At 56.8% G+C, this 69371-nt stretch overlaps 3 protein-coding genes across 21 annotated transcripts in view; 1 reads left to right on the top strand and 2 right to left on the bottom strand.

The window, feature by feature from the left end:
- ADD1 (adducin 1) overlaps window positions 1–4776 on the bottom strand; it is a 94759-nt gene extending 89983 nt beyond the window's left edge. For 6 of the 11 annotated variants that reach the window (XM_033213520.1, XM_033213523.1, XM_033213525.1 and 3 more), the window contains exon 1: window positions 4596–4776. The gene's annotated coding sequence lies outside the window, so the exon portion shown is untranslated. Of the gene's footprint in view, window positions 1–2687; window positions 3083–4199; window positions 4465–4595 lie in introns of those variants that run through there. The other 5 variants (XM_033213529.1, XM_033213524.1, XM_033213531.1 and 2 more) reach the window with 3 other exon arrangements.
- On the top strand, window positions 3092–3756 carry LOC117085069 (histone H3.3A-like). Its single transcript, XM_033213564.1, has one exon. It carries the CDS (start codon window positions 3197–3199, stop codon window positions 3605–3607), a length of 411 nt encoding a protein of 136 aa, XP_033069455.1. The 5' UTR covers window positions 3092–3196; the 3' UTR covers window positions 3608–3756.
- A 20023-nt stretch (window positions 4777–24799) lies between the features above and the next one.
- On the bottom strand, window positions 24800–67162 carry SH3BP2 (SH3 domain binding protein 2). 9 transcript variants are annotated; one of them, XM_033213537.1, is made up of 14 exons: window positions 67025–67154; window positions 50490–50540; window positions 39215–39354; window positions 36475–36577; window positions 34683–34800; window positions 34245–34315; window positions 32871–32959; window positions 32492–32560; window positions 30047–30701; window positions 28534–28642; window positions 28234–28289; window positions 27799–27880; window positions 27148–27207; window positions 25255–25392 (listed from the first exon to the last, which is right to left on the bottom strand). In XM_033213537.1, exons 3-14 carry the CDS (start codon window positions 39348–39350, stop codon window positions 25255–25257), a joined length of 1686 nt encoding a protein of 561 aa, XP_033069428.1. In that variant the 5' UTR covers window positions 39351–39354; window positions 50490–50540; window positions 67025–67154. The 9 variants fall into 9 exon arrangements, with proteins under 9 accessions (XP_033069429.1, XP_033069423.1, XP_033069424.1 ...); XM_033213534.1 differs by lacking the exon at window positions 67025–67154 and adding an exon at window positions 60084–60334; XM_033213538.1 differs by lacking the exon at window positions 50490–50540 and having other exon boundaries at window positions 24800–25392; window positions 67025–67162.
- Between the last annotated feature and the right edge of the window lie 2209 nt (window positions 67163–69371).

The raw sequence follows: 69371 nt of genomic DNA, 5'->3' as shown, positions 1-69371 counted from the left end.
TGACCTGGAAGCTCCCTCCCTGCTTCAAGTTGTCCCCGCCTTTCTGGACTGAACCAATGTACTTCTTGCATATATTGCCTGATGTCTCATGTCTCCTTAAAATGTATAAAACCAAGCTGTGCCTGACCACCTTGGGCACATGTCATCAGGACTTCTGCAGGCTGTGTCACAGGCACACATTCTCAACCTTGGCAAAATAAACTTTCTAAATTAACTGAGACCTGTCTCAAATTTTCGGGGTTCACATGTTCATCTTGTTCTGAGACTGAAATGTGTGGGTTCAAACAGTGAGCAAGTAGAACCAAAATGTTTGGCTTAGAAGAAAAGTAGATATGGGCATATAAAATGGAGAAGGCTGAGTAGAATCCTAGTGTTACTTTTTTATTTTTTTTTGAGATGGGAGTTTCACTCTTGTTGCCCAGGCTGGAGTGCAATGGCACTGCAACCTCCGCCTCCTGGGTTCAAGCGATTCTCCTGCCTCAGCCTCCCTAGTAGTTGGGATTACAGGCACGCACCACCATGCCCAGCTAATTTTTTGTACTTTTAGTAGAGACGGGGTTTCACCGTGTTAGCCAGGATGGTCTTGATCTCCTGACCTCGTGATCTGCCCGCCTCGGCCTCCCAAAGTGCCGGGATTACAGACCTGAGCCTCCGAGCTCAGCACTCCCCGCTTTTTTTCTTTTTTAAAGCGACAGAGTAGTACAGTGAAGTGATCATGGCTCACTGCAGCCTCGACCTCCCAGGCTCACAGGTTCGTACCATCTTAGCCTCAGGAGCAGCTAAGATTACAGGCCCATCCTAGCATGCCCAGCTTCATTGGCTACTTTTGAAGGATGTTAGCGAACCAATTCATTATGTGAAACCTAGCAAATAATGCAGAAGAATTAAGAATTTATCCTTCCTTTTCTATAACAGGTATACAGTACTTCAAGATAACCAAATAGTGGAAGCATGAAAAATTCTCTTTATAAAAATATTCTATTTAATAAAAGAAGTTAGAGAATTCAAATATCAACAATTTCAGTGCTTACTGAAATGACTGTAGGCACTGACAATCAAGGGCTGCGAACAAAGACTACTAATCATTTCTGCCTACTTACCTATGAAGTTTTCTTGACAAAAATAAAGCTGAATTTGATCACACCTTTAGACCTAACGACCAGTTTTCAGTAAATTCTGTATTGTTAAACTACGCCACAGAGTAAAATCAAGATTGTGCATAACTCCACGTGACAAACTACCAGGTTTCATCAACAAATAAATTATAGGAGAAAACTAAATATGGAGGGGGAAACTACCACAAAACTAGTCACACTGTATGGATAGCATGTGGATCCAGATGGAAATTGTTAAAAAAAAAAAAAAAAGAGAGAGAGAGACAATTCTGAAAATTTTAACACTGGCTGGATATTTGAAAGTATTAAGGAATTACTCATTTTCTGTGATAATGGTACTCATGTTAACCTTTTTTTAAGCCTTTAAGATATACATATTGAACTATTTAACGGTTAAATGATATCTAGGACTGCGGGGATACGATGAAGCAAGATTGTTGAAACTGGATGAGAAAAGGGGTTTATACTATTTTCTCTCTACATACGTGTGTATGTGAAGATGTAAACATGGAAGGAAAGAAAGGAAGGGCAGTCAACTTAACTCTAAGTTTCGAGTAATAAATAAATACTTTATCTTTAAAAGCATTTCAGTATTTACTTTTATTATTCAAGTCAAAGACTATAAGAAAGAACTAAAAACTAATAATCATGTAAAGAAACAGTTTTTATGGCAAAATCAGTAACACAAAACTGAACACCAAACAAAACCTTCTCAGTACATCAGATAACATCAAAAGAATTAAGGGGAAAAAATGATCAGCTTGCACGAAGTATAATTTAGAAGGAAAACTATCTCACAATTCGGGGACCGGCTAGAGTTTAGACTCACATCACTCAGTCTCCGAAACTTTAAAAACACCTAAAGACACCACAAGTAGTAAACTAACAAATCATACCAGCTTGTCCATACCATTGTAAACCACATCGAAACTCTGAAAAGCAGTTTTGATGCCAAAATCATCCACTTCCTTAAAAGACAACTTACTATTCTAGTTTTCCCCACTGTCAAAATCAAAGGGGTGTATTAAAATTTTAACGTAGGCCAGGCGCGGTGGCTCACGCCTGGAATCCCAGCACTTTGGGAGGCTGAGGCGGAGGGATCACGAGGTCAAGAGATTGAGACTATCCTGACCAACAGGGTGAAACCCCGTCTCTACTAAAAATACAAAAACTAGCTGGGAGTGGTGGCGCGCGCCTGTAGTCCCAGATACTCAGGAGGCTGAGACAGAAGAATCTCTTGAACCCGGGAGGCGGAGGTTGCAGTGAGCCGAGATCGCACCTCTGCACTCCAGCCTGGCTACAGAGCGAGACTCTGCCTCAAAAAAAAAAATAAAGTTATCATCACTGGCCCTTGTCCATTCAAGACTCCAAACTTGACAAACCAACTTTCATACAATTCATACCCTCTGCCTGAAATGCCCTCCCCTCTCTGGTGCCTGCTGAACTCCTATCCATCCACTCCAAGCTTGTTTTCAGTAGGTGCCTCTACTCATAGACACAGTCTACCTATCAGCATTCTCTTTCCTATCCCCATTAATATCTCAATTTTTCACACAAAAAATCATAACTTACCAGTAATGCATACAGCTATCAGCTATGTTTTTGGTCTTTGGAGATATGATCATTGCTTTCTGCCATTCTAGGCATAAATTATGCTCAAACCCACAACAGTTTCAGGAGAACCAAAATATGTTTTTCAAGGTGGGCATGCATAAAGTGAATGCAAATTACCTCCCAACTATCTTGAGCCATTACAAAAACAAAGATAAAAGTCACTGTAATAGGGAAAGGCCCTCTGACATCTCCCAAAAACGAAAATAAAATATTTTTTAAAAAAAAGAAAAGAGAAGGAGGGCAAAGGTGACCCACAGCCCCATCGCTGATAAAGTTCCAGGATTATCTCCTGAGCTTCCGTCGGCAGATACGGCTTTTCTCTTTTGGCAGAAGCCGTCGTTTTTAAATACGAGAGCCGGTGTTCGCAGCCGCCGCCGCGCCGCCGTCGCTCTCTAACGCCAGCACCGCCTTTCGCTCGCCGAGCTCCAGCCGAAGGAGAAGGGGGTGAGTAAGGAGGTCTCTGTACCATGGCTCGTACAAGGCAGACTGCCCGCAAATCGACCGGTGGTAAAGCACCCAGGAAGCAACTGGCTACAAAAGCCGCTCGCAAGAGTGCGCCCTCTACTGGAGGGGTGAGGAAACCTCATCGCTACAGGCCTGGTACTGTGGCGCTCCGTGAAATTAGACGTTATCAGAAGTCCACTGAACTTCTGATTCGCAAACTTCCCTTCCAGCGTCTGGTGCGAGAAATTGCTCAGGACTTTAAAACAGATCTGCGCTTCCAGAGCGCAGCTATCGGTGCTTTGCAGGAGGCAAGTGAGGCCTATCTGGTTGGCCTTTTTGAAGACACCAACCTGTGTGCTATCCATGCCACACGTGTAACAATGATGTCAAAAGACATCCAGCTAGCACGCCGCATACGTGGAGAACGTGCTTAAGAATCCACTATGATGGGAAACATTTCATTCTCAAAAAAAAAAAAAAAAATTCTCTTCTTCCTGTTATTGGTAGTTCTGAACGTTAGATATTTTTTTCCATGGGGTCAAAAGGTACCTAAGTATATGATTGCGAGTGGAAAAATAGGGGACAGAAATCAGGTATTGGCAGTTTTTCCATTTTCATTTGTGTGTGAATTTTTAATATAAATGCAGAGGCGTAAAGCATTAATGCAAGTTAAAATGTTTCAGTGAACAAGTTTCAGCGGTTCAACTTTATAATAATTATAGATAACCTGTTAAATTTTTCTGGACAATGCCAGCATTTGGATTTTTTTAAAACAAGTAAATTTCTTATTGACGGCAACTAAATGGTGTTTGTAGCATTTTTATCATACAGTAGATTCCATCCATTCACTATACTTTTCTAACTGAGTTGTCCTACATGCAAGTACATGTTTTTAATGTTGTCTGTCTGCTGTGCTGTTCCTGTAAGTTTGCTATTAAAATACATTAAACTATAAAAAATAAATAAATAAATAAAAAAAATACGAGAGCCGACAGGCAGTACCCAAACAGGCGTCTATACACAAACCTTGGAGCCACCAGCGCTGCGGCCCGCGGAACCGGTCTCCCAAGCAGGATGCTGACCAGCCTCCGGCCAGGGTCCTCCTCCTCCGCCCCGACCCCTGCAGCCCACCAGCCGGCCAGGAACGACCGGCCAGGGAGAAGCCTCGTCCCCGGGGTCTTATCACGCTGAAAGACTGGCGGCGCCCTGGCTCCCAGGCTCGGCCCAGGCCGACGGCCCCGCAGGGACCCCTCCAAGACGCCCTCGGCGCCGAAGCCGCCTCCCCGCCCCCCGCGCTGCCAGGGCCGCTGCAGGCCTAGCGGTCCCCGCCCGCCGCAACCGCGGCCCAGTTCGCCGCGCCCCAGCCGCCGCCTCAGGCCGAACCGGGCCCCCGCCGCCCCCGCTCCCGCTCGTGAGCCTCACCTCAGAAGCGAATCGTGGGCAGCACGCGGGATTCCGGGGTGCCACTGCGGCCACCGCCCGTCGGCTCCGACTCCGGCTCCGCCCCCGTCCCCTGGCCTGCAGCCGCGGCCCGCCCGGCCTCTCCGCCCCTCAGCCCCTCCGCTGGCCCCCACCTCCCGAGCTGGGTGCGGCCTGCGGCGCTGCAGCCCAACAACGCGCCGCCCCATAGGCCGAGCCGCGCGGCGCTGCCGAGCAACGTACCCTGCGATTGGCGGAGCCCATGAGGGGCGGGTCCCCTGCGGGCGGGGCGATTGGACCCGCCAGACCCGCCTCTGGGCGACCCCGTCGGGGCCTGCGGAGGCCCGGGGCCCCGCAGGGAGTGCACTAGGCCAGCAGCTTTGGGCGCCACGTCATGGCTTCACGATGGCTCGGTCGGCTGCGGCGAGTCCCAGCCGATTCCGCTGGACACGGTTTCATTGTGATTGACCTCGGCCGGACGGGCTGTCGGAGTCCAGGGACCCTGCCCCCCCGCTGCCCACCCCGCGCACTCCCCCAGCAGACGGGCCCTGCCCCGCGTGGCCCCGCCTTGTGCGGCCCCCAGGCCGAGTTTTGGGGCCCGGGTGGGGTCGAGGCAGTAGGGCCTGTGGGCCCCGATAAGGCTCCACAGAGGACAACTGCCTGGCATCCGGGCCCGGCCTGTGGGTGCTGAGGGGACTAGCGAGCACCAGCACCTCCGCACAACCAGGGAGTGAGCCTGCAGGGCTTTGGCGGGACCAGCCTCAGACCAGCACCTTCCCACACACTGTCCCTCCTGCTGGCGCATCTGACACCCAAAAACACCAGCAAGACAAATGGGCACGGCTGCTTGTCCTCTTGACACCTGTAGAAAGCTGAGGTCCAGAACTGGGCAGTGGCAGAAGAGTGTGGAATCCAGACCTCCCTGCCCAGCAGGAGCCTCTGTGACATTGCCCCACAAGGGTCAGGGATACCGCCTGGATGGGAGTCAGCGACCCTTGTTCTAACCATTTCTTTTGGACTTTGGCTTTTCCAATATGACTTTTCTGACAAGATCACAATTCTGTCTCATTCACTTCTGCTTCCCATCGTTAATCATTAGGGAAACAGAAATCAAAACCATTGTGGGATACCACTTAACATTCATTAGGATGGCAGTTGAGGAAGCGGGAGAGCCAAGTTGGGCGCAGTGGCTTCAGCCTAAAATCCCAGCACTTAGGGAGGCAGACAGGAGGATAGCCTGAGCCCAGGAGTTGGCAGACTTGACTATGTTACCTGGGGGTCCTTGCTCCCAGAGGTCCCAAGATGGTGGCGGACCACTTCCAAGATGGTGGTGTGTCTGGAATTGGTGGGTTCTTGGTCTCGCTGACTTCAAGAATGAAGCCGGAGACCCTTGCAGTGAGTGTCACGGTTCTTAAAGATGGTGTGTCCGGTGTCTGTTCCTTCAGATGTTCAGATGTGTCCGCAGTTTCTTCCTTCTGGTGGGTTCGTGATCACACTGACTTCAGGAGTGAAGCTGCAGACCTTTGCGGTGAGTGTCACAGCTCTTAAAGGTGGCACATCTGGAGTTGTCCGTTCCTTCTGGTGGGTTCCTGGTCTCGCTGGCTTTAGGAGTGAAGCTGCAGACCTTCGCAGTATTACAGCTCATAAAGGTGGCATGGACACAAAGAGTAAGCAGCAGCAAGATTTATTGCAAAGGGCAAAAGAACAAAACTTCCATAGCATGGAAGGGGACCTGAGAGGGGATTGCCACTGCTGGCCCAGGCATCCTGCTTTTATTCCCTTATCTGACCCCACCCACGTCCTGCTGATTGCTGCATTTTACAGAGAGCTGATCAGTCTATTTTACAGAGAGCTGATTGGTCCATTTTACAGAGAGCTGTTGGTCCGTTTTACAGAGAGCTGATTGGTCCATTTTGACAGAGTGTTGATTGGTGCGTTTACAATCCCTGAGCTAGACACAGAGTGCGGATTGGTGCGATTACAGTCCTTTAGCTAGACACAGAGTGCTAGACAGAAAGGCTCTCTAAGTCCCCACTAGGTTAGCTAGACACAGAGTACTGGTGTATTTACAAACCTTGAGCTAGACACAGAGTACTGATTGCTGTATTTACAAACCCTGAGCTCTTAGACACAGAGTGCTGATTGGTGCGTTTGCAATCATTTAGCTAGACACAGAGAGCTAGACAGAAAAGTTCTCCAAGTCCCTCCCGCTAGGTTAGCTAGATACAGAGTACTGATTGGTGTATTTACAATCCCTGAGCTAGACATAAAGGTTCTCCAAGTCCCTACTAGACTCAGGAGCCCAGCTGGCTTCACCTAGTGGATCGTGCACCTGGGCTGCAGGCGGAGCTGCCCACCAGTCCCGCGCCATGTGCCCGCACTACTCAGCCCTTGGGAGGTTGATGGGACCAGGCCATGGCACAGGGGGCGGCACTCATCGGGGAGGCTCTGGCCGCATAGGAGCCCACAGCGGGGGAGGGGAGGCCTGGGCATGGCAGGCTGCAGGTCCCAAGCCCCGCCCTGCGGGAAGGCAGCTGAGGCCCGGCAAGAATTCAAGCACAGTGCCAGCAGGCCGGCACTGTGTGGCGCACCCTCTGCAGCTGCTGGCCTGGGTGCTAAACCCCTCACTGCCTGGGGCCGGCAGCACCAGCCAGCCGCTCCAAGTGCAGGGCCCACCTAGCCCAGTCCACCAGGAAATCGTGCTGGCCCACGCCATGTGCAACTCCGGTTCCTGGCCACACCTCTCCCTCCACACCTCCCTGCAAGCAGAGGGAGCCGGCTCTGGCCTTGGCCAGCCCAGAGAGGGGCTCCCACAGTGCCATGGTGGGCTGAAGGGCTCCTCAAGTGCCACCAGAGTGGATGCCAAGGCCGAGGAGGTGCTGAGAGCGAGGGCTTTTAGCATGTTGTCACCTCTCAGTGGCAAGCCTCATGTTCTCTGACCTGGGGTTCTTGGCCTCACAGATTCCAAGGAATGGAATCTTGGGCTACGTGGTGAGTGTTATAGCTCTATTAGAAGCCGTGAGTCACAGAAGAGAACCGTGGAACCCAGTGACTAGTGTTCAGCTCGATTAGGACGAACACAGGCACTTAGCCCTGCAGGAACAATGGCAAAACTTTAGCCTGATTGGGAGTGGCAAGGGGTGCCTTGCTGGATCAGGAGCACAGCGGACACCCTACTGGATCCAGAGGGATGGAAGTTAGCAGTGGGTCTGCGATGGCAGCAAACAGCAGTGGTGGACGGTGAGCGAAAGCTCAGCTCAGGCCGTAACAAAACACGGGGCCGAGCGCAGTGGCTCCAGCCTGTAATCCCAGCACTTTGGGAGGCCGAGACGGGCGGATCACGAGGTCAGGAGATCGAGACCATCCTGGCTAACACGGTGAAACCCCGTCTCTACTAAAAAATACAAAAAACTAGCCGGGCGTGGTCACGGCGCCTGTAGTCCCAGCTACTCGAGAGGCTGAGGCAGGAGAATGGCTTAAACCCGGGAGGCGGAGCTTGCAGTGAGCTGAGATCCGGCCACTGCACTCCAGCCTGGGCGACAGAGCGAGACTCCGTCTCAAAAAAAAAAAAAAAAAAAAACAAAAAAAAAACACGGACCAGAAGAGTGCAGTTGCAAGATTCAATAGAGTGAAATAGAGTGAAAACAGACCTCCCATATAAGGGGAGGGGACCCAAAGAGGGTTGCCATTGCCAGCTCGAATGCCTGGGTTTATATCCTGATCCCTGTCCCTCCCGCTGTGCTCTCAGGCAATAGATGATTGGCTATTTCTTTACCTCCTGTTTTTGCCTAATTAGCATTTTAGTGAGCTCTCTGATTGGTTGGGTGTGGGCTAAGTTGCAAGCCCTGTGTTTAATGGTGGATGCAGTCACCTTCCCAGCTAGGCTTAGGGATTCTTAGTTGGCCTAGGAAATCCAGCTAGTCCTGTCTCTCAGTCCCCCTTCTCGATAGGAAAACTCAAGTGCTGTTAGGGAGGTTGCCCAATGACCGTTCTAACTGCTTCCTGCCGAATTGGGGCGTAGTAGGGGTTGTGCAGTTGAGATTTCCTCAGGAGGGGTGCCTTCGATGTCATTAACATTGGAGCACGGGCTAGCAGGCTGGTCCAGGGTTCCGTGGTAGATCTTAGTCATGGACTGCATCTGGGGCTCCATTTGAAGAACTATTTGTAGTTCTACAGCTTCGATTCCGGAAGACAAACTTAACAAGGAGGTTAAAGATACAGGGATTTAAATGTATGGCCTGCAGTGCAGGGGATTTTTTTTTGGCACACTTTACAGGCCCCCACTATCTGCTTGATACTTTTGAAAAGGCCTGGTCCAGTGAATGATTTGGCCATCTGATGGGTGCTATCAATGCCTAAGTGAAAGTTTTGGTGAAGGGTTTTAAGTAATTTCCATTGGTTAGCTGCAGGCACAAGTATTTTTCCTTCTTCATGGCTAGCCATCCTGAGGGGAGGAAACTATGTCCTCATGAGGTTCCCTATTCTATTTCTTTGTCTGAGTACTGGAGCTTGGGTTAGGGCCTTCTTTAGGGCCCAGAAAGCCGCTTCTGCTTCAGGTGTCCATGTTATTAAATGGGTATTGGCTTTCTGAGTTTCCTTAATTAGTGTATATAATGGTCTGGCTATTTCACCGTACCTGGGAATCCATATTCAGCAGAATCCTGTTATGGCAAGGAACCTTCTTAGTTGCTTTAGGGTTTTGGGATGAGGATAAGCCATATAGGCTGGATACGTTCCTCACTGAGGGCCGTGGTGCCTTTGGATAATTTTAGCCCTAAGTATTTAACCTGCTGTGAGCAGAGCTGAGCCTTTGGTTTGGAAACCTTGTAGCCACAGGTAGTGAGGAAATTTAAGAGCACCTGGGTGGGTTGATGGCACAAGATTTCTGAACAGGTGGCTAAAAGTAAATCATCCATGTACCGAAGGACAAGAGTGTTCAGGTATGAGAACTGGCTCAAGTCTTGGGCTAATGCCTGGCCAAATGGATGGGGGCTATCCCTGAACCCTTGGGGTAAAACGGTCCAGGTGAGTTGAGACATTGGGTATGAAGCATCTTCAAAGGCAAACAAGAATTGAGAGTCAGGATGTACAGGGATGCAGAAAATGGCATCCTTAAGGTCCAAGACTGTAAACCACTCTGCTTCCTCTGGTATTTGGGAAAGCAGCATATAAGGGCTAGGTACAGCTGGGTATAGAGGAACAACAGCCTCATTGATAATCTTGAGATATTACACTAACCTCCACTGTCCGTTGGGTTTCTGTACTCCTAAAATTGGAGTATTGCAGGGGCTATTGCATGGTTTTACTAGGCCTTGGGCTTTTAGGTCCTTAACAATCCTTTGGAGTCCTTGTTGGGCCTCGGGTCTGAGGGGATACTGTCTTTGGTAGGGAAAGGAGGCGGAATCCTTTAGTTTAACTTGAGCAGGAAGGGCATTTTTTGCTCATCCATATTGTCCTTCTGTTGCCCAGACTTCAGGATTAATTTCTTCCTCAAGCAGGGGACAACAAACGGGTGTTCCTTCTCCTATGGTCAGGTGTATAATGGCCCCTGCTTTTGCCAGACTGTCTCTCCCTAACAAGGGAGTGGGGCTTTCAGGAGTAATTAGAAAAGCATGTGAAAAGAGTGAAGTTCCCCAATCACAAGTTAATGGCTGGGAGAAGTATCTAGTGACTGGCTATCCTAACACTCCTCGGATAGTGACAGATCTGGAGGACAGTTGTCCGGGACAGCAGAATAAGACTGAGAAGGCCACACCAGTGTCCAGGAGATGGTTAACCTCCTGGCCCTCAATGCTCAAGCATACCTGGGGCTCTGTAAGGGTGATGGCATGGGCTGACGCTTGCCCCAGGCGCCCTCAGTCCTGCTGCTGGATCATCTGGTTAGTGGCTTCTGACTCAGAGGACCTTCATCCCCTGGGGCAGTGGGCCTTCCAGTGATTTCCTTGACATAAGGGGCTTGGATGAGGGGGCGGCTTACTTCTACTTGGACAATCTTTTTTAAAGTGTCCTTGTAGATCGCACTAGAAGCAAGCCCTAGTAGGCATGCGGTTTGCCCAGTTTTTCCCTTTTCCAGAGCCTCCAAAGTCCGCTTGCCTGAGGGCCATGACTAAAGCAGTGGCCTTTTTTTAATCTCGTTTGTCCTGTTCCACCTGCTTCTCCTGATCTCTATTATAAAAAACCGAGGTTGCCAAGTTCAATAGGGTTTTTTCTAAGTTTTTCTCCGGGCCTAAGGCAGACTTTTGAAGTTTTTTCTAACGTCTGCAGCTGACCGAGTGATAAACTTATCCTTTAAGATTAGATGGCCAGGCCGGACGCGGTGGCTCAAGCCTGTAATCCCAGCACTTTGGGAGGCCGAGACGGGCGGATCATGAGGTCAGGAGATCGAGACCATCCTGGCTAACACGGTGAAACCCCGTCTCTACTAAAAAATACAAAAAACTAGCCGGGCGTGGTCGCGGCGCCTGTAATCCCAGCTACTCGGGAGGCTGAGGCAGGAGAATGGCTTAAACCCGGGAGGCAGAGCTTGCAGTGAGCTGAGATCCGGCCACTGCACTCCAGCCTGGGCGACAGAGCGAGACTCCGTCTCAAAAAATAAAATAAAATAAAATAAAAGATTAGTTGGCCTTCAGGCCGGGCGCGGTGGCTCAAGCCTGTAATCCCAGCACTTTGGGAGGCCGAGACGGGCGGATCACGAGGTCAGGAGATCGAGACCATCCTGGCTAATACAGTGAAACCCCATCTCTACTAAAAAATACAAAAAACTAGCCTGGCGAGGTGGCAGGCGCTTGTAGTCCCAGCAACTCGGGAGGCTGAGGCAGGAGAATGGCATGAACTCGGGAGGCGGAGCTTGCAGTGAGCTGAGATCCGGCTGAGATCCGGCCACAGCACTCCAGCCTGGGTGACAGAGCGAGACTCCGTCTCAAAAAAAAAAGATTAGTTGGCCTTCAGTAAAGTCAGGTGACAGGGAGGTATGCTTCCTCAAAGCCTCCCTTAGTCTCTCCAGAGAGGCAGTAGGATTTTCTTCCCTTCCCTGTGGTTATAGTGGACATCATTGAATAATTCATAGGCTTCTTCCTACTTTTCCTGAGTCCTTCTAGCACACAGGTTAGCACGTCTGCGGCACCAATCTCCATGTTCTGATTCTGTGTCCCAGTGAGGGTCTACACTGGGAACTGCCTGCTGGCCTGTGGCGACTCGTTCTCTTTCCTCTGTTGTCATCCTGTCACTGACCTGACTGAGACACCAGAGATCGCCACACTCTCAGGCTGCAGTTATGGCGGCACTTCTCTCATTTGGGGTTAGTGTTTGATTTAGCAGTAACTTTTTATCTCTCCATGTCAGATCAAAGGATTGTCCTAACCCTTGTAAAACATCAATATAGCCATCAGGGTTATCTGAGAATTTACCTAGGTCTACTTTAATGTGCTTTAAGTCTGAGAGAGAAAAAGGTACATGCCCTCTGGTTGAGGCGAATTCTCCTCCCACTGCTTGGAGAGGGCAACATCGGGGAATACTGGCACTCTTTGGTTCATCGTCTACCCCTTTGTCTATCTCCTTTTGGACCATTTGGGTTGAAGGGGGGTCCTTATTAGTTGGGGAAGGAGTCAGGGGGATGCTGAGGTAGGGAGGTAGGCTCTGAGGGCTTCCTATAGGGCATAAATCACACTTTTTACATAATTGCGAGTTGTCTCTTAATGAAAAGACAGTTTGTACACATGGCACTTCACTCCATTTGCCTTCTTTTCTACAAAAGAGGTCCAGCTGTAAGATGGTGTTGTCATGTATACTTCCCTCAGGGGCCAGCTTTCTCCCCTTGAAGAGGAGATCGTGGCCAGGCGGCACTGCACAAGAATATGTCATTTCTTTCTTAGCATCTGAGGGTCAAATGGATCCTAATTCTCCAGAATACATCTGAGGGGCGTTTTTGCCTTGCAGGGGAAACGTCTCCCATCTGAAAATAGAACATAGGGACGCCAGCACCCCAATCATTTTCCGATGAGCATTAGTCCTAGAACGTCCTCTAAGGGCCTAATGCTTATTCCTTTCCAGGGTGCATAACCACCCATGGACCGCTGCTTATTGGATTAGTTACTGTCACCGATGTAGCAGTCCTGCACCTGTTTTCCCGCCTCTTTTGACCACAAAGAAAGGGGTCTGGGCTGCTGGATTCTAGTGGTCCTTTACCAGCATGCCCAATATTGCCTGTGCGCTCAGGGGTGAGTTCCTTTCCAGGGTGCGTAACCACCCATGGACCTCTGCTTATCCGATTATTTATGCTTAAGCTGTAGCAGTCCTGCACCGCCTCTCTTGACCACAAAGAAAGGGATCTGGGCTGCTGGATTCTAGTGGTCCTTTACCAGCGTGCCCAATATTGCTTGTGCACTCCGGGGTGAGTCCTAGAGCTGGACTGGGCTCCTGAGAATTTCACAACCACCCAGCTGCCCCATCCAAATGCATTCCTATAAACAACCGTTCTTATGCAAATTCGTTTCAGAGAGGGTGTAGCTAACCTTTTGAGTCAGGATTGAGATAGTCTTTTTTTTTTTTTTTTTTTTTTTTTTTTTTTTTTTGAGACGGAGTCTTGCTCTGTCACCCAGGCTGGAGTGCTGTGGCCAGATCTCAGCTCTGAGACGGAGTCTCGCTCTGCCGCCCAGGCTGAAGTGCAGTGGTGTGATCTCAGCTCACTGCAAGCTCCGCCTCCTGGGTTTACGCCATTCTCCTGCCTCAGCCTCCCAAGCAGCTGGGAGCCCGCCACGTCGCCCGGCTAGTTTTTTGTATTTTTTAGTAGAGACGGGGTTTCACCATGTTAGCCAGGATGGTCTCGATCTCCTGACCTCGTGATCCGCCCGTCTCGGCCTCCCAAAGTACTGGGATTACGTACTTTAAGGTTTGGCTGAGTGCAAACAGCTCGCACGTCTGAGGAGACCAATTACTAGGCAATTTTTAAACTCTGCTTCCACAGGAGTCTCCATATCAATTACTGAATACCCATTGGGCTTTTTTCTCAATCACCTGGGAGGAACCATCTATCATTCTGTCCTGAAGGGAGTTCCTCCTAGGTCTGGTCAGACCTTGTATGGTAATTAAGATTTAAATCCCCTGTTAGGAAATCTGCTCGGTTAAAGATTTTTGATAGGAAAGCTCCGGGTTGTCAGTGGCCTCAGTGTTTTCAGGATACGCCGTTGTTTACACTGACAACAAGGTAGTATTGGAGTGTTATAGGGTCACAGAGAAGACCTTCAATAATTAGTTAGAGATTTTAAATTTACCCTGGCTTTTAAAGGAATAGGGCACACTTTTTTACTACTTCTTTTTCTCTTTTTCTCTTTGACTCCCTCTTTGTCTCTCCCTCTGTCTCTCCCTCTCCCTCCATCTCTCTCTCAGCCATTACAAACTTGGGGCCCTGGCAAGGGTGGTGGGGAACAGGTCCTACATAACTGCCCATGTCGAGAGCTGTATACCTAAATCGGGAGGGATACCAGGGATAAGACTCCCTGGGTTTATAGTTTAGATGCCCAAGGACACAGCCTAGAGCTTCCTTAGATCCCTTTGGAGATACAACTTGCTAGAGGAAATGAAAGTCTGAACCATTAGTACCTAGGAGGCAGGCATCAGAGGAAGTAGATTCAGAGGTAAGGAGAATTTGGGGGCTATACTTTCAAGAAAGTCGTGGTCGGGACCTAGGAGGTATGGGTCAGAAGGAAAGGTAAGGGCACACACATGGGCGACTGTTGGGTAGAGACTTCTGGCTGCACCATGATCTCAACCAGCCAGAAGGGTTGGGGGTTGTTAGAAAGCCCTTCCCCAGATAGCCTCACACGTGAGTCTTAACTCTGGCGGCCACGCTAATCGTTTTTAACTGGCCGACAGGTGCCAGGTATTTTCCTTCAATTCTAAGGAAGGATAGGACAGAATAGCAAGCGAAAATGGTCCAATATTACTCACCGCTTTGGAGGTCCCTTCGTGGTCGCCAAAATGGTGGCGGGCCTCGTGTTCTCTGACCTGGGGTTCTTGGCCTCACAGATTCCAAGGAATGGAATCTTAGGTGGCGAATGTTATAGCTCTATTAGAAGCTGTGGGTCGCGGAAGACAACCATGGAACCCAGTGACTAGTGTTCAGCTCGATTAGGACGAACCCAGGCACTTAGCCATGCAGGAACAATGGCAAGTCCTTAGCCCGATTGGGAGTGGCAAGGGGCGCCTTGCTGGATCAGGAGCACAGCGGACACCCTGCTGGATCTGGAGGGATGGCAGTCAGCAGTGGGTCTGCGATGGCGGCAAACAGCAGTGGTGGACGGCGAGCAAAATTCACTCAGCTCGAGCCATAACAAAACACGGACCAGAAGAGTGCAGTTGCAAGATTTAATACAGTGAAATAGAGTGAAGACACAGCTCCCACATAAGGGGAGGGGACCCAAAGGGGCTTGCCATTGCCAGCTTGAATGCCTGGGTTTATATCCTGATCCTTGTCCCTCCCACTGTGCTCTCAGGCAATAGATGATTGGCTATTTCTTCACCTCCTGTTTTTGCCTAATTAGCATTTTAGTGAGCTCTCTGATTGGTCAGGTGTAGGCTAAGTTGCAAGCCCCATGTTTGAAGGTGGATGCGGTCACCTTCCCAGCTAGGCTTAGGGATTCTTAGTTGGCCTAGGAAATCCAGCTAGTCCTGTCTCTCAACTGGACATAAGGAGACCCTATTCTCTATAAAAATGAGAAGAGGCTGGGCGCTGTGGCTCACGTCTGTAATCCCAGCACTTTGGGAGGCCGAGGCGGGTGGATCACGAGGTCAGGAGATCCAGACCATCCTGGCTACACAGGTGAAACCCCGTCTCTACTAAAAATATAAAAAAAAAAATTAGCCGGGTGTAGTGGTGGGTGCCTGTAGTCCCAGCTACTCAGGAGGCTGAGGCAGCAAAATGGCGTGAACCTGGGAGGCGCAGCTTGCAGTGAGCGGAGACCGTGCCACTGCACTCAACCCTGGGCGACAGAGCCAGACTCTGTCTCAAAAAAAAAAAAAAGAAGAAAAAAAAAGTTTCAAGGGGGGAGGGGAAGGAGGAAGAAGAGGAAAAAAAGAAAATAAGTGTTGGCAAAGATGCAGAGAAATTGGAACCCTTTCTGCATTGCTGAAGGGAATGTAAAATGGTGTCGCTGCTGTGGAAAACTGTAGAGTGGTTCCTCAAAAAATTAAACATAATTACCACATAATCCAGCAATTCCACTTCTGGATATACATGCAAAAGAAAAGAAAACAGCTATTTGTACCATGTCCATAAGCAGCATTATGCAGAGAAGGAAATTCTATTTATTGGGGTTTTGTGCTTTTTTTTTTTTTTTTTTGAGACGGAGTCTCGCTCTGTCGCCCAGGCTGGAGTGCAGTGTTGCAACCATGGCTCACTGCAGTCTTGACCTCTTAGGCTCAAGGGATCCTCTTGCCTCAGCCTCCCAAGTAGCTGGGACTACCAGCACATGCCAACATGCCTGGCTAATTTTTGTCATTTTTTGAGACGGGATATCACTATGTTGCCAGGGCTGGTCTCAAACTCCTAGGTTCAAGCAATCTTCCCATATCCAAACTCAGCCTCCCAAAGTGCTGGGATTACAGGCATAAGCCCATAAACCATGATGCCTAGCCAAAAGGAAGGAAATTCTGACTCATGCTACAACATGGATGAACACTGAAGACATGCTATGTGAAATATGCCAGTCACAAAAAGATAAATGTATGATTCCACTTGTATGAGGTGCCTAGAGTAGTCAAATTCAGAGAGACAGGAGGTAGAATGGTGGTTGCAAAGGGCTGGAGGAATGGAGATTTAGTGTTTAATGAGTACAGAGTTTAAGCTTGGGGTGATGAAAAAGTTCTAGAGATGGATGGTGGTGATGACTGAACAATAATATGAATATTTGCAAAGTCACAGAACTGTACACTTTAAAATACTTACAATGATAAACTTTATGAAAATTTTACCATAATAAAACAATTTTAAAGCTATTAAAATATTCCTTCCTTTTCCAACTACAAAAAAGAAAAAAGGTCTAGGCACGGTGGCTCTTGCCTGTAATCCTAGCAATTTGGGAGGCCAAGGTGGGAGGATTGCCTGAGCTCAGGAATTAAGAGATCAGCCTGGGCAACATGGCAAAACACCATCTCTACTAAAAATACAAGAAATTAGCCAAGAGTGGTGGCGGACACCTGTAATTCCAGCTACTCAGGAGGCTGAGGCACAAGAATTGCTTGAACCCAGGAGATGGAGGTTGCAGTGAGCCAAGATGGCGCCACTGCACTCGAGCCTGGGTGACAGAGAGAGACTCTTCTCAAAAAAAAAAAAAAAAAATACTGTCTTGGGTGAGAGTTTTAACACATATTGAGTTAGAATTAGATGTATACAACAATAATATCAAGTAATGAGGGAGACACATGAAAGTCACCTGAGGTCCTTAGGTTGTCCAGGAGGAGGATAAAAATATTTATTAGTTACCTCTAGACTTCAATAAGAATACAGAGTGTTTAACTATCTAACTAGGAGAAGCGGGGAAATGAAATGATTTGTTTTAAGTTGCTCAATCCCAAAGAAGGGGAAAAGGAGAGAAAAGGGAGGAAAAAAACACAAACACAAGTGAGACAATATGTAGCATATAAAACACACCTTGTCTTTTAACTGGAGCATTTTGTCCATTGTTTTATATGCTATTAACAAACAAAACAATGAAATTAAAAATGCGCAATTTACAATAGACTAAAAGAAACATAAAATATTTACAAATCAAACTTAAGATGAGCAAGACCACAATGGACAAAATTATAAAATCCTATTGGCAAACCTTAAGGAAGACCCACATGGATAGAGAGGTAGACCATGTTCATGAATCAGAAAACTCAATATTGTAAAGATGTAAATTTTCCAAAACTGACTGATAGCTATAATAAATTCCCAAACTATCAAGTGCATCATTGTTGGAATTAACAAGCTCATTTTAAAATTTATATGGGAGAAAAACCTTACATGAAAATACAAAGAGCCAGAATACTCAAGACACTCTCAAAGAAGAAGAATAAGGTGGAAAGGACTTACTTTATCAGATGTCAATACATAATTGATAATAATGAAGACAGCTTGATATTGTCACAAGAACAGACAGACTAATGGAACAGAGGAAAGAATCCAGCAACAGATCTACATATATGTGGACATATGACAGAGGTGGCGTTGCAGATGGGCGCAGAAAGTCAGATTATAAATAATGATAGGATAGGTGTGTAATCCTATGGAAAGAAAAAAATAAAAGTGAATCCTTACCTCACACCATATGCGAGAAAACAAATCCAGATGAACTAAAGGCCTAAATATAAAATTAAAATTTATAAGGATTTCAGAATATAATCTAAGAGACTGTCTTCATGACCTTGGGGTGGAAAATATTTCAGTGTTTTTTTTTGTTTGTTTTTGAGATAGGGTCTCACTCTGTCTCACAGGCTGGAGTGCAGTGGCACAATCACAGCTCACTGCAGCCTTGACCTCCTGGGCTCAAGCAATCCTCTCACCCCAGCAGCCCGAGTAGCTTGGACTACAGGCACGCACCACCATGTCCAGCTAATTTTTCTATTTTTTGTAGAGATAGTGTTTCGCTATGTTGCCCAGGTTGGTCTCAAACTCCTGAGCTCAAGTGATCCTCCTGCCTCTGTCCCCAAAGTGCCAGGATTACAGGTGTGAGCCACTGTACCCAGCCTGGAAAGGATTTCTTAAGTCACAAAAAGCACTAACCAAAATGAAAACACTGATCAGTTCAATTGCATTAAAGATAAGAACTGGCAGGCACAGTGTCTCATGCCTGTACTTCCAGCACTTTGGGAAGTCAAGATGGGAGGCTCATTGAGCCCAGGAATTTGAGACCAGCTGGGGCATAGTAAGATCCTATCTCTAAAAAAAAAAAAAATTAGCTGGGCATGATGGTGTGTGATTGTAGTTCCAGCTCTTCGGGAGGCTGAGGTGGGAGGACTGTTTAAGTCCAGGAATTGAGGCTGCAATAAGCCGTGATTGTGCCATAACACTCCAGCCTGGGTGACAGAGCAAGACCTTGTCTCAAAAAACCCCAAAAAACAAAAAAGGACATCATAAAGAGTCAAGCCAGAGTTAGAGAAGATATTTGCAATACACATTATGGATAATATCAAGACTATAGGCCGGGCGCGGTGGCTCAAGCCTGTAATCTCAGCACTTTGGGAGGCCGAAACGGGCGGATCACGAGGTCAGGAGATCGAGACCATCCTGGCGAACACGGTGAAACCCCGTCTCTACTAAAAAATACAAAAAACTAGCCGGGTGAGGTGACGGGCGCCTGTAGTCCCAGCTACTCGGGAGGCTGAGGCAGGAGAATGGCGTAAACCCGGGAGGTGGAGCTTGCAGTGAGCTGAGATCTGGCCACTGCACTCCAGCCTGGGTGACAGAGCGAGACTCCGTCTCAAAAAAAAAAAAAAAAAAAACAAGACTATATAAAGAATTATTAGAAAATAATTAATAAGAAAAAATCTGGTAGCTCATGCCTATAATCCCAGCTTTGGGAGGCTGAGGCCAGCAGATCGCTTGAGCTCAGGAGTTTGAGAGCAGCCTGGGTAACATGACGAAACCTGTCTCTACTTAAAAATACAAAAAATTAGCTGGGGTTGGTGGTGTGGGCCTGTGGTCCCAGCTACTTGAGAGGCTGAGGTGAGAGAATCACCTGAGCCTGACTCAAGGCTGCAGTGAGCTGAGATGGCACCACTGCACTCCAGCCAGGGTGACAGAGTGAGACCCTGTCTCAAAAAAAATAAATAAATTAAAAATAAAAAAGAAGAAGAAAAGAAAAAGACAAACAACATGTTAAAAAATGGGCAAAAGATGATAGATATCAGATGATGGAGACAAAATCAAAATGGTTAATAAAAACATAAAAATATGCTCAATCTCCTTAGTAATTAGCTAAATGCAAATTAAGGCCATAACTACACCCCACCATATTGGCAAAAGTGAAATGTCTGACAAGGATGGGAAGGCAAGGGAATTCTGTTTTACTGCTGGTGGGCACATAAACTAGAACAATAATTAGAAAGATCCTCATACCCTAGAATCCAGAAGTCATACTCCAGAAGTACAAACCCTAGAAAAATTTGTGCACCATTTGCAAAAAACACACGTGCATCAGAGACATGGACAAAATTGTTGCTAGCAGCATTTGTGTAATTACCCCAAACTAGAAACAAACCAACTGTCCAGCTACTGCAGACATGCCCAATCTTTTGGCTTCCATGGACCTCACTGGAAGAACTGTCTTGGGCCACGCATAAAACACACTAACACTAGGCCGGGCGCGGTGGCTCAAGCCTGTAATCTCAGCACTTTGGGAGGCCGAGGCGGGCGGATCACGAGGTCAGGAGATCGAGACCATCCTGGCTAACACGGTGAAACCCCGTCTCTACTAAAAAGTACAAAAAACTAGCCGGGCGAGGTGGCGGGCGCCTGTAGTCCCAGCTACTCGGGAGGCTGAGGCAGGAGAATGGCGTGAACCCGGAGGCGGAGATTGCAGTGAGCTGAGATCCGGCCACTGCACTCCACCTTGGGCGACAGAGCGAGACTCCGTCTCAAAAAAAAAAAAAAAACACTAACACTAACTATAGCTGATGAGCTAGCTAAAAAAAAAAAAAAAAAAGCAACAAAATTTTATAATGTTTTAAGAAAGTTTACAAATTTGTGTTGGGCCACATTCAAAGGCATCCTGGGCTGCATGCACTGGACAAGCTTGACTGACAGTAAAATGAATCTGTGAACTATGATATAGCCAATGGAAGTTTTTAGCAATGGACATGCAACAAACTATACTACACACAGCAACGTGAATAAATCTCACAGACATTATAATGAGCCAAAGAAGTCCGCTGCCAGAACTTGCGTCTGTGTGATTCAAGGGGATAAAGCACAGAAACAGGAAAATACTGCAATGGCTGCATAATTGGGTGTTGAAGACTTTTTAGAAAAACAAGAACATAAGACTCACATAAGCCAGGGCGGAGAGGCCGGAAATGACTCTGTGAGGGGAGGGCATTTGGGTGTTGGCAAAACTATTTCCTGACGGAGGCTGCACAGATGTTCACTTCCTAACCGTGTGTTAGGTTGTGCATTTATGTTTTATTCACTTTTCTGTATGTTGTTTTATTCTGCAGGAAACGAATGAAAAAGGGATTCTGCCTCAGCTCTGAGTCCCTCAGAGCGCCGCCACGGATGAAGCTGACGGTAACGCAAGGGCGGCTGTCCAGCAGCCTGGAATGTCTGCGAACTTTCCTAGGGGTCCAAAGGAGGGTAGATGGGTAGGGGTCTGCTCTGTGCCCATCAACTCTCCCTCCAGTGAGAATGGCTGGAAGATGGCTTAAAAGGGATCACCACTTACACACTTCTGAGGTGGCGGGGGTTGTCTGTCAAGCATCTTCATGGGGTCACTGCCCCCCTTCCTCAAGGACACGCGTCCTCCTGGCACCGCCCCCTCGGGAGGCAGTCTATTGAGGTGGAGGGAACAGGGTGTGCGGGCAGAGATAGGGCAGGTGTGTGTGCGAGGTGCCCAGCGAGGGGCTTGATACTGCTGGGTCACAGTCAAAGACAAAGGCTGCGACCCTTCCCCCATTCCCCTCTTCTAGAGATGAGCACGGCCCTCCTATGTTCCTGGTGTGATGCTGGTGTCCTAGGCCATCCCTCCAGGGCCTGGATCACCCTCAAAAGCCTCTTCCCTGCTGAGCCTCAATCTGCCTTTCTATGAAATGGCCCTGATAAGCCCTGCCTGCCTCAGGGCACTGAGCCGCAGGCCCCAGGACCTCTCTCTCCCGATGTCCACCCTCGCCCATCCTGAGGTGCAGGAAGCACCTCCCTGGGGCTGCACTGAGCCCCAACCAGCAGGGGAGCTCCGCACAATGTGGCCCAGAAGCAGCAGTGGGAACCGAGGCTTCTGGTTCTAAAAACATCTTTTCAAGGCTGGGTGCAGTGACTCGCGCCTGTAATCCCAGCACTTGGGAGGCAGAGGTGGGCAGATCAGTTGAGGTCAGGAGTTCAAGACCAGCCTGGCCAACATGGTGAAACCCCGGTTCCACTAAAAATACAAAAATTTGGCAGGCACCTGTAATCCCAGCTACATGGGAGGGTGAGGCGGGAGAACTGATTGAACCCAGGAGACAGAGCTTGCAGTGCGCTGAGATCGCACCAATGCACTCTAACCTGGGCGACAGAGTGAGACTGTCTCAAAAAAAAAAAAAAAGAAAAAAAATATTTTCACAATAAAAATCTTTATTAACAGAAGGCACGGGGCTCACCACAGTCCTTCGGATGGAACTACAGTAAGAGAAGAAGCATGTTTCATCCTGGGCTCGGGGTGCTTCCCAAAGCCACTGGGGCCACTTTCCCAAGCCCCAGCACTGAGCCCACCTGAAGTCATCTTGAAGGCAGGCAAGTCAGTGAGTCCTCTTGAAGCCTAGGTTTCCCTACCTAAAAAATGAGGAAGCAGGACTGTCCCTAGGGCAGGGCCTAGGCCTCTTGCCAGCCCACCCTCACAGACCCAGAGGGCAAAGCAGGGTGAGGCGGGGCAGTTTCACTCCCCAGTGCTGTGGCCCCCTTGGCTGAGTGAAAGCACCCCCAGAGCCCTAACCCTAGCCCTGGGAGCCAGGCAGAGACCCCCACAATGACCATCAGAGGCCATGAGGGGTGGCAGGGAGCCAGGCAGGAGCCAGGGTCTAGGCTCAGAGCAGTGAAGGCTGGATAGAGTCACATACCAGTTAGTGGCAGAGGTGGGACTTGAACTCAGGCCTCTGTGAGACTTGGTTCTCTCACCTATAAAATGGGTCTAATAGCAACTGCTTCTCCAAGCAAATGATGTCAAGTACCCAGCTCGGCACCTCACAGATGTGCTCAGTAAATGGTAACTCCAACCCTACCCTTATATGTGGACTAGAACATTTACGGCAAGTCTCGGGAGGTCGTGGGAACCCCTCATGGCTCCTTCTTCATGCTGGAGGACCATGGCCTGCCCCTACCCCACCCCAACACTCTTGCAACTGAGGCCCTAGACCTAGAGCAGCTCACACAGAGGTGGGCAGCTATGCCAGCAGGTGCAGACTCTGGGAGGTGAGACTGGGCCAGGGCCCCAGCTGGGCTTTGGGTAGCCACAGGCCTCAGCTGTCCAGTTGGCCAGAGGGACCTATCACCTGGCTCTGGGCCCCAGGATGCTTTAGCCACTTGAGCGGGCTCCAGGTGGCCATGTAAGTAAGATAAAGCAAAGGTGTCCCGGAGTGCACCACTAGCTCAGCACTCCAGGCACCAGGCTGGAAACCACAACTCTCACCCAATCCTCCATTTAAAAATTTTACAGGAAGTGGCCGGGCACAGTGGCCCACGCCTGTAATCGCAGCACTTTGGGAGGCTGAGATGGGCGGATCACCTGAGGTCAGTTCGAAACCAGCCTGGCCAACATGATGAAACCCCATCTCTACTAAAAATACAAAAAATTAGCCAGGCGTGGTGGTGGGCACCTGGAATCCCAGCTACTCGGGAGGCTGAGGCAGGAAAATCGCTTGAACCAGGGAGGCAGAGGTGGCAGTGAGCCGAGATCACACCACGGCACTCCAGCCTGGGTGACAGGGTGAGACTACATCACAAAAACAAAAACAAAAAATGATAAAATTTTACAGGAAGAGGAACTATGGCCACAGTGGGGAGTGGCATGACTCCCTAAGCGAGTTCAGGTCAGACAGGGCAAAGAATTCTGACCGCAGGGAGGAGGAATGGCTGGTTTTCCAGACACAGATCAGAACAACAGAAGCTCCCTGTGCCCCAGCCTTGGCTGTGGTGCACTGACCTCTCACCCCAGGCAGGCTGAAGAGGAAGCCCCTGAAGAGGTGGCCTTGGACACCTGGTTCCTGGAAGCAGCTGGCCTGCCGTCATCAGCAGGGCCTGCAGTTCCACCGCACCCTATGGCCTCCCAGGGCCACAGCCTCCCACATCTGCTAACCAGCCTCATCACTTGTTTCCGCCAGCAAACCACAGGTCCCAGAACACACCCCGGGGAAGGGGCCGCAGGACCTTCTCCCCCAGTCAGTCACTGTCAGTGGCACAAGTGCGGACCTCAGTTTAGGTTTCCCTGACATCAAGTGCTAAGAAAAATCACAAGGATCCTAGGGTCCCTGCCAGCCCCGACCTCCCCCAAGTTTGTTTCATTAAAAACCCAGCCTGGAAGGGCCGGGCGTGGTGGCTCAGACCTGTAATGCCAGCACTTTGAGAGGCCGAGGCAGGCGGATCACGAGGTCAGGAGATCGAGACCATCCTGGCTAACACGGTGAAACCCCGTCTCTACTAAAAATACAAAAAATTAGCCGGGCATGGTGGCGGGCGCCTGTAGTCCCAGCTATTCGGGAGGCTGAGGCAGGAGAATGGCGTGAACCCGGGAGGCGGAGCTTGCAGTGAGCCGAGATCGCGCCACTGCACTCCAGCCTGGGAGACACAGCGAGACTCTGTCTCAAAAAAAAAAAAATCCAGCCTGGAAGGTGTGCCAGGGAGAGTGACCCGCTGGAACTCCATGGCAGAAAGTAAGGGGACCGATTGGGGCTGGGCCTGAGTCAAGTATTGCCTGGAGGACTTGGGCATCTGGGTACCACCGTCCCGACCCACCCTTGGCCTGCTTAGGGTCCACTGTTCCCGTCCCATCATAGCTGTTACTTACTCCAAAAAGTATTCCTGAAACCCCTAGTCCCTGCACACCCAGCTGCCCTGGACACTGTGCCATAAGCACCTCATACCCAGCTGTCCCCAGACCGGGCTGCGAACTCAGCCAGGACAGAGGCCCCTGTCTGGAACGGGACCAGGCATGCAGGAGGTACCCAGTAACTGCTCGCTAATGCAGGGAATGAACGAGCTGTAGCTGCAGGGCCTTCTAGCTCTGAGCAGCACTGCCCTGGCCTGACCCAAGGCAGCAGAACTGCTGCGTGGGGTGTGGGCTCCCAGCCCAGACTGCCCAAGTTTGGGTCCTGATCTGTTACTCGCTGTGCACCCTGGAGAAGTCACTCAGTGACCTGCACCCTGGAAGATAAGACAACCAGCTCTTGGGGTTCCTGGGTACTGCTGCAGTCACCACTTGGACAACAGTGTGGGCACCCAGGAAGCTGGTAATCCCCTCCTTCCCAATCAAGCCCCAGCCACCAAGGCAAAGCTCACTGGTGCTTTATTGGAGGCAAAAGCCCCTACTGGAGCCTGTGTCTTAGCGTTCCTCGGGGTCCCAAGGCCAGCCCCGGCCCCCACCCAGCTGCCCTGGCCCTGCCTGGCTCCCAGCCCACTGCGGGGTGAGTGTGATGGGGGGACCACTGTTCTTGTCCTCAGAGCCCAGGCACGACTTGGTCCTGGGTTTCTGGGGTTGGGACAGGGCAAGTTGGTGTGGGGCAACAGAGTTCCCTCGTCCTCTGGAGCCTGGAGCCTGGTCCAGCCTTGGAACCCAGCCTTCTGGATGAGACTGGCTGGGTCCTACGAGATGTCCATCGCAGAGGCCCTAGGCAAGCACGGCCTTGCTCCTGCGCACTCTCCCATGTGGGCCCGTGTCCATCTGTGTGGCCCGGGGTCAGGGCCCCTGTGACTGCCTTGGCCTGGCAGCCACACGGGCAGGCATCACCTAGGCCTGGTGTAGCCGTAGGGGTGCCGCAGCAGCAGGCTCTGGTGGCTGGGCAGCACGTGGGTGTGGTAGTGCTCCACCATGCTGCCCACACTCACAAACAGGAGCTCGCCCTCCAGGTAGAACTTAGAGTCCTGTGGGGAAAGAAAGAGGGAGCGTCAGCAGGGCCAAGCCACTCGGCGGCTCTAGGCCTCAGCCTCCCTGTCTGTAACACAAGGCGGCAGCAGCAACAGCGGCATCGCCAGGCCGGCCCCTGGCTGTCGGTGGTGCCCCCGGGTGGCCTCCGCATCGGGCCCATGCTCTCCACGTTCCCGCCTCACTTCCCCTCCGTCCCCCGTGTCCAGGAGCCTGCACCCAGAGCACTGCAGACCAGGTCAGGGAATGAACCTAGGGACCGGGCTAGGCCTGTAATCCCAGCACGGTGGGAGGCCGAGGTGGGGGGATTGCTTGAGCCCCAGAATTTGAGACCAGCCTGAGAAAGACAGTGAGACCCCCGTCCCCGCCTGAGAAAGTGAGACCCTGTCCCCGCCTGAGAAAGACAGTGAGACCCCCGTCCCCGCCTGAGAAAGTGAGACCCCCGTCCCCGCAAAAAGAAAAAGACAAGACAAGCGACCCGGGGTCTGGCGCTGACCACCCGTCCCCACTAGGGTGCGGAGGACAAAGCCAGGCCAGGAGAGGAGGGAGGCTGGGCAGGAGGGAGGCTGGTATCCCAGAGGTGCCAGTCTCAGTCTACCTGCTGCCTACGCCCAATCAGGGAGATTCTGCTCTGCCTCTTGCCAGGCCATGCAGCCAGGGTCCCTGTCCCACTGGGAGCCCTCTCACCCCCTCAACCCCTCTCACCCCCTCAGCCTCTCACCCCTCACCCCCTCACCATCTCCCCTCTCACCCCCTCACCCCTCTCACCCCCTCACCGCGCACACCTCTCACCCCCTCACCCTCTCACCCCTCACCCCCGCACCATCTCCCCTCTCACCCCCTCACCCCTCTCACCCCCTCACCCGCTCACCCTCTCCCCCTCACACCTCTCACCCCCTCACCGCTCCCCTCTCACCCCCCCACCCCTCTCACCCCTCTCACCCCCTCACCCCTCTCACCCCCTCACCCGCTCACCCTCTCACCCTACCCCCTCACCCTCTCACCCCCTTACCCCCTCACCATCTCCCCTCACCCCCTCACCCCTCTCACCCCTCACCCCTCCACCCCCTCACCCCGCTCACCCTCTCACCCTCTCACCCCCTTACCCCCTCACCATCTCCCCTCTCACCCCCTCACCCCTCTCACCCCCTCACCAACCGCTCACCATCTCCCCTCTCACCCCCTCACCCCTCTCACCCCCTCACCACTCCCCTCTCACCCCCTCACCCCTCTCACCCCCTCACTGCTCACCCCCTCACCCTCTCACCCCCTCACCCCGCTCACCCACTCACCCCCTCACCCCCACCATCTCCCCTCTCAACCCTCACCCCCCCCCGCTCACCCTCTCACCCCCTCACAATCTCTCCCTCTCCCCCCCTCACCCTTACCCCCACCCTCTCACTCTCTCTCCTCAACCTCTCACCCCCTCTCCCTCTCTCCTCTCTCACCCTCTCACCTTCTCACTCTCTCACCCTGTCACCCCCTCCATCACCCTCTCACCCTCTCACCCCGTCACCCCTTCACCCCCTCTCCCCCTCCCCCTCTCACCCTCTCCACCATCCCCATCTCCCCTCTCACCCCCTCATCATCTCTCCCTCTTACCCCCTCACCCTCTCACGCCCTCTCCCTCTCCCTCTCACGCCCTCTCCCTCTCACCCTCTCACCCCCACCATCTCCCCATCTCCCCTCACTCACCCTCTCACCCCTCACCCTCTCCCTCTCACCCTCACCCCCTCACCCTCTCACCCTCTCACCTTCTCAAAAATGCGATAGTTCCTCACTTTGTTGGAGGCTTCATCCCACACAACCAGGACCTACAGGAGGGAAGTGGGAGGCTGACAGCTCCTGAGAAACAGTGAGACCAGCCTCGGGAGACCGTGGGCTGGGGATAGCGGGGCAGAGCCATCAAGGCTGGGTCCTGTGGCCCTCGGGGGGTGGGGAGGGGCTCCAGACCACCTGCACAGGGACAGCGGGGACGACACTGGCAGCCCTCAGAGAGCCTCTGATGGGCAACAGCTCATAACCACCAAAAACCACTCCGACACACCCGGGAGGGCATGGCTCAGTGAGGTCACAGCTTCACGCTCGGAGGGACGCGGCAGACCGGGCGTTCCCACTGCCCCATGTGGCCTCCCCGCCACCCGGAGCATGAGCCCTACCCCACCCGAGTCCTGGCCCGCACTGGGAGGTGGCCATCATCACCCCCAATTTGCAGATGGAGATCTATTAGGGAATAGATTAGGGGCTGCTGCTGGGCAGAGAATTTAGCTGAGACACTAAGTGAGAGTCCACAAGGGGAGTGGTCTAGGAACTGGGGAGTCCTGGGCCCGCCCACAGCCGGGGTGTGTGCAGAGCCAGAGAGGCCAATCGCATGGGGCCTTGCGGCGTCTTCCCCTGGTGCCTACCTTCCCCGACTTGGTAGAGGAGTTCCGGATGCAGTACAGTCCATCCTGGGGCTCTCCCCGGGGGCTTGTAGCCTTGAACAGCCTAAAATAAGACAGTCATATTGGCAGGTGAGCCCTTCTCGGGCAGCTTTCACAGGGACCTTCCTGCCCCGCACCCAAGCCCGGCTTTCTGTCCTCTCGCTGTTGTATGTCTCAGGCGCTGAGTGTGTCGGGCTGCAGTGAAGCTGAGGGAAGCAGCCCAGCAGAGCCCGGGCCAGCCAGGGTGCCAGCTGGGCATGAGACATAGCAGGGGGGTCCACTCCTCCGGTTCCTTCTGCACGCAGGACCATGTACTTGTGCCAGCAACTCCCCAACACAGAAGCTAGTGAGAGGGACACAGAAGCAGGAAGCCGGGGCACAGCGGGGGACCCAGGGCATCCAGGGCTTTGTGCTGACCTTTCCACTTCGCACGATTCCGTGGTGTTGATGAAGACAGAGTTGGGCAGTGGCACCTGCAAGAGGCTGACAGTGTCAGTGCCAACGTTGGAGTGATCCACCCGCACCACCACTCCCCGGACGGCGTCCACCCAGTGCCAGGATCTGGGGCTTTGCATGGTGCTGTGTCCCCCCTAGGCTCCTGGGTTCTTGGGGGGTCCTTGCTCAGGATGGTCTGTGAGGGGCCACCCTGGCCTATGGCTCTCCCACCACCTGTCCCTCTGTTGGCCACTGGGACCTGGGCTTGCTGCTCAGCCTTGCCTTCTCATAGTCCTCGTCCGAGTCGTCCCCACCAGCATCAGCCTGCGAGGGTTGCCGGGGCTTTTCAAAGGAGAAGCTCCTGAAGCTCTGCCCATCGGGAGGCGATCGCCTGGAGGGCCAGCGAGAGGAAGGCAGGACCATTGCACTGTCAGACAAGGGGCAGCCACCCTCTGCTCCCCTCCCCACTCCCCTCTGTTGTGAGGACGGCAAGCTGCCTGCTATGGCCCCTGTGACCATAAAAGGCCCAGGACAACAGAGATCTGGGTAGGGCTCGTGCTGACTGCCCTGGGGTAGCAGGAATCACCTGACACCTGAGTCAGGGGTCAGGGCTGCCACGGATGCTGGTAAGGGGGGCCCAGAGGCCCGAGCTTAGGGTCTTCGCACCGTCAACAAGTGCTCTGGATGCTCGTGGGGAGGGGAGGTCTGGCCATGGCCAAATCACAGCCCACTCAGAGCCGCAGGGGAGTGGACGATGTGAACCGGATGAACAATGCAATGTGACCCCAAGGGACACCCATGGCAGAAGCCTGCACGCCTCCCTGTGGCTAGGTGGTCCCGCTCAGCAAAGCCTCCCGGGCTCTAGGGAGGATTAACAGGGCCACGCCAGCATGGGCGGCCAGCCTGTGGGTGAGGCTGAGCCCTGGAACCGCTGTCCCCACAGTCATGGAAAACAGTGACTTCCAAACATCTGCACCTCTGCAGCCCTTGGTGAACCAGAACCACGAGTGTGACAAGGGCTGCTCACAGGTACTTCCACGCAGGCAGCAGGCATCTCAGAGGTGTTCACGGAGCCCTGGGAGAAGGGCACTGTGGGCATTCAGGGGTGCGCGTGCGACCAGCACACCCATGTGAAACCTGCCCCTTTGCCTGCCAGGCAAGGCAGGAAACCCACCGGGGGTCCCAGATGCCTCTGACCACAGCCATTGGTGTGAGTAACTGTGTGGGAGGGGGCGACAAACTGGTCTCCTGGCACTTCCCAGAAATAAAGCAGAAAGCATTTCAGCCAGACGCGGTGACTCACACCCGTGATTCCAGCACTTTGGGAGGCCGAGGCAGGCGGATCACTTGAGGCCAGGAGTTCAAGACCAACCTGCCAACATAGTGAAACCCTGTCTCTACTAAAAATACAAAAATTAGCCGGGTGTGTTGGCAGGCGCCTGGAGTCCCAGCTACTCAGGAGGCTGAGGCAGGAGAATCACTCGAACCCGGGAGGTGGAGGTTGCAGTGACCTGAGATCGTGCCACTGCACTCTAGCTTGGTTGCCAGAGTGAGACCCTGTCTCAAAAAGAAAAAAACCCAAAGCATTCCAGCAAGCTTCAGGGCTGAGTCATGGACATGCTTCACGTTCCACCAAGGCAGACTGGAGGCATCAGGGAACCTTCCTACCCCTGCACCTGGTACCCCATCGTGGGCTAAGAGTGCCAGGGGAGCGGAGTGGGCAGAGTGCCCATCAGAGGCCAGGCCAGGGTCTCTGTAGCTGGAGGCAGCACTTGCAGCCGCAACACAAACTCACTGGAGGTGGGGAAGCTGTGGCTTCTCTGGCCTGGGCAGGACTGCGGGCCGTGCCGTGGCCTCAGGTACTGGCAGCTTTAGTGCAGGAGGCCGGGGAGCCACGGGGGGCACAAAGAGTCCGGGCATGGCTGCCTCCCTTGGGGGGTCCTCTTCAGCTGTCTTCAGGAACTTGGGCTTGTTGGCTGGCACAGGTGGGGGCTCAGATGTGGGCGGTCCTCGGGAGGACAGGTGGAAGGACTTGAGTTTGTCACAGTTTCTGGAGGTGGCAGTGGCCATGATGGCAGCACTGGAAGCGGAGCAGGCTCCGTGGCCAGGGGTCCAGGGCTCCGGGCTGGAGCTGGCACTCTCCCTGAAGCAAGGGGTTTTCCGGAGGGCGGGTGTGGTGGGCATGGTGCTCAGAGGGGGGTCGCTCATCCTTCGGTGGGTAGCAGGTACCCTGGGGCAAGGCTCAGCCCGCCTCGGGCCCAGTGGCTCCCTCTTGGAGTCCTCGGCAGCTGGGCCAACATCTGGGAGGCCGTGCTTAGGGGGTGGGGGTGGCAGCAGGGGACCGGGGCCCTTGGAGGTAAAGGAATGGGCCCGGGGCATGTCGGAGAAGGCTGGCTTCCTGGGCGTGGGCACTGGGGGTGGTGGGTAAGCTGGTGGGTGCGTCAGGGCATCTGTAGAGCAAAGAGACTCAAGTTGGACCCTGACAGAGACTGAGCCAACACTACTCTCTGCTGGCAGTGGTCAGCCGGACCAACCAGGAGTGCAACTCGTGGTAGGCCCACGCCACAGCCTACCCACCCCTGCAGCCCGGCATCCAGGACTCCCATCCTGCCTTCCCCAGGGTCCCAGACCACCCACCACCCCCAGCCCTCCCCATTCATCCTCCCTATGGCAGCCTGTGGACACTTCCTGAAGCCTAGAAGACACCTGAGGAGCCATCAGGTTCACAGAGGTGGAAGGAAGCGAAAGGAAGAGAAGTCAAGGAGGATCTCCAGGCTTGGCCGGAGCAAGAGGGAGGACGGAATTCCCAAGGACAGGGGACGGGAGCAGCTGGGAGGAAGGTGAAGGCCCGTGTTTGCTCAGAACATGTCCAGAAAGCTGGGAGACGCCAGGGGATGAGGGGTCAGGGAATGTGTGCAGAGTTCAGAGGTCCCAGCTGGACATGAGTCAGAGTCGGCAGCCTGCAGATGACCCAGGCTGTCACCCATGGAATTCGGGAGAGGAATGAGGCCTGAGTCCCGGGCATCCCTCAGGGGGCCAGCACAGCAAAGAGGGCCCCGGGAGCAAGAGGCGCCTGGAGGACGGGCAGGCAAGGAATAGGGCGGGCGCCAGGCTGGTGTGGCTCAGGACTGAGCGCTGGAACTGGGAATGGGGAGGCCACAGGGGTCCTGGACAAGAAATGTTTTGGGGAGAGGATGGAGGGGGTCCAGAGGGAGGGCGAGCAGAGCAGTAGCATGCGGGAGCACTGGTGGCTCCCCAGGCCCATCTCTAGCCTCACTGGGCCGCAGCTCAGGGCTGGGCAGATGGAGTCCAAGCTCACCAAGGCTGGGCCAGCCAGGCTAAGATGGGAGGCAGGAGTGTGTGGGTGAGGGGATGGGCATGGTGAACACTGTGAGACGAGAGCTCTGCATGGAGGGAAACTGAGGCAAGCAGTCCACAGATCCTGGTGGCACTGGGGCCCCAGAGGGAAGGAGGGAGGGAGTGGCAGGAGAAGAGGGGCTGGACCTGGGAGCCTGAAGGTGGGAGGGGACGGGCGGCAGAGAGGACATGGGGTCGGGGACTGGGGTCGGCAGAGGCCAGGTCAGTGAGGACAGGAGGCTGGAAAACAAGGAGGCAGGGACGGACACAGGGAAGCTGGAAAGATCAAGGATCAGCCCCAGACATGAGGAAACTCACAAGATGAGGGGCTGGAGAGAGAATGGGTAGGGAAGAAGGGAGGGAGGGGACAGAGGAGGACAGAGGCACGTCCTCCCCACCCAGCTCATGCTTCCGTCATCCACAGGTGACCACCTGTATCAGCCTGTCTCCATGACTAGGCCGTTGCTGCAGGAGGTACGTAGACACTGGGATGGGATGGGGTGTGGTGGGGCAAGGACCTGGTCTGCAGCAGTGTCCACACAAGCTGGCAGCCATGGGAACACGGACCTGCCCTGAGTCTGCGTGCTCCTCAACGTCCTTCCTTCCCCATGCTCATCCCCAGCGCCGCCCTGGCTCCACCTGCCACTTATCACCATGTGCTTGTCCATCCTCCTGGGAGGTGGGAGGAGGAAATAAGCAGAGCCGGCAGCGGGTACACCTCTTCTGCTCCAATCCTCATAATACTTGGGCCACCACAGGGAAATGGAAGCCACCCAGAGTGGTACCTGGGCCAACATCCCTAGCCTCAGAGGGGCTCTGCTCCCAGTCCCAGCCACTGCTTCCCACGCACCCAGAGCTCCCCAGGCCCACCCGCCCCACCTACCCTCAAGCCTTCCGGGCTCCGGGGAGTCGGGCTCCATGTAGGAGTCGTCTTCGTCGTCGTGCTCATAGTCTGCATGGGAGGGGCGGGGGGTGAGAGCCAAACTGGCCCAGGCCCAATCTCTGAGCAATGCTCCATGCCTGGGGCTGAGTCCAGGAGGCAAGGGGCGAGCACCCACTGGGAGGACTGTGAGTCCAGACCCTGCTGCTGAAGGCCAAAGCCCAGGGATGCCACTGCGCTCTGCCAAAGGGCCAGAGCAAGGAGCACAGACGAACACACCTCCCTCGCCTCCACAGCGGCCAAGATGGAGGGCTGAGCCCCTCACCGTCCGAGGCCAGGTGGGGAGAGGCGGATGGAGAGTGGACATGGAGAAATTCCTCACCTTCATTGTCTGTGGGGTATGGGGAGAGGCTGATATCCACAGGCCGCTCGACTGCGCCGTAGAAGCTGTCTGTGTCTGAGCTGGAGTCGCTGCAATGAAGGGTGGGTTGGGGCGGACAGTGAACACCAGGCCTGGGAGGTCCCTTGATGCTCACACAAAGGTACACACAGGCACACGCAGATACACGGACAGATACACAGATGCACACACAGATATGCTGACAGACATACGCACACACGGATAGGCTGACCGACACACAGATGCACACAAGGATACACTGACAGACACAGATGCACACGTGCACACACAGGCACACACAGGAACACAGACACACAGATACGGATATATATATATATACACAAAGACATAGGGACACGCACAGACATGTGGACACACAGACACAAGGACTCCGTCACACAGACATAGAAGTACAAGGATAAACACAGACACAGGACAAGCACAGATGTTCACACACAGACACAGAGCAACACACGGACATGCACACACACACACAGCAACGTGGACATGCACACACAGACACAGAGTAACACACAGACACGCACACACACGGAGCAACACGCAGACATGCACACACAAACATGGAGCAACACGCGGACAGGCACACGCAGTTACAAGGATGGACAGGAGAACTGGAGGCTGTGGTGGTGCCTCCTCTAGGTGCCCCTCCTGGCCCACAAGGATGGCCGCCCTGACTGTGCCCACATCTCCACCTGCTCCTGCCTCAAGAAGGCTTGGGCAACTCTGGGCTGGGTCCAAGGCAGGACAGGCTGGACCAGGGGCCAGGAGCTCGGGGTCAGGCAGGGACCTGCAGGGCAGCCTTGGGTATGCCCAGCCCTCCCTAGGCCTCCTGTCCCCACCAGTGAAAGGACAGGAAGGTTTGTTCCCTCCACACCGTCTCGGGCCAGGCAGTCCCAACCCAGAGAGTAACTGCTGGGCATTGGGCCAGCTCATGGGGGAGGCTGCCAAGGCTCAGAATGCCCAGCAGTGACCCGCCGGGAGATTCATTCTGGTCTCACTCCGGGTGAGCCAGGGTGGGTGTAGGGGGCTGGGAACCCAAAGTGCCCAGCTGCTGCCACGCTGGGTCCCCCGGTGGCGGATGTATAAACACACATGATCCCCTAACAGGAACTACCCATGGCAGCAACACGGAAACATACGTGACAAGACAGGGCTGGGGGTAGACAGAAGCAGAGAGATGCATGCACACCCATACACGCGGCCCGGCTGGCATCTCCCGGAAACTTTGAAGGAGAGAATTCTATGCCAAGCCCGGGGCTGGGAGGTGGACACCCGGGTCAGGCTCAGGCGCCCCAGGGGCCCTCACTGCCTGGCACGCCCCGGGCCCGGGCTCACCTGGTGTCCAGGGGCAGGTCTCTCTTTTCGTGGAAGTGGCCAATCTCCCTGCGCAGCAAGGCCATCCAGCTCTGCAGGTCAGCGGGGCTGCGGTGGGCACGGTGCCACCAGGGTGGGCCCCACCACACCCCTCCACCATCACTGCCCTGCCTGCTCTGCTGTGACTCCCAAGGTCAGGGGAGAAGACCCAGCTGGATACAGCATGGCTGTGTGGCTGCCCTCAGCCCACAGGGGCACCTCCCAGGACAGCACGTTCCTTATGTGGGCGCTGGCACCAGGCTCTCGGCATGGGGATGGGGCTAGGGGTGGCGCCCACCCAGCTGCCTGTGTCCTGGCCACACCTCCTCCTTGCTCGGGGCTGAGAGGTCAGAGCCCCGGCACCAGCGAGCCCCCGAGGCAGGTCCAGCCTGGTGCCTGCAGGCCCACACCCCCAGTCACCTTGCGCTCGTCCTCCGAGGAGGCCGAGAAGAACCACGTGCGGTGCTTCTTGCTGATGTGGATGATCTTGAAGGGGAAAACGTTGTTGGACGTGGTCTCCTCGGCCGCCCGCATCACCCTGGGGGCACAGCGCCAGGGGTCACGGCCTGGTTCACAGCTGTAGGGATGGCCTTCCCACAGCCCCCACCCGTGAACGCATCTCAGCACCAGCACCACGCCCCAGCAGAAGCGGGCAGATCAGGGTGGGCCCCGGCTGCTGATGCTCCCGGTAGTGAGCTTCATGCCCAAGCAGGCATAAGGGGACATGGAGGGGGTGGAGGAGGGGTGCTGCGTGGCCTTCCTAGAAGCAGCAATGCACAGGAGACAAGGACACACCCGCCTTGATGCCCGCCAATGCCACTTTACATGGACGCCACCCTCCCACCTCTGGCCCCACTTGCCCAGGCCTGCTTGGCCTGCCTGGGGACCCCCACAGGGCTCCGTGCCCCTGCGGCCCAGCAGCAGCCCTGCGTGCATTTCAGGGAATGACTCGTGGCTGCTCTGTGGCCCTCACACAGCCAGAATGTGGGGTTTGCACTGAGATCACAACGTGTATCATGCGGGGAGCCCTGCTGGTCAGGCACCGGGGCAGGTGCACTTGTATGGCCCATAAGAGAGCCTGGCCAGAACCCCTCAGGCCCAGCATTCCCTGATGGGCTAGACAATTCCCTGGGGCATGATTGCATCTGCCACTGGGCCCAGGATTCACGGCACGGCTGGCACATGCTAGAGGCCAGAAGGTACTGTGTCTGTCTGTGGAAAGGGAGTGACTTTCCCCACGGGACTCCAGAGCTCTGTGCCAGCCTGGGGACCTAGCACTGGGCTGGGTGCTCTGGCAAGGCTGCCCTACCAGGCCTGTGGCCAGGGTGCAGGCCGGGGCCTAGAGTCACTCCAAAGGCCCCAGTCCCGCTACCGACACCATGTGACCCTTGATTCCTCATAGGCAGGAGGGGCTGAGCCCTTAAGGGGTGCTAAGAGGCACAGATGAATGCTGTGGGGTGCAGGGCTCTGGGGGGGTAGCACCCAGAACCAGAGCTGGGTGCCAGCATTAACTCTCTGCGTGGGCCCCAGGCCATAGGCTGTGCCAATGCACTCCCCCACCCACCTGCCACCTGGCCACTGCCCACCTGTCACCTGGCCACCACCCACCTGCCACCTGACAACCGCCCACCTGTCACCTGGCCACCGTCCACCTGTCACCTGGTCACTGCCCACCTGCCTGTTAGTGCAGCAGGCCCTCCAGGGCACCTCACGGCCCATCACTGGATAAAGCCCAGCCCAGGACATGTGTGAAGCTGGAAACTGATCCCAGCCCGGGAGGACCCTGAAGCAGGGAATCCTGGGGCCGGGCCTGAGTTTGGGACAGCGCCTGGGCTGGCTGGGGTCTGGGCTGCCTGGAAAGAGGCCATGGTGGGTGAAGGGGCAAGGTTGGCAGGGGGGAAGGATGCAGAAGTCACTGGGTGGTGGCCAAGTGGAGACTCTGGAGAGCAGGCTGTCCAGGCCCCTGTGACCTGTGCACGAAGCCACAGGAAGACCCTGGCACACCCAAGGTCCTAGGCCTGAGGGCAGGACCTATGGAGAGGGTGAGGCACCATGGAGGCTAGGCAGGGAGGGCAGGGGATGGGCACGAAGGCTGCTTCGGGAAAGCACTTTCCTTTAGGCCCAGCCGGAGCTCTGCTGGGAGGGACCCGCTGGCTGTGGGGGCCCGAGGTCAGCAGGCAGGTCGAGGTCAGCAGGCAGGTCGGGTACTTACCGGTTATAGCCACTCAGGGAGAAGGCACCCTGCGGGGAGGCGGAGGTGCTGCTCTTGAAGTAGTAGACGCAGCGTTTGTGGATGATGACAAAGCGCAGAGGCCCTGTGGGAGGTGGCAATGGCAGGAGGGTGAGCCTGGAGGGGTGGTTGCCAAGACCCCCTGTGAGCACCCTCCCCAGGGCAACCTGGGGCCAGGCCTCCTGCCTCCAAGCCTCACCAAAGGGAAGAGCAGGGAGCAAGGTAGGCATGCTGCCCTCTCCCCAGGAGCCCAATCTGGGACCAAATAAGGAAAAATGTGTGGGCACACTGGCTAGCCCCAGAGCGCCACTCGAAGGCAGGCCTGGCTGCCCACAAAGAAGAGGTAGATGTGGGAGGCTGTGTGGAGCCACCACGAGGAAAGGCAGAGCCAGGACCAGAGGCCCAGGGAGGCCACCGCTGACTTGCTAGGTGCTGCAGGGCTGTTGGAGGCTCCCTCTACATCAGAGCTAAAAGAGGGGGACTAACGCTGGGTTCGGTGGCTCACACCTGTAATCCCAGCACTGTGGGAGGCCAAAGTGGGCAGATCACCTGAGGTCAGGAGTTTGAGACCACCCTGGCCAACATGGTGAAACGCCATCTCTACTAAAAATAAAAAATTAGCCGGGTGTGGTGGCACATGCCTGTGATCCCAGCTACTCAGGAGGCTGAGGCAGGAGAATCACTTGAACCCAGGAGTCAGAGGTTGCAGTGAGCCAAGATCGTGTCACTGCACTCCAGCCTGGGTGACAGGGTGAGACTGTCTCTAAAAATAAAAGATGGGGTGAGCCTAAGCAACACGTGAAACCCCATCTCTACAAAAAATACAAAACTTAGCCAGACATGGTGGCATGCACGTGTAGTTCCAGCTACTTGGGAGGCTGAGGTGGGAGGATCACTTGAGCCCAGGAGGTTGAGGCTAGAGTGAGCTATGTCTGCGCCACTGCACTGCAGTCTGGGTGACAGAGTGAGACATAAAAATAATATATAGGCCAGGCACGGTGGCCCATGCCTGTAATTCCAGAACATTCAGAGGCCGAGACGGAATCACCCCAGGTCAGGAGTTCGAGACCAGGCTGACCAACATGGTGAAACCCAGTCTGCACTAAAAATATAAAAATTAGCTGGGCATGGTGGCACACGCCTGTAATCCCAGCTACTCAGGAGGCTGAGGCAGAATCGCTGGTACCTGGGAGGTAGAGGTTACAGTGAGCTGAGATCACGTCACCGCACTCCAGCCTGGGCAACAGAGCGAGATTCCATCTCAAAAAAATAAATAAATAAATAATAAAAATAAATTAAAAATAGGCTGGATGTGGTGGCTCACACCTGTAATCCCAGCACTATGGGAGGCCAAGGTGGGTGGATCGCTTGAGTTCAGGAGCTCCAGGCCAGCCTGGGCAACATAATGAAATTCTATTTCTGTGGCTGGGCACGGTGGCTCAAGCCTGTAATCCCAGCACTTTGGGAGGCCGAGACGGGCGGATCACGAGGTCAAGGAGTTTGAGACCATCCTGGCTAACACGGTGAAACCCCGTCTCTACTAAAAAAATACAAAAAGCTAGCCGGGCGAGGTGGCTGGCGCCTGTAGTCCCAGCTACTCGGGAGGCTGAGGCAGGAGAATGGCGTAAACCCGGGAGGCGGAGCTTGCAGTGAGCTGAGATCCGGCCACTGCACTCCAGCCCGGGCGACAGAGCAAGACTCCGTCTCAAAAAAAAAAAAAAAAAAAAAAAGAAATTCTATTTCTACAAGAAACTTAGAAAAAATTAACAGGGCATAGTGGCATGCCTGTAGTCCCAGCTGAGGGGACCACCTGAGCCTGGCAGGTTGAGGCTGCAGTGAGCCATGATCGTGCCACTGCACTCCAGCCTGGACAACAGAGCAAGACCCTGTCTCAAAAAAACAAAGTAAAAGAGGGAGACTCAGGAGCCCAGAGAGTTTGCCAGTGAGGGCCACTGGTATGGGGCCACCCCTAGGTGGAAAGTTACACTGGAACCACCCCAGCCCCACTGCCCCAGCCCCGAGCAGTGCCTCCCAGGCTGGGTGACAAGCCAGTTAGAGCTCCTCCAAGGAGGCTGTCTGTGCAGAGGAGAGCAGCTCAACCAGTGCCCTCAAAGGAACCAATCAGTCCAGCCTGGACATCTCAACCAGGTGGCCCGGCCAGGGAGTCCCTGGCAGAGAGTACTGCTACTGCAAAGGCACGCAGCACCTGCTGCTCAGGCCCTGATGCTCTCAGCCTTCAGTATCTCAGCATTTGGGCATCTCCTGAGCCTGAGGGCTGCTTCTTCCTCTCAGCCAGCTGTCCTGGGGGCCAGAGCCTGGGGCTTGTGCAGCTCCAGAGGTCCAGCACCCAGCCAGGACTTGACACATAGGTTCACTGTGGGCCAAGTGACCAACGAACTCGCTGAACACTCCCGGATTCAGTGAGGGCAGCACCAGAGGCCAGACCTACCTGGCCACCTGTGGTCCCCGGGTCCTGGCTGCAGGCTGCAGCTCCCCTTGCCAGCTGGCCAGCAGTGTGCACCACCCTGGACCCTGCTACAGTCCTGGGGGCTAGGGAAGTCAACCTCTGGTTCTCCAGGGGTGCCAGCCACCAGAGAGGGAACAGAAAAATCCAGAGGGCCCACCACGTGAGAAAGCAGAGGCTCAGAGAGGATGCTCACTTACATGGCCAGCCCTGCCCCCACGCCCTCCCTCTGTGCTCCCGGCCACCCTGGGGACTCACATTTGAGCAGCTGCAGCTGGGTACCACCCTTCTTGTGCAGGTAGCCAGCCTTGGCCACGCCCCCAGGCATGGTTAGCAGGTTCTGGGCACCAATGGCCTTCATAGGGACAGGCCAATGCATCTCTTCAGCCGCCATGAAGCTGCAATAAAGAACAAAGGCACGTGGCTCAGCTACGGTCAGGCAGGGGATGGCTGAGCCAGGGCGCTCATGGGGACACTGCCAAGATCTAGGACAAAGCATGGAGGGTGGGGCCGTGACAAGCAAGGAAACCCCTTTTCTGAAGACCTTGGGCTTCCAGGTGGGACCCCAAGGAGAGACAGAGCCACCTGGTCCACTCAGTCAGCCCCTGGTCCACTCGGCCACACACCCGACCCCAGGATCCTGAGTGCTACGTGCAGCCCTTTCTCTCCACTGGTTCATTCTGCACACAGCAACTGAGTGCAAGGCCCCGTGGGGGCTGGGTAGAGGTGAAAGAACTCAGAAAACCCCCAGCCCAGGTAAGTCAGACCTCAGGCCATAACTACTTCAAGTCCCAGTGCCAGATGAGCCTATAAGGGGCCTAGACAGGAAGAGGGCAAGTGAGCAGTCAAGAGCCCCCAGTTCCCAGGTCAAACGACCTGGACTCCCGTCCTGGGAGAACCCGAGACTCAGTTGCTGGAGGACAGAGTGGATGCCCAGCCCAGCACGCAGCACACGGTGGTCAGCAGTGGCCGTGGCCACCATTTGGTGGGTTGCAGAGTGGACGCCCAGCCCAGCACACAGCACACGGTGGTCAGCAGTGGCCGTGGCCACCATTTGGTGGGTTGCAGAGTGGATGCCCAGCCCAGCACACAGCACACGGTGGTCAGCAGCGGCCGTGACCAGCATTTGGTGGATTGCAGAGTGGATGCCCAGCCCAGCACACAGCACACGGTGGTCAGCAGTGGCCGTGGCCACCATTTGGTGGATTGCAGAGTGGATGCCCAGCCCAGCACACAGCACACGGTGGTCAGCAGCGGCCGTGACCAGCATTTGGTGGATTGCAGAGTGGATGCCCAGCCCAGCACACAGCACACAGTGGTCAGCAGTGGCCGTGGCCACCATTTGGTGGATTGCAGAGTGGATGCCCAGCCCAGCACACAGCACACGGTGGTCAGCAGTGGCCGTGGCCACCATTTGGTGGATTGCAGAGTGGATGCCCAGCCCAGCACACAGCACACGGTGGTCAGCAGTGGCCGTGGCCACCATTTGGTGGGTGGCTTGCTATTCACCCCACCAGCCCAGGATATCACTGCCATGCCCTCTGAGCCCGAGCAAGGACCACACAGTCAGTGGAGGGCCAGTGCCTGCCTTGGGGCTAACCCAGGCCCACCAGACCCAACGTCATGCCCTGCCCCCTCCTCCAGCCCCTCTTACTCATGCTCCAGCTGCTCTCCTTGAGATCCACCATGCTGTTTAATGCTTCCTCCTCTGCCTGAAATGACCTCCACCCCTTCCCATGCAGAGAACTTCTACTCATCCATCAAGACCCAGATTGAGAGTCTCCTCTTCTGCTAGGCACCCTCACTGCTCACCTAAATCCAGCATCTTCCTCACCTCTGATCCCAGTGAACAGTATCCCCCACCCTGCATTGTTTGGTCTGTGCCTGCCCTCACTCCATCCTGGGTAGGGTCCCTCCTGGGGCCCCAGTGGAGTTGGATGGGAGCAGGCCTGTGGCCAGTGTCCTGTTAAGCCCTTAGTGGAGCAGCTAAGGTCAGACCCAGATGCCCAGTGGGGCTGGGACTGGTTCCACTACAGCTCCAACCCCAAAAAACACACATAAAGAAAACTAAACCAGGGCAACATAGAAAGACACCATCTCTAAAATAAAAAATTAAAAAAAAAATTTTTTTTTTAATTAGTCAGGCATGGTGGGGCACATCTGTAGTCCCAGCTGCTCTAGGAGGCTGAGGCAGGAGGATCACTCGAGCCCAGGAGTTTGAGGCTGCAGTGGTCTATGATCATATCACACTCCAGCCTGGGCAGCAAAGCGAGACACTGTCTCTAGAAATAAATAAAACAGCCAGATACAGTGGCTCACGCCTGTAATCCCAGCACTTTGGGAGGCCAAGGCAGGCAGATCATTTGAGCTCAGGCGTTCAAGACCAGCCTGGGCAACATATAGAGACCACCATCTCTAAAACATAATTAGCTGAGCTTGGTGGTGCACACCTATAGTCCCTGCAGGAGGCTAATCCAGGAGGCTCTATTGAGCTAGGAGTTCCTGGAGGCGGTAAGCTATGATTGGCCACTGCTCTCCAGCCTGGGCAACAGAGCCGGGGCTAAAAATTAAAAATTAAAAACAAAATAAATAAAAGGAAGAGGACTCTCCGCTTTTAGCAAACCAGCACAAGTGCAAGAAGAAGTCTCCAAGGCATCAGGCTGTCTTCTGCCGGCCTCGGCCTGGGTCACCAGGCTGGACCCCACCAGCTCCTTCTGAACCCAAAGCCAGCCCCTCTGGGCGGGGAGGGGTCAGGGGCGGGTCCCAGCCGCAGGGCCCCCAACCACAGGCCAAGGTTTGGAACAAAGGCGCCGCCACACCCCAGCGCCCGCCCTACCGCGCTCGGCCCGAGGGAGCCACGCAGTGGGGATGGAGGAGGGAGCCCCGTGCCCACTCCGCCCGCAGAGAGCTGCCCGCAGACCGACAAGCCCCGTGCCGGCCTGAGCCCCCCACCCGCCAGCTGGGGCGGTCCACGCCCGCCTTTGTTCCCCCAAGAAGCGCGTGGGCGACCCGCAGCGCCCGGGGCTCGCGGCCTGGGTCCAGGGGGTCGGGGTGCGGGATCCAGACCCGGAAGCTGGAGGCCCGCGTCCCGGGGTCGGGGCCGGTGCTCGGTACTCACGGCGTCCACGCGGCGGGCACGGCCGGCTTCCCCGGGGCGGTCCACGCCCGCCTCCCCTGCGAGCACCGGCACGGCCCCGGGCCGCGCCCCCCGGCCGCCGCCGCCTCATCCCGGGCGCCCGCCTCCCGCCGGCCCCAGCTCCGCGGCCGCGGCCCGGAGCCCGCCATGCCCGCCGCGCCCGCCGGCCCTGGCCCGGCAGCCGCCGACTCCTCCCCTCTCGGCGGGGGACGGGGCGGGCAGGTGAGGATCCCGGGCCCGCCCCTCCCGGCACCGCCCCCTGCTGCGTCAGCGTGCGCGGCCGCCCCCTGCGGGCCTCAGTTTCCCCACGCTGCAAGGAGGGTGGTGGGCGCTGGGGACAGGAGGCCCACATCTGTCGGTGCAGCCTGGAATCAAGAAGCCTTAGATGCAAACGAGGCCTCCCGCTCCACTCCCCCAGCACCTGCGAGTCCACACAGCTTAGTTGGAAATCCACGGCGGGCGAGGGAGCCTCGGCTCTGAGGCCCTGCCCAGGTCCCATCTCGTCGGGCCCTTGCGACCAGCTCCCTCGGGAAAGTGGCCTCTGTAAAACGGCACCTGCACGGAGGGCGGCAGCAGGGCAAGGGATCTGGCACGTGCCCCGCCCTCACCTCAGCTTCCTGCGGGACTCCATGGGCCTTCAGCCCCAGATTCCCCAAGGAGCCAGGAGTCTGGTCCTTGGCACCTCCCACCTGCTTGCCCATACGCAGGCGCCTCACCCAGGAGAGTCCCCTGGGGTGGCAAAAGGCCAGCAGAGGCCCTTGCTGGCCTCCCAGGCATCCTGCCTCCTCCATCTTCCACCTGCATACAGGCTGCCACCAAGATGGACCAGGTACAGGTGTGGCTCTATAAGCCTGGTCCTGACCCCACCTAGCTGTCCATCTGGGGCACCCACCCTGGTTTCAAGGCCCCACCTCAGGCCCGCTCTCTGGGCTTCCCACTGCACCCAGCCTTCAAGGCTCTGTCCCATCTCTGTGCCCTTGTCTGGCCTGCCTCAAGGCTCCCACCTCCTTCCAGCCACCCTGCCGGGCCCCTCTCCATTGCTTCTTGGCAGCCCCTTCCACTTCCTCTCCTCAGGCCTCCCCGGCCTCCAGCCCCCCACCCAGCACAGAATCAACATGCACACCATTCCCATCACTGCTCAGTGCTAAACCTCTAGGGCCTCCTCATGCCAAACTGGCCCTTCCTGATTCAGTCACTCCTGCCCTCTACCTTCTGTGCTCCTATGCCAGCCAGACCCTATGGCTCCAGTTACCTGAATCGAGCAAACACCCACTTCCAGGCCTCAGCCCATGCTGTTGCCACAGCCTAAAGTTGAAATTGAACTAACCCAGCCCTCAAAAGTTGGCTCAGAAGAACATGGCTCCTTCACAAATTTCCAGAAAATAGAAGAGAAGGGGAATTCATTCTATGAGGCCAGCATTATCCCAATACCAAAACCAGACAAAGACATCACAAGTAAACTACAAACCAATATCCCTTGTGGATATAGACATAAACATCCTCAACAAAATACTAGCAAACTGAATCCTGCAACATATAAAAGGGATTCTACACCAAGACCAAGTGGAATTTATCCCAGGAATGCAAGGATGGTTTAATATTCAAAACAATGAATGTAATACACCATATCAATAGAATAAAGGACAAACAACCACATGATTTTGACAGATGAAGAAAAAGTGTTTGACAAAATTCAACACTCTTCCATGACAAGAACAGTCAACAAACCAGGAATAGAAGGGAACTTCCTCAGTCTGATAAAGGGATCTGTGAAAAACCCAAAGCTAACATACCTAGTGGTAAAAGACTGAAAGCTTTGCCCCCAAGAACAGGAACAAGTAAAGAATGTCTGCTCTACTTCTATTCAGCATAGTACTGGAGATTTTGACCAGAGTAATTAGGCAATAAAAAGAAATAAAAGGCATCCGGAATGGAAAGAAAGAAGTATGATTATTCACTGATTAGATTATTTTACATATAAGGAATCCACTTAAAAATTATTAGAATAGCCAGGCTCAGTGGCTCACGACTGTAATCCCAGCACTTTGGGAGGTTGAGGCAGGTGGAATACCTGAGGTCAGGAGTTTGAGACCAGCCTGGCCAACATGGTGAAACCCCATTTCTACTAAAAATACAAGGTGGCAGGCACCTGTAATCCCAGCTGCTTGGGAGGCTGAGGCAGGAGAATCGCTTGAACTCAGGAGGTGGAGGTTGTAGTGAGCCGAGATCGCGCCATTGCACTCCAGCTTGGGGGACAAGAATGAGATTCCATCTCAAAAAAAAAAAAAAAAAATTTAGAATAAATGAGTAGCAAGGTGGCAGGATACAAGATCGATATACAAAAATCAATTCTATTTCTATATACTAGCAACAATCCAAAAATGAAAAGAAGAGTTAGTTCAAGCGTTCCCTCTTCCACGCAGTCTCCCATAACCTCTCTGGAGTCCTGTGTCCCTCCCTTGGGGCTAGCATAGCCTTCTCTGCCCCAACACTGACCACACTAGGTGGTCATTGTCTCCCATCCTCACCAGCTTAGACCCAGCCTAGGGTGGACACCCAGGGAGCCCACAAAGAAGGATGGAATGTTCATCCCGTGGGTGACGGGGACTGCAAGTTTCCTGGAAGGCACAGGAAGCTGAAAGAGAGCCCCTACCCTGGGGCATCACTCCCCACTGGGCCCCCACCACCCAAAAGCTTTCAGAAGACCTGGCCTGTGTGTCAAAGTGGGAGGAGCCACTGTGAGGACAGATGAAGCCCACCACCTCCTCCTGGCTCCACACCTGGACAAGTCTCAGCAAGAAGAGTTACAGGGACAGGTTACAGTCCTACATGGGTCCAGCTCAGTGGTCAGGTAGGGGCCGGCCTGTGAGGGGCTCGTTCCTGCCTGGCTGCTGTCCTGCTGTGGGCAGGATGAAGCCTCCTAGGTGATCATCAGCTGACCCTGGGCAGGAAGGCAGGTCATGACAAGGTCATGTGGCACCCTCACCTCCCCTGGGAATTCCTCACTTCAGGGATAGACAGTGACACCCGCAGCCCCTCTCCAGAGGGACCATTCAAGGGGAAACCCACCCCTGCCACCCTACTAGCCTCTGCCCCACCTGGCCCTGCCGTGTGCCAGGGGATGGTACCTGCCCAGGAGCCCAGTGCCAGGCCAGGCTGAAAGCAGAAAGGGGAAGTGTCAGCTGAGGCTGAGGGTGATGATGGGCCATGGAGGCCGTGGTGACCATACGGCTCTTGGGGAATCTCTGACCAGCTCACAAACTCCGGCTCCACCTGTGCTCGAGAAAGCCAAGGAGCATCCCCAAGGAGCACCCACACTCCTAGTTGGCCAGGACGCCCTGGCTGTGCTTCTCAGTGCCCGGCCCCTCTTCCAGGAACCTGATGGTTAAATTCCACTCATTCACTCCAGGGGACTCCACAAGCCGACTTGTCAGCTCCCTGGGTGCTTCAGTCCCTTCCTCTGTAGAGGCAGACACCCTGGTGGGGACATGTCACCATGCTGCTGCGGTGTCGGCTGAGTTAACATGGGCAGGAGCTGTGAGGGAGAGTGCCGAAGACCTGGGTTCACATCCTCCCTGGGCCCTTCTTCCACTGAGCTCCCACCTCCTCCAATGTAAAGTGGGTATGGAGGAGTCCTCTCTCGGAGTCCCCTGACACCTCTGCAGCTGCTTTCTGGGGCAGGGCTCTGGAGACACACGGGCCAGCGTTGGGTGGCCAGAGCTGGTGGTGGCTGCTGGGCTCCATGAGCCCTTCTAGAAAGTATGTGATCTTTGCGTGTGTGCCCACATGGGGTATGCCTTTGAGCTTGTATACTTGTGCGTGTCTGTGTGTGTGTGTGTGTGCACGTGCACATTAGGGAAGGCGGGGCACCTGGGATACACTCTCCAGGTCTCTGTTTCTGTGCTTATCTCCCTACCTTCTCTCAAAGTTGCAATTGGTTCAGGTGACCCAAAGGCCTGAGGCTGCTGGTGTCGGGGGCAGAGCAGGCAGGTAAAAAGTGCTCAGTCCCACAGAGGCACCCCATCAGGTTCCACTTAACGCAGGCTCTGTGGCTCCCACCACCCTGGGGCCCCATGAGCCCTGAGGCGTGTGTGGTCATGGCCCGTGCAGGACCTCATGTGCGCTGTGTCTCTGCATACCCAGTTAATGTCACAGGTGGTGCACTCACACAGGACGTGCACATGAGCTGCACGGCTTGCTTGCACACGGGCGTGAGTCCCTGCATGAGAGCAGGGTGGGGGCTCTGGAAGGCTGGGCTCCTGCAGGATCATCCTGGCTGTGGTGAGGGAGCCAGCACCTCATGTGACCATAGGGTCAAGGACTTACTGTTAGTGGTGACGAGGTTGGCCCCATTTGTGGGAGTCAGAGGGCAAGTTGGGGCTGGGGAGCCACCCCAAAGGGAGAAGATACCAGGTCACCCTGTACACTTATTCACACACTCATATATGCGCATGCTGTCACACTCACACATATACACTTAACACTCACACCATCCATACTCACATATACATGCACTCATTCTCCCACATGCCCACTCACTCATATGTTCTCATACACACTCATGCACTCACATGTCTACTCATACGTGCACACTCACACCCATATGTATACTAATATACACATTCATCACACTCACTCATGCACATGCAAGCACTCATTTACACACACACAGCCTCCAAACACCAACAAGACCTGACATGTGCAGTCTTCAGCACCTCAGTGTCCCGCAGCCTGCGTACAGAATCATCACCACCACTCCCAGCTGCCAGGGCCCAGTGCCAAGCTGCACCTCACACTCACTAAATCACCCAGGGTCCACCTGAGCTCAATACTTTACTTCTATTTTGCAGACCCGGGTATAGAGGCTGGGAGAGGATCAGGCCTTGTGCCAAGTGCACTGGGCACTCCCTGTGGACCAAGCTCTGTGCTTCTCAGCGATCGCCTCATCATCCAACACCTTGAGCTTCAAACCAGAGTCCTCCCTAAGTCACTGACGAAGAAACTTGGCCCAAGTCACACAGCCAGTAAATGGTGGCTCATGCACCACCCCCGGCCCAGCACAGCCACTGGCCCAGCTTGGCGCACAGTGGGTGGCCGGTGGCGGGGGTGGGATGCGCAGATGGGGCGGCTTCCACCGCGGAGCCCTGGCTGCCCTGCCTCCCCACAGCTGTCTGCTCTTCCCTTTCGGTTTCCCTCGTTTCCTTCCTCTTCCCAGAATCTTTCACTGTTAACATAATCAAAACCAAAATTTTCCCGTAAAGGCCTAGTAACCAGCTACGCCGGAGAAGCACTGCCGGCCAGGGGAAGGGTGGCACAGCCTGGGGTTCCTGAGCACAGCCCCAGCCTGGCAGTCCCTGAGGTCCCTGTGGGTCCTCCACAATGCACCAGGTTTCAGAGCATGGCACTCCCTAGGTGGGCAGCAGGGACCTTGTGCAGCTCTCTCCGTCCCCCACACACAACACGTGTGTACTTAGGACCCAAACACCAAGGCCACCCTGCAGGCTGTATCACAGGAAGTTCCTGGACCCGCGCCCCACCCCAGCAGGCTGGCCCCCGCCTCCCTATCGGCCGTGGGTGAGGGGTATTCTTACATCACATTCCCTCTCTGGGCTTCCCCTGTGCCTGTCCAGCTCAGGGGCCACTCAAGCCAGACAGAGACCACTCTCCTCAGAGCCTGTTGCCTTTTGCAGGCCCAGGGCCAGCTCGTGTGGGCCCCCATGGCCAGCCCCGAGGAAGGCTGTGGCTCCCACGTGGGGCCCTCTTACTGGTTCTTCAGGTGCTAGACCAGTGCTGCCTCCCGAGCCCCCAGTCCTGGGGCCGCCCCACTGACCTGATGGTGCTGATCCAACACATGGCCCTCCGTCCTCGTGACCTGCCCGGGGCCGGTGTCCTGAGGCCCAGCGAGGCCATGCGGCTCAGGGGCCACCAGCCCAGGCAACCTGCATCTCCCAGACATGTGAGGCCTGACGCGCCTGGCTGCCCCACAGCTGTGCCTACAACTCACTCCTGCTGCATCTGAGGCCTGTGGCCGCCAGTGCTTCCTCCCCACCCCACCCGGGACTTCCTGTTCCCTGCTCCCTGGGCAGCACCAAGTAGCTGGCACTTCCTGCCTTCTGCCCCGGGAGGTCCTGAAAGTTGCCTGGGGCCCAGGGTTGCCCCTCATCCACAATCCGGGTTTTAGCCCCTACCTTCCACTGCTCTTGCCCTCCCATCCTGTAGTCAGAGATCAGGGCTCTCTGGCTCCAGCACAAGGCCATCTGCACCCCTGGGAGGAAGCTCCCTGCTGCCTCCCCCCACGGCCACCTCTGCATACTCGGCTTCTCCCTAGCAAACCATGAAACAACTAGCACCCTGGGTGTCAGGCCCACCACAGAGCAGCGTTTACAGCACACACAGGGATGGTGTCACCTCACCAGCACGCTCCTCCTGCCAGGGCAGCCACTGCCGCCTGCTCTGCCATCTGAGGCCACACAGAGAGCTGCTATGTCTTGCACCCGGTTCTGTGAATTTCAAGGTGGCCACCTCTGTGCCCTTTGACACCAAGGGACTGAGGGACTAGTCCTGGGCTCTGGCATTTCTCAATTCCCACCCCACCCTCAGTGTTTTCATGTCCCTGCACCCACACCAGCTCTGCTAATATCTGGTTTGCTAGAAAGCACATGATGGCTGAGTGGCAAAGCACGCTCCCGTACTCACTGGCCCCTGCCCCAGGGCCTGCTCAGAGTTCCGCTCCTCCCAGGGCTGCTCTGCCCCCACCAAGCTCAGTGCCCTGTCCAGGACCGGAGCCCGGAAGCGGGGAATGGGGACTCTAGCCATTGGGTGCTGAGCGCCCTGCGTCTCCTCCCAGAACTTGCCCAGGGAAGACAGGATCCCTGGGCAGAGGCAGCTGGAGAAAGGGGCTTTCTGGGGCCCGGAACCACCCCCACAGCAGGATTTGAGGGTGACAGAGGCTACAGAGCACAGGGCCACAAAGTTGCAGGGGCCTCATCTTGCCCACCAGGCTTCCTAGGGCACGGCCCTCTGAATCCAGGCTCCCAAGAAACCCCGGACCCCAGCCCCATAACCAGCTGTGCAGGTCCCAAGCTGTCCCATAGGCCTAAGTGTCAGGTCAAAAAGGGCAGCTCCTAGGCTAAGGAGCCTCCGTCTCCCCAGCTGTATCTGCAGCCCCAGCCCTACTGCCAAGGCCCCCCTAGAGGACCGTTTGGGCTCCAGACCTCCTGCTATCTCCTAGAGGGTGAGGAGTTGGGCTTTTAGGCCTGGGGCCTCCTTAGCATGGGCACAGCCCATGCACAGCCACCCTGGCATCCCCAGCTTGGGCCAGCCTCAGTCCCCTCAGGTGGCCAAGGGCAGACTACACCTTCAGCAGAAGGCTGGCCACAGCAGACAGACAGAGGGCAGCGAGGGGGGCACGGACAGAGTGGGGTCTCTTCCCATTCTCCTTCCTCCTTGCAGCAGGGTTGAGATCAAACAGCAGGTGAGGAACCCCTGGGCCACGGCCCAGCCTGGACGACGAGGCAGGCAGTTCTCAAAGTCAGGGCTGCAGGGTCCAGAGGACGGGCCAGGCCCTGTGGGTGCTGGACTGGGGAACGCCTCCCAGAGGAGGGGCCCAGCTTTGATGGAGGAAGAAGAGTTTGCTGGAAGGGGACGGGGTGAGGGAGCCACAGGAGGAAGGGGCTTGGGGTGAGCAACCCCAGGGTTGGGAGGAATCCACAGGCAGTGAGGCGGCCAGCGCACAGCTTCGGGGATGACAACCCGTGAGGATAAGAAGCCAGAGGCAGCGAGCGCTCAGGAACATGCCACCCCTTGCTGGACAGGCAAAGCAAGAGCGAACAAGGCCTGAGCTGGGGGCAGGAGCCAGGCTCGCCCCTGCCCTTGCTCCGCCAAAAGCCCCACACTCATAAACTCAGCAGAGGCGGAAGCGAGCAAAAGGCCCACCCCACCCTGGCCCAGGCCCATCCCCCTGCAACCCTGGTCCAGTGCTGTGATGCTACAGGGGGATGCTACAGAAGGAAGCTGGAGCTGGGAGTCCTGGGCTGCGGGGTGACCTCTGCAGACCCCTCCTCTCTGGGCCTCAGCTTCTCCAATTGCTCTCTCACCTCCTCTTCATCCCTGTGGCCTACGACACTACCGTTCATATTCCTAAACACAGGCCATTCTCCCCTCCTCAACCATGGCCACTCCTTGACCTTTACCCTGTGCCGGTAACCGTGGAGATGACCCCACGCCTGCATCCAGGCAGGGGGTGTGTGCAGCGGGGCCTGGCTGGGGCCGCCTCACTGGGCAGCCCTGGTGTCCCTCTCCATCCTTGCCAAGTCGCAGGTGCTCCCCTGCCCTGAGCTGGTGCCTCAAACTGCCAGGCTTGAGGATTTCCCACCATGCCAGACACAGGGCACTTACCAGGATGAGTGGGAGCCAGCCGGCAGGGCAGGCAGAGGGCCAAGGGTCAGCCTGAAAAAAAAGAGGGAGGGAGTGTTCACTGGGTTCTGGAGGCCTTCAGCCCACTCAGGAGTAAGGCAAACACCCAGCACAGTGCTGGCCCTGCCCTGGCACCTCCTGCCTCACAGCACCTGCCTCATCTCAAGGCTCACAGCCCAAGAGGACAGTCCTGTTGCCATCTGCATCTCTGGGGTTCAGAGAGGAAGCTAGGGAACAGTGGCATGGGGACTGGCACCCAGGGACCCTGTACCCAGCCTGGTGCCTGCTTGCCACCTTCAGGAGAGGCTCAGGTGCTGAACACGTCAAGGAGGGTCTGCTGAGCTCAAGGAGGGCACTGAGCCCAGGGGAGGGAGGGAGGGCACTGAGCCTGGGGAAAGTGGACACTGAGCCCAGGGGAGGGAGGGAGGGAGGGCACTGAGCCTGGGGGAAGGTGGACACTGAGCCCAGGGGCGGGAGGGAGGGCACTGAGCCTGGGGCAAGTGGACACTGAGCCCCAGGAGGGTGGGTGGGCACTGAGCCTGGGGGAAGGGGGACACTGAGCCCAGGGGAGGGAGGGAGGGCACTGAGCCTGGGGCAAGTGGACACTGAGCCCCAGGAGGGTGGGTGGGCACTGAGCCTGGGAGAAGGTGGGCACCCCCATAGGGGAAAATCTCAAGCTCTCAAAATAAGATGTTTTGCATCAGCCCCTCCCATAGGGCCTGGGTCCACTCTGCAGCCAGCCCTGGGACCCTCCCAGACTCTCCCCAGCCAGAAGCCCCTTCCCTCCCTGCCCCATTCTGATTGCTGTCCTGTGATGTGGGACCGGGAGGATTCCTGGGAACTCGGACTGGGCACTACCCAACTGGGGCAGAGGGAGATGGCACCCTAGAAGGCAGGACCGTGCCTGGGGTCACATGGTGCAGTGGGCTGAACGGTGGCCCCCAAAAGCTTTGTCCACATCCTAATCCCCAGAACCTGCGAACACCTTATTTGGAAAAAGGATCTTAGATGTAATTAAGTTAAGCAGCACATCCTGGATTGACCAGGTGGGCCCTAAACCCAATGGCAACCGTCCTGTAAGAGATGGAGTAGGAGAAGATGCCTGGGAAGGACCGTGTAAGGATGCAAAAGAGGCTGGAGGGATGTGGCCACACGCCAAGGGCACCAAGGATCGCCGGCCGCCAGCAGAAGCTGGGTGGGGAGGAAGGGGCTTCCCCAGAGCCACCGGGGCAAGGCAGCCCTGTAGACCCCTCAGCTTTGGACTTCTGGCCTCCGGAACCGTGAGCGAGCACATTTCTGTTGTTTTCAGGCCCCTCGTGTGTGGAGCTTTGTTAGGGCAGTCCAGGAAATGAATCCACACGGAGACTCACCTGAGTCCTTCCCCAGGATGACCTGCAGACTCCACTTAGTCTGTCCCCAGGGAGAGGCAGGCTCCACAAGGCTGTGACCAGCTGGACGGGCACAGCTGAGCTCGCCTCCGCGGATGCCCACAGCGTCCTGAAGGCTAGGCTCTCCACCTCCCCGCCTCCTGCACATAGGGTCCACCAGCCTCACCTGCCACATCTGACCCACCCCCACCAGACTTGCTGACCCCACCTCCTGGCCTCACGTTCACCCCTTTGGCCTGACCTTCCTTGGCTCAGGCCGCATCCACCACGGTGCAGCGGCAACATTGGCTCCCTGTCCAAGTGGATGGGGTGCAACGCCTGCTTTCCCTTCCTGCCCTGGGCCCCCGACACTGGACCTGCCATGCACTTGCCCCGTCTTGGTACCTGCAGTCACCTCCACATGGAAACCAAATGCTCCCTCATCCTTTGAGGACGGAACCATCTAGAACCTTGCCCCCTTCTCTGAAATCTCCAAGTCAATGGCACAGTTCTGCCACCAGCATCACCCCATGTGTCCCTGGCACTCCCCACAGGTCCAAGTCCCACTGAATCCCCAAGGCCCAGGTGGGCACCTGGCCCATGGCAGGACCCAAAAGAAGGACAGACAGACAAACAGATGAGTTCACTGTCATGTCCACACCTGAAGCCAGACGCTAGCGAGGTTGTAACCAGTACGTGCTTCAGAGCTCAGAGTGAAGAAACTGTGACTTAGTGCTAATTGGACTCTCAGTGTGAGAGGTTTTCAAAGAACTGGTGTGCAGCACAGCCGCAGCTGAGGCCCTCCCACACCCCTGGACCTCTGCCCAGTGAGACAAGCCGCCGGCCAGCCCTGGGCACGCACGTGAGGCTGCTCACTGCAAAACAGAGAAAGCCTGGTGCATTGGAGTTAGTAGTGCTCCCAGAAGACACAGAGTGATTGGGGCTCAGAGGCCCCAGGGGCTTTGCAGAGCGGTGCAGTGTGGAGGCAGAGTCAGGCCACTCCTGTGTGCGACGGACAGAGGGAATTAAGAAAAGCACAGACAAGGGCCCCGTAGGCACGGCTGCCTGCATGGCACCTGGGCTTCAGAGGGCAAGGCCGAGCTGTTGGTGGATGCTTGGCCCTCAAGCTCTGTCCTCAGAGGGAAGCTGCAATGTTCTCACATCCCCAAATGCCCCACTGGGCCTTCCTCTCCCAGGCCTGGTGTCTCTGTCCCCAGCAAGGGTTCTTGAGATGGGAATGGGAGTCAGGACTGCCCAGGGGCCTCCATACCTGGGAGAGGGCTGCCCTAGGCGGAGCTTTGGCCTGGCCAGGCAGGGACAGCACAGTGGCTGGAGGCAGGAGGCCAGGGCAGGTTCCAGGCCGAGGGTGGTGAGGCTGCGGTGAGGCTGAGGTGGGGCTGGGGACAGTGAGGTGAGGCGAGGTGAGGTGGGTCTGGGGGAAGCCACGGCTGGTGCTGCTGCTCCCCTGGAGCCACTCTCCGGTCTCAAACCACAAGCAGCAGAGGTGGTTCAGGATTCACACTTCAGTTCTTCACAAACACTGACGAGTTTCCACCTTTTAATCACTTGAGAAAAAATTCTCCAGAGTCCTGATGTGTGAGGTGGGCGGGGTCCACCACCCCGAGCTCCTGACTCCCACCCAGAGCTGGGGCCCACCTCCTCCCCACCCTGCCTCGCCTCTCCTGGCCTGAAGGGGTTTATGTCCCCCACCGCAGCCAGCCTGGGCACCCTTTGCCCCAGCCCTGCAGGGTCCTGAGGGCGGCAGTCCTACCGCACCCAGTGGCTCCCGCCCAAGAGGGCTGCTCCACGCATGTGACCTTGGCAGGCAGAATAGAGCCGTAGTCAGCCTGCAGGCTTTGGTGGGAACAAGCCTGGTGCAGTCCCCTCCTCCTGGCCTTGTGGCCCACTCTCAGCCTCAGTTTCCTCACCTGAGCAGTGGGGGTGGGGCAGCTGGCTGCTGGGCTCGCTCTGGCGTCAAGGGAAGGGAGGAACCGCCCTGCTCGCGTCCGGCTGCACCTTCCCTTCGTGCCTGCGGGCCTGGCCTCCAGAACACGCGTCTCCCTGCAGCCCTTGGCACAGACAGAGCCACATTCCCAGTGCCACACCCTTCCCTCTCTGAGCCTTGGCAGCAGTGGTGCCCTCCACCTGGAACGCCACCCTCTCCAACTCCTCTGCCAAGCCCTTGCCCCCTGGCCCCTCATCTAGACCACACTCCCCTGGGCTGGACCCCGACCTGCAGGCCCTGGCCCTTCTCCCACACAGACTCAGTCCATGGCAGGGCCCCCGCTCCTCAGAGAGGGGACCCCCACTCGGCACCCCGATGCTGTGGCATTTTCAGCGTGTCTGTGTCTATCTGCCCCTCCCCTGACACCAGTTCTGTGGGGAGAGATCTCTGCACGTCCGTCCCCCATGCCCTTGGCGCCTGAACAGTGCCCAGCATGACATTGGCACCAGGTGCCTCCTATAGCATGAATAGACCTCGTCCACACCCCAGCTGGCTGGAACCCCTACTCTCCATGGGGCCTAGCTCACGGGCTCATGTGCTGAATTACACCATCTAGCCAGCCCCAGGCACCCCACTTCTTCCATCTTGGGGGACCCCTGGCTGTAGGAGGGGGGCACTCCAGGGGCTCTGCACCCACCAAGTGCAGCCTGGGCCCCCAGGGTGACCTCCCAGCCCCAGCATCCTCATCTACAGGCAAGGACAGCAGCATTCACTGAGCAGAGCAGCTGTGGCTGGGACACCCCACGCCCACACCAGCCTGGCTGCTGACCCTCCAGGCCTGGGGGGTGTGCTTAGGTGAGAAATCTGCCGGGCACCTTCCTCATCTAGAGGAGGCAGACGCAGAGGGCTCCCGCCAGCCAGACCCTCCTGGGACGCCTGGGACGCCTGGGCCATGGGCACAGTGGTTGTGAAGGTTGGGGGTGCTTCCCTGACCACAGTCACCTCTTGTGATAGGAAGGCTGGGCCGCTGGACCAGGAGAGGGGCAGAGAGCCCCCAAGGAAATGTCCACTGTGTTCCGAGTGTGCCAGCTCCGTGCCCACTCATGCACTAGCTCCGTGCCCGCTCCATCACCAACTACTTGTTTTGCTCTCCTGATTAGGACCTCAAGGCTGAGTGAGCTGCAACACTCGACCACCCAGCCAGCATGGCTAGTGTCACCCAGAGCCTGGGGCCACCTGGCCCATCCCTACCACACAGCCTGAGGGTGTCCCAAAAGCCTTATGGCCCTGGCAGGGCCCCTAACAGACATTTCCTGCTGAGCCTGGGTCTGGGGTGGGTAAGGAGAGGAGAAGCCCCAGGCCCACTCTCAGAAGCCCACCAACCTCAAGGACAGTGGGGGTGGGCCCTGGCCTCTGTGGAGGGCGCAGGGCTCTGGGCAGGAGGCCAGGGGACACAGGGTGGACCACGCCATGTGGGGTACAGGGAGGAAGCCACCATATGGCCCAGCGCAGCAGGACAGGACGGCCTGGGGAAGCAGGGACTCCAGCCCACCCTTGAGCAGTTAGGAGCTGCTTCTGGTTTTTTTTTGTTTTTTTGTTTTGTTTTGTTTTGTTTTGAAACAGAGTCTCGCTGTGTCGCCCAGGCTGGAGTGCAGTGGCCAGATCTCGGCTCACTGCAAGCTCCGCCCCCCGGGTTTACGCCATTCTCCTGCCTCAGGCTCCCGAGTAGCTGGGACTACAGGCGCCTGCCATCTCGCCCGGCTAGTTTTTTGTATTTTTTAGTAGAGACGGGGTTTCACCGGGTTAGCCAGGATGGTCTCGATCTCCTGACCTCGTGATCTGCCCCTCTCGGCCTCCCAAAGTGCTGGGATTACAGGCTTGAGCCACCGTGCCCGGCCAGGAGCTGCTTCTGTTTTAAACCGATCCCAACGGCCCCCGGGAGGCTGGTTGGGAAGCTCTCCCAGGCCACAGCCCCCTTTTGGGTCCCGCTCGATGCCGCTAGTTCCCTTGAAGAAATAGTGGTCTGGTGCTCAGCCTGGAGAACACTCTGGCAAGGAAGCAGAGCCCCGGTCCTCAGTGTCCCAGGAGTAACTGGGCAGTCCCAGGAGCTGCTGGGTGCAGGACTCAGTGCTAAGGCTGCACAGAGGGCGGGTCCACGCATCCACAGAGACTCGGATGAGGAACAGGAGCAGGCGGTGCCGGGACAGAAGGAGACCCCTAGTGAGTTGCAGTGGAACCCACCAGGCAGCTGAGGAAACCAAGAGCAGGAAACCGAGGCCAGAGAATGGTGGAAGGTAGCCCAACTATTCACTGGGCTTGGCTGGAGTCATGGTGGGGCTGGTCAGACGGACCCTGTCTCTCTTACACAGTGTCACTCCACTCGGCCTGGAGTCTCGTGATACTGGGCACAGGGGAAGCACTCAGGGCACTGCGCCTACAGGCAAATGCCACACCCTGCACCCAGGATCCAAGCTGCTGTTACCCTCTGCCTGGGCTCCCAATCTGCTGGGGAGGCAGCCACCTCTGACTCACATCCTTGTGACATCTGTTCCACCCAGACACGTTGACACATCCGCCAGCGTCCTGGGAGCAATCTTCCACATGAGTTAGCCAAGCATGGGATTACATAGAGAGTGTCTCAGACAGAGCACAGCTTGTGCAAAGGCCCTGGGGTTGCAGGTAAGAGAAGGCACACACCTTCAGACATGAGAGACAGAGATGGGTCCCAGTTAGAATTGCCAGTCCAGGCCACATGCCCAGGTGAGGCAGATAGCGTCTCACACCTTCCCTGGGCTGAGCTCCTGGGCACTGTTCACGCCTGGGCTCCAGTCCCAGCCTTGCTCCCTTAAGCTGGAGACTGGCGGCAAGTCACTTCACTCCCTGAGCCTTGCTTCCCCCTCCCGCTCTGCGCTTATTAGCAACAGGACTCTGAGGACCAAACCAGACCATTCCCAAGGCCATAGGCACTTGGCCCAGCACTGGGTCCCTAGGCCCTGGAAGTGGAGAGCACCCTGCTTATCCCAGATCCCAGCACCATGGTGAGGTGACAAGGGAACAGAGTGGGGATTCCGAGGCCATGGGGCTCGTGCTGGGGCAGGATGCAGTAGGGGCGCCAGAGAAATCCAGCCCCACTACTCCTGCCCAGAGCCAACGGGAGAGGTCAGGAGCCACCACGACGGGCACCTTGTGTGGCACCTGTGTAAGCCCTACGAGGTAGGCCTTGGGACCTGTAGCAGTAAGTGGCCTGAGCCTCCTGCATCATCTGTCCCTTTTACTCATCACTGTGGTACTTTTTGTACCATGGTGGCCTTGGTGGCCTCCCTCGGACCACACAAAACCATGAAGCTTCTGCACACACCTCGGGCTCAGCACAGGCACTTGGCGGCATTTTATCTGGACAAGCTCCTGGGTCGGGGAAAAGGACCCTGGGGCCCAGGCGCGGCCCCCATCACGGCTCCTCTGTGCACCGCTGGGGGTCCTCGGGCCCCTCGCTTACCCAGGAACCCCATCACCATCTGTCAGCGGGTGCCACAGGCTGAGACCCACCAAGGCTGAGTCAGCACAACAGGGTCCCTTCCCTCTGTCCACTTATTTCAGCAGTGGAGGGTCATGTCTTTCTGCTGTCTTAATGCATTCGCTGTGATCCCTTTTCCCTAACGTTGCGTGTGTGTGTGTGTGCGTGTGTGTATTTTTTTTTTGAGACAGAGTCTCACTTTGGTGCCCAGGCTACAATGCAGTGGCACGATCTTGGATCATTGCAATCTCTGTCTCCTCGGTTCAAGCACTTCTCCTGACTCAGCCTCCTATAGCTGGGATTACAGGCTCATACCACCTTACCTGGCTAATTTTGTATTTTTAGTAGAGACAGGGTTTCACTATGTTGGCCAGGCTGGTCTTGAACTCCTGACCTCAGGTGATCTGCCCGCCTCAGCCTCCCAAAGTGCTGGGATTACAAGTGTGAGTCACTGTGCCCGGCCCCTTTTTTTTTTGAGATAGGGACTCACTCTGTCACTCAGGCTGGAGTGCAGTGACACAATCTTTGCTAACTCCAACCTCTGCCTCCCAGGTTCAGGTGATTCTCCTGCCTCAGCCTCCCGAGTATCTGGGATTACAAGCATGTGCCAACACGCCTGGCTCATTTTTGTATTTTTGGTAGAGCCAGGGTTTCACCATGTTGGTCAGGCTGGTCTTGAACTCCTGACCTCAAGTGATCTGCCCACCTTGGCCTCCCAAAGTGCTGGGATTACAGGCGTGAACCACCACGCCTGGCTAATATTTTTAAACTGTTTTCAAACATGGGTTTTTTCTTGGATGTTGTTAGTTTTTACTCCTGGGTTTATTATTTTATCCCCTCACCTTCTGCTTCTTGTCACTTTTTATTCCTTAGTAAATTTTAGGTTGGCCTCAGGAGGTTTCCCGTCTAGGCTGGGTCTTGTCCTTGCACTGGCTTCCTCCTGGGGCCACTCACAGGCCAGCATAGGTGGGCTCAAGGTGACAGGCCAGCCCCTCTGCTGGGGCTGCGGCAGACAGCGGGGGTGGGAGAGCAGGCCACAGCCACTCCTAGGCTGGGGTCTCTGACTGGATAGGGGCAGGGAGATGCAGGCAGACCCAGGAGCCAGAGGGAGGCCACACGAAGAGGTGTTGACAGTGGGGTGAAAAGAAGAAGGAGTGAGCCAGACCCCGGGTTGGGGAACCGAGAGCTGTGTGTTCCTCCTCAGCCTGGGAACCTCAGAGCCTTGGGGCCTGGGCAGGGGACGGGATGACTCATGCCCGCTGGCTCCTGTCCTCACCCTCAGCATGGCCCAGAGGGGGCCTGGGTGACCTGAACATTCCCAGGGCCCTCACAATGCTCCACTGTTCAGAGGCCCAGTGAGGACAAGGGTCTGGCGGTGGGCCCCGGCTGCCGGGAAAGGAGCCCAGCCCCCAGCCTCTCCCGCAGGCTCCCTGCACCCCTGCAGTCTGGCCCTGGTCCTCGGTCAAGACAGGCAGGGGCGGGGTCCGAATCAGGGTCTCCTCCTCTCCTTCTCTCCGCCCCCAACCACGCAACTGTCCTGCCTCCTTCCCAAGGCAAGGCCGCCCACAACCCAGCCCCTTCCTCCCTCGGAGCCAGCCTGTCACAGCCTTTCTGCTGCAGCCTCAGCAGAAGTGGCTCTCAAAGACAGCCCTGCTCAGCCCCAGGGTTCAAGGCCACCCAGTGCTGGACACCTCTCAGGCTGTTCCACGAGTTCCTCGTGCCATTCCCCACCTGCAAACTCCTGCCTGGCCTTCTGCCCCAAGACACCCCCAATACCCCTACAGCTCCCTGGGGATGGCGCTCCAGGCCAGGTGCTTCCTCAGAGGAGTGGATGGCTCTAGTCAGGGACCCCACCCACCACAGCCCTAGACCCACGGGAGCCCCGAGGCCTGAGCTCTCCTGTCTGCCCAGCCTCCCTGCACCCACCCCTGGCACAGGAGCCCAAGAAAGCCTCCCCAGAGACTGCAGGCGAAGTGCCACCTGGCCCGTCATCAGCCCAGTGTGGGGGTCACAGGACAAGCACCTTCATTTAATGCTCGGGTAGCAGTAAGACTCTGGAGGTAGGGGTGCTTCTGGTGTCAGCAGAGCCTGTAAGCAAGCCCCCCGGTGTCTGCCCCTAAGGCCTCCTCCTGGATGGGGAGCAGCCACGGGGCAGGCTCAGGCAGCTCAGGCAGAGGCAGGCTGCACCGGGCAGGGAGGTGGCACAGCCCAGAGGACACTGTGGGGACACAGCCTCAGGAGTGACTTGGGGATGCCCTTTCCCTCCCCAGGGAGGCAGCACTGGACCATGCCACTGTCTGCCAAAAAAACCAGCCAAGGAGGAGGGAGACTGAGCCGGGCACAGTCAGTAGCACCAGGGCCAATGCCACCCCAATCTCACCAGTCTGCTTCTCCCTCCCCTGTCATCCCCAGTAGCCCCTGTGCAGGGGTCACTGACCCCAACCTGGTCACGTCAACCTCCTCCACTCCCACCCAGCCTTCCACAGCCTCCATGAACCCACTTCTCTCTGTGGCAGCCCCGACCCTTCCCCAGACCCCGCCCAAGCTCCTCATGGTCTTCTTGTGGCTACTGCTTGGAGGGTGTGTTCGGCGGTGGTCTCCAGACCCCAGAGTAAGCTTGAAAACATTTCCCCTGCTGGAAACCCTGCCAGGCCCTTGGGCCCCACCTCTCTGTTCCCTCTCCCTTTTCCAAACCAGGGTGTCTTTCACACAGCCCGAGCCCTCAGCCTGGCCCCTCCTCCTGCTCTCACCTTAAGGAGGCCCCCCAGGGGGATCCATGAGGCGCCTCTGGCATCTTTGGTGCTGTCTTTTCCCAGCTTCGTGCTGGAAGGGCCAGGACCCTGCCTGCAGCAAGGGCGACTCTGGGTAGGTCTTCAAGGGGGCCTGGCTGCCAAGTGGGTCCCCCCTGCTTCTCAGGACCCCAGCCCTGGAACAGCTTCCCCCTTGGTGCCAGCTGGCAGGAACCCTGGCATGAGGCAGGGCCCGCTAGATCCTCTGCAGAGGTGGGGGGTTGGGGGTCCTTTCTCAATCTTCTTCCTTCCCCAGCAGCTTCCTGCCCCAAAGGCAGGCACAGCCACTCCAACCACAAAACTTCACCCTCCTGGTCACATCTTCAAGAAAATGGGAAGATTGATCTCAGAAAGCCCCTGCCCCAAGTAGCAAATCTTCCTGAAGCCAGCACCCAGGACCCCAGGACAGCCCAGGGCTCAGAGGTGGCCACTGCCCCTCCCTCCACTTTACACACCCAGGGCCCCATCCCACATCATTAGGCAGCTGCAACCCAGGGTCTGAAGCTGAGCGAGGTCCAGTCACAGTGAGGGTCCCGACGGGAAGGCATTTCAGAGATTCCAGCCCCCTCCAGGGTCCCGTCTGGAAGCAGCTCCTCCGGAGGGGAGGAAGCTACCTGTGGGGACAGGCAGCCAGCAGGGGTACAGCAGGAACAAAGTCCTGAGGCAGGGCGGGTATGGGTGGCGGGTGGAGGCTGAGGCTGGACCCCTGAGTGCCATTAGTCCTGGTCAGCCCGGAGGCCTCGATGACCTGACGCCGGCTTTGGAGACCCCGAAGCACCGTGCTGCGTGGAGCTCCTGGGGGGCCACTCCCACACATCCTGCCCCAGCAGCTGGGTGGGCACCCCCTCACCCTCACGCATCCCATGAGGTTGCACTTCCTGTCCCTGCCCTGCCCAGAGAGGGTGGAGGATGCCCAGGTCACACGGCCTGGCCTGGTGGAGCCCCCTGAGCCACCCAGCACCTATGTTCCTAGAGGTCTCAGCCTGGGAACGCCTGAGGCCACAGGAGGTGATGGCAACAGGAATTCACTCCCCGCTGCTGGGGGATGCAGTCTCGTCATCTTCCCCTCTGCCCTGGTCAAACTCACCCTGCTCACCACTGATCTGCCTGCCAGGCCGGGCCCCAACACTATCTGCCCAGCCATCAGCGGGCCGCCCGGGGCAGCGCCAGTCACTCGCCCCACTGGAAAGGGGCTTCCCTTTCTGGCCTCAAGTAGGAGGAGAGGAAGCAGCTGGGGTCGGGTCAGGGAGGGGCGTTTCCGAGAGAGGAGATGAGTGCTGAGTTTCCTGGCCTGCCTCCCCTGGCTCCGAGCCTGGTCTCCACGTAGGGCTGTGTCCCCCCACCTGCCACTCAGGGCTCCCAGGCCAGCTTTTCTGGGTATTTCCCCATCGCCCTCCAAACAGTGACAAATCCGGCCTTTTGCTTGGACCTGCCTCAGGTACCAGCTCTTCAGGACCCCAAGCCCTAGGTGGCACAGGGAGGCCAGGCTAACGCCAATGTTGTGCCAACACACATGTTCAGGAAGAGCAGCTATGGAGAAAGAAAGCACTTTCGTTTAGGGAGAGGACAGGGTACCCGACTCGGCTTGGCGGCTCCTTCCTCACCAGGCCTTGGTCCCCCTATCTACCGCTACCAGGGCCACCGAGACCAGGCCCAGGAGTAGCTGGGTCCCTGCTGCCAGGTGGCAGGCAGCGGTGGCTGTCACAGTGCAGCCCACAGGGGGAAGGGAGGAGGCTCTGATGGAAACCTGAAGAGTTTCGTGGGAGGCCAAAGCACAACAGTCTGCTATTATCTGATTGAAAACTCCACCAACTGGGCAGCAGCTGCCAGGCTAACTGGCACATTAGGCTCCGATGCTCAGTAGAGAGTTAAACACAGGTGGGAAGAGTGACAAGCCAACTTCAAAGAGCCTCGCACACCCCGCCCACTGCCGGTGCCACTTCCCTGCCTGGGAGTGGGAGGCTGGGAGAGCCCACACTCCCCTCACCCTTCCTCTGGGACAGGCCCACGTGGGCACCACGAGGGCATGGGCACTCAGGCGCCCCTGAGTCTTCCTGAGTTCCCAGGCAGGAGGGGCAGGCGAACAGGTCACCATGGATGGGTCAACATGCATGGTGGCCATAGACCAGGCTGAGGGCTCAGGAAGGCACCCAGCTCAGGGAGGAGTTGGGGGTGGCCAAGGGGGGTACCCTGAGCACCAAGCAGGACAGACACTTATGTCTTCAGTTGAAATTACTTATAAGGGAGAGAGTGGCAAGGTGGGCCAGGCAGGACAGCTGCTACGCATGGGCACCTGCCAGCGCTCCTGCCCTCTCATCTGTGGCCTGTCTGCTCTGGCAGCGCGTGACCAGCCCAGGGCCCAGTACACAGGCACCTAGCATGGCATGAGCGGGGCCCGGGGCTGGGCAGCAGACTTCTGAAGGAGGTCCACCACTGCCCCAGAGGCAGAGGCCAGGGTGGGTGTCAAAGGCGTGCCACTGCCCCAGACTCCCAAGGCTGAGACAAAGCCAAGGACCACCCAGCATTCGCAGCTCCCAGACTGGCCCCTGACCCCTTCCCACCTTGTCCAGGGGCAGCCAGCGGCAAGGGCCCACCCCTATGCCTGGCTCGGGACAATGGGCAGGGCTGCAGGGGCAGCCCAGGGCATGGGGACCCAGGGCCCTCAAATGCCACAGAAGAGCATCACTAGATTACAACACCCCTGGATTGAGGCTAAAGGAACTCCCCCAAACGTAGCTGCCCATCTGCGCAGGGTCAAGGGCAGGAAGGCCCTAGCTGGTGCCTGGGGATCTGGCCTCCCATGAGTTAGACCTACTTTCACCCCATTTCACAAGGAGGAAGCTGAAGCCGTTAGACGAAGGCTGCTCTGAGTCCAGACCTCAGCTCCCCTCTGGTGCCTGGGAGAAGCTCTGTGCCGCCTCCCTCGGCCCCTGCCTCGCTGTCTCAGCCCCGTGTGCATGGCACACACACTGCCTTCTTGAGGCTGTTGCCTGCCAGCCCAGCAGACCCTGGGGCAGGGACCTGGCCTCCCTCTGCAGGCTTGAGCAGACAGACACCGCGCACCCCACCCAGCTGCCTGGAGCAGGCTCAGCAGGCATGCGGTAAACATCTGATTCACAAGGAAGCACAGGGCACTTCTTGGAATCAGCTCGGCTACAGGGATGGGGGTATGGATACCACAAGGGTGCTGTGCCAACCCCTCGGGGCTGCTCTGATCTCCCCAGGCCACTGATCCAGGTGGCCGAGCCCACATTCTTCCCAGAGGCCAGCTGGCAAAGATGGACCAGATGTGACTGGAATCCATGAAGAAAGGGCCAGTCCCCTCTGGGTGTTGGGGCCAGCAGTTCCAGCATGATCTGTGATCGGGGGCCAGGAGGCCAAGCAGGGCTTGACCACTCTCATGGCCTTGAAAGTTACAGAGCCTGGGGAGAAGAGAGAAGGTTGGGGGAGGGCGCCTTTCTCCCCTCCTGGGAGCCTGCACCACCTCAAGCTCCTCACCCTGAACTCCTGTCTGACCCAGGTCTCCACCCGCCCCAAACCTGGGCACACGCTTCTCCAGCATCACCCTTGAAGGACGAGTGTCGTCAGGGGCCCGGCACAGAACCCAAATCCAGCAGCATGGCCCAGAGCCAGGGACTGCTGTCATCCCATTCTGCAGAATAGGAAACTGAGGGTCAGGAAGTACAGTTCACCTGCAAGGCTCAGGTCTCCTGGCTCGTGGCCGAGAGGCAGTCCCTTCCTCTTGGAACCATCCTGTCTGCCTCCCGTGCACAGGTCAAGGGGTGGTGGGGAGGGTTCCAGTGCCCCAGGGAGGGGGACCAGCCAGTGAGCCCGAAGTGCTCCCTACCACCTCCTCTTGGACTTAGGCAACCCACACATGGGACTGTGTCCAGCCCCGGGTGTCCGGACAGGGCCACCAGAAGAATGCAGAGGCCTTCTGGGGAGGAGCCGCCTATCCTGGAGGAAGGATTCCAGGATGTGCATGGCCCCTTCTCCTTGCCTCCCAGGCCCCTCCATGGCCTCACCACACCTGGCATGCATAGGCCACTCCCGTCAAACTGGTCTGCCACCCTTCCCACTGCCCGCCTTTGGCTCACACTGTCTGTACCTGCATGGCTGCCCGCCCGGCTCAGATCTCTCATCCTGATGGCACACCCTGTATTCATTGGCCCAAGGGGTGGGAGCCACACCACTGCGCCTGGGGTAGGACAGCTCTCACCTTGTGGCAAATTCCTCGTCTTTTTCCTGCCAGCCTGCCCTTGTCCTCATCCGCCCAGGTTGCACAGTGATGGCCAAGCCACCCGGTTATTAAAGAACTATATATTCGGCCAGGCGTGGTGGCTCACGCCTGTAATCCCAGCACTTTGGGAGAAGGCCAGATCACAAGGTCAAGAGATCAAGACCATCTTGGCCAACATGGTGAAACCCCACCTCTACTAAAAATACAAATAAAATTAGCTGGGCATGGTGACGCATGCCTGTAGTCCCAGCTACTCGGGAGGCTGAGGCGGGAGAATCGCTTGAACCCAGGAGGTGGAGGTTGCAGTGAGCCGAGATTGAGTCACTGCACTCCAGCCTGGGTAACAGACTCCGTCTCAAAAAAAAAAAAAAAAAAGAACCATATACTCGTGCCCATGGCTTACAGAGGCCAGATGGTGAGGAGGGCACAGCCTGCCACACATAGTCACTGACCTAGGGTGTCTCCACAAGGGAGCTTTTGACAGCAGAACCCAGGAAGACCCAGGGGCTGCCCAACACTGGCCACTCCTGATGGACTTAGGCCTCTGCCTAATGTGGGCAGGAACCCAGGAGCCCTGACCTTTACCCAGGCCTCTCCAGGCCAGGCCCTGTCCCCACCCAAGCCAGGATATACAGCGGCCCTGAGGGCCAGGGAGAGCACCCATCCTCAGCGATCCACTCTCACTGAATACCAAGCACATGTCACCACCACCACCATCCCCCCACGGACACTCGTAGCCACTCACCAGGTACAAAGTGCTTCACAGCCCTCAGGTCATGGATGAGAAAATGGAGGCATGGCAGGGGGAAGCCTCCTGGCCAGGATCATACAGCTGGAAACTGGTGGCATCCGAGTTCACACCCAAGACCCCAGCTAAGTTTGCACCCTTCCTCCCTGCCCCTCAGGAACCAAGGCTGACCATCTCATCTCTCTGAGCCCCTGGACTTCCTGTCTGTGGGTCTGCTTGTGTGCGAGCGTCCCTGGCGGGGGGTGGGGAGCTCGAGCTAACTCAGCACACTGCTTCCTCTGTCCATGTGGGCAGAAAGGGCCGAGGCAGGCCCAGAGCCTGCCCTCCCTCCGTCTGCCTCTCCAGGCCAGCCTCCTTGGTGGACTCCCCCATGACCCTGGAGGCCTGGGGACTCCCCGAAAGGCCAGGCCCCCTGTCAGCACCCCTCTCACCAGATGGCTCTGGCTATCAGTTCCTAGATACGGCTGCCTATCTGTGTTCCACCTGCCTGCCCCTCCAGGGTGTGCCCAACGCTGGGCACAGGGTCAGGCAATGGGAGACTGGCGGGTGGCACGGAGAGGGTGTAGACAGAATCCTCACTCCCTTACATCCCTCGTCCCAGGCCTCCTGTCCCACCAGGAGTGGAAAGCTGGGAGTGGGGCCCTGAGGCTGGGCTCCAAGAGGACCCTTCCAGGGTGTCTACATAAAGGACACAGTGGATGGAGTGAGAAGAACCAGGAGCAGGTGGAGTCCAGCCCCTCCTCTGGTCCCACACGGCCTGAGTCAGTGAGGGCAGGGGCTTGCCCAGGCACATGGAGTTGGTGCAGGGCTGACCTGAACCCAGAGTCTTGCTTTGGTCAGGAGGAGGCCATCGGCCCTGCCTTCAGGCGGTTGATCACCGACCCATGTCACCTGCAGGGCCATACACGTGTCATCCAGGCAGGTTGTCCACCCCAGTAGCCCACATGGAGCACCCGCCCCGGCCACAGCCAATTCAAAGGACTTAAGTGTTGTCACTAGACCAGGAGGCACAGCTGTTCCCAGTGTCAACAGATGAGCAAACTGAGGCACAGAGAGGGGACAGGAGGCGCTCACGGAGCACCAGCAGGAGGCTCCCCACAGCAGGGCTCAGGCCCTCAATGCCCCCAGGGAGCCCAGGCCCAGAGCAGCGGGAAAGTGCTGGGCTCCAGGGAGGCTGGCGCACAAGTGGAAGCGGCTGTCACCGCCCCCTAACTCCTCCAGTCCCTCTGCCATCCCTGAGATTCCCTGTTGCCGGTAAGAGTCGCAGACGCCCAGCTATCAGTCACTCACACTTCGGTGTGAATCAGCGCCAGTGGACGGCTTTTCTCGCCCTACGTGAAGCGCGGTCGCTGCAGAGGGAAGGAAGTTTGGATTCCGGGAGGGGCGGAGAGCAAGTGCCCGCCGCAGTCTTTGAGTCTTGTGGGGCAGGGTCGCCTAAAGGGGCCCGGCGGCGGGGCCAGAGGGGCGCTAGGGGTGCGAAACAGACGCATCGTACCGCCTCCCACCCCTGAGCCTCCGGCAAGGGACACCCGGCCCCCACCCCGAAGCCGCGCTCCCTCGGGCAGTGCCCGCCGTGCCCAGGCTCCGTGCGTCCTTCGGCAACGACACGGAGGCCCTGGGGCCCAGGGCGGGGGCCGCTGCGCACCCGGGACCCCCGAGACCCTCCGAGACCTGCCGGGACCCCGAGACTCCTCCGAGACCCCAGAGACCCGCCGAGACCTGCCGGGACCCCGAGACTCCCCCGAGACCCCAGAGACCCGCCGAGACCTGCCGGGACCCAGAGACTCCTCTGCCACCCCCGAGACCCGCCGAGACCCCCAGACCGCCGAGACCCGCCGAGCCCCTTCCAGACGCCGAGACCATCCCCCCCCGCGAGACCCCCGAGACCCGCCGAGAACCGCCGCCGAAGCTTACCCGCCGAGCGCTCTCCTGGCCCGCGGGCCCTGGGTCCAGGCGGCGGCTAGACTCGGCCGCCAGGCGCTCGCGCCCGCGGGGCCAGCCGCCCGCAGCTCCGTCCCGCCCGCGCCCGCCCAGTCCGCCCTCCTCCTGGCCCCGCCCCGGGCCGGCGCCGCCCCTCCCCGGCCGGTCCCGCAGTCCTGGGGGGTCCGAGTTGGGCTGGGGCGGGGCCGGGACCTCAGGGTGGGCGGGGAACTGCACGTGGCCCCCGCAGCCCCGGGAGGAGGCCCCTGGGGGGCGAAGGCTGGCGTCGTCCCCGGCTTAGACTTCGGGTCTACAGTACGTGCTTACTTCTTACCCGTGAGTGAGGTAGCATGTCTGTTCCTCCTGCGTGTCCCTCCCTGTGACACCCCGTGCCCAACGATCCAGGTGGAAAGGGTGCTGTCCACCCCCCCAACCCCGTGGTCCTAATTCTGGGTGGCCCCACCCCTGCCCCGTGAGTGTGACTTAGGCCCTGGCCAAGACAGGAGCAGAGGAGGCGGAGGAGGGCTTGCTGGGCACCAGTGAACCTCGTTTTTGCTTCCAGATGGCCTCCAGGGTACTTTTCAAGCACTTCCCAAGGGGTCCTCGCCCCTTGGACTAGGTCTGAACCCCGGGGCTCAGAGGTCGTCTTGGGGGCTGGGAGGCACAGGAGACCGGGTGCTTTACACTTGGCCTCCTCTGAGGCTCCCTTTCCTCCACCTCCACCATCGCCCTCTCCCTAATAGTAGACCCAGATTCCTTGGTTTAAGGGCGGGGGAGAGAAGAGGAGGGGGCTTCCTGGGAGGAAATGGCTTCCCTGGGGAGCCCTCAGGGCCAGGTAGGTGGAGGGAGCTGTGGAGACAGTGAAGGGGCTGGTGAGACCAAGCAGGGCCTGCAGAGCTTGAGGGCAAGCGGACCCCCCCCAGTGGAGGAGTCAACTGCTTGGGGCGTGGGGAGACTCCTCCCCGTGAGGAGTGGGGACTGGACCCCAGGTCCCAGAGCCCAGGAAGCTGTGAGCAGAGGAAGGACGGTATCTTGCTGGGAACCCAAGGGAGCTGGGGGTGGGCGGTGGTGACCTGGCCCTGTCCAGGCAGGAGGCCAAGGTCTGACCCTCTGTGCTGAGCACAAGGGGTCAGAGTCCATCAGGCGCACTGACAGGGGCTGAATTGGCTGCTCCAAATCAGGCAGGGGCAGAGGTGCCCAGGGCTGGCCCTGCAGCAGGTGAAGGACTGGGTTTGGGTCCTACAGGTTGAAATACCCAGGGATCTCCAGGAGACACAGCCAGACCAAGTGGGTTCCCAGGGTTGCAGCTGGACCGCGCGAGGGCCAAGTCACTGTCCACCTGTCCCAGAGCTGCCCAGCAATGGGTCCCAAGCCTCAGAAAGGGGATCCCTGACCGCAATAGCCCTCCTCCCTGATAGAGAGACACACTTGGGATCAGAGAGGTTCACTGGGAAGGGAGTAAGTGGGAGGAGCCAGAAAACTAGGTGGCCAGGCCCTGAGCCCAGGCATAGAGGAGGAGCAGGTGCCTACCAGGAAGTGACCAGGACCAAGGCAGGGCCGCCGGAGAGGAAGGGACAAAGTAGGGAATGGCAGAGGCAGGGGAGGGTTTGGGAGAGTCTTCAGACAACAGGACCCCTTTTCCCCATCTGTGAAATGGAGGGGGGTCTCTACTGGGGAGGCGGCAGGAGAAGTGGATGGGGCATGAGAGCAGGCAGATACTCACCCTACCTGGCCCAGGGCCACCCCTCACGCCGGCGCTGAGGCTGTGACTCTACCCACCCACAGACTAGCTCTCAGGGCTGAACTTAGACCCCAGTGATGGAGGAGATGGGTGCTGGCTGGCTGGGGTGCTCACCCTCTGGGGTGCCTGCTCACACCCCCACCTGTAAGTCTCCTGGGCCTGGCTCCCCAGGTTTCAACTCTGCTCGTCCCAGCCTCGGGTAGCCCACAACTCTTCTGCCCACCCCTCCACCCTGGGCTATTTCACCTTTTCCTAGGCGGGAGGAAGAGATAGGAACTACAGCCGTTGTGGAAGTAGCTGGGCTCAGCCCCATCTGACTCTCAGTACTGCCGCTGTTGGTACCGCATGGGACCAAATCACTCCTGTAAGAGGCCACATGCGGAGGGGGCTCCAGACTGCGCCAGGCTGGGCTAGGGCTCCTGACAAAACACTCATGACCTTGGGGCTGGACATCTTGATGTCCCTGATGTCCAGTTCAGCTAAAGAAATGCCTGGCCCCACACCAGACCCCAGGAACCCAAGATGATACAGGGAAGTCCCTACCCTTGTGGCTCATGAGAGGAGCAAATGGATGAATGAGCAGATGCCATAGGGTCACAG

This window comes from Trachypithecus francoisi, unplaced genomic scaffold (assembly GCF_009764315.1).
Source record: "Trachypithecus francoisi isolate TF-2019V2 unplaced genomic scaffold, Tfra_2.0 Lachesis_group1, whole genome shotgun sequence".
Classification (NCBI taxonomy): Eukaryota; Metazoa; Chordata; class Mammalia; order Primates; family Cercopithecidae; genus Trachypithecus; species Trachypithecus francoisi.
This window is presented reverse-complemented; position numbering and strand designations above follow the sequence as displayed.

What these genes read in the sequence shown, in the direction of transcription:
- LOC117085069 (XM_033213564.1), top strand. Translation starts at nt 3,197, where the DNA reads ATGGCTCGTACAAGGCAGACTGCCCGCAAATCGACCGGTGGTAAAGCA.
- SH3BP2 (XM_033213533.1), bottom strand. Translation starts at nt 42,241, where the DNA reads ATGGCGGGCTCCGGGCCGCGGCCGCGGAGCTGGGGCCGGCGGGAGGCG. An exon ending in TCCCTGAGTGGCTATAACCG is followed by an intron (nt 34,801 to 36,474) that starts GTAAGTACCCGA and finishes CTGTGCCCCCAG; the next exon opens with GGTGATGCGGGCGGCCGAGG. An exon ending in CCTCGGAGGACGAGCGCAAG is followed by an intron (nt 34,316 to 34,682) that starts GTGACTGGGGGT and finishes GCTGACCTGCAG; the next exon opens with AGCTGGATGGCCTTGCTGCG.